The following is a 70,608-nucleotide window of genomic DNA, read 5'->3' as shown; positions in this document are numbered from 1 at the left end:
AACAATTCCCTTAATATGCAACTTGTTTACCATGTTCAAATTCTTGATAATAATCCTGCTCCAATTACTATTAATGAGAAGAATTCTTCTTATGCCGAAATTAATGATACCTTTATGCATATGAACCATGATAAGAATGTTTTAAGTGATGGTTATATTGTGGATTTCATCAATGATGCTACTGAAAGTTATTACGAGAGAGGGAAACATGGTTATAGGCATCTTAATAATATTAAGTTTCCCCTCTTTATGTTGAGAATCTTGAAGCTACTCGTGTTTTATCCTCTTATGCTTGTCACTTTGTTCTTCATGAATTAATTTTTGTACAAGATTCCTTTGCATAGGAAGTGGTTTAGACTTAAATGTGTTTTGAATTTGCTTCTTGATGCTCTCTTTTGCCTCAACTACTATTTCTTGGGAGTGCATCATTAAAATTATTGAGCCCATCTTAATGGCTATAAAGAAAGAACTTCTTGGGAGATAACCCATGTGTTCATTTTGCTACAGTACTTTTATTTTGTATTTGAGTCTTGGAAGTTGTTACTACTGTAGCAACCTCTTCTTATCTTATTTTATTGCATTGTTGTGCCAAGTAAAGTCTTTGATAGAAAGGTTGATACTAGATTTGGATTACTCGCGAGAAACAGATTTCTTGCCGTCACGAATATGGGCCTAATTCTCTCGTAGGTAACTCAGAAAATTATGCCAATTTACGTGAGTGATCCTCGAGATATGTACGCAACTTTCATTCAATTTGGGCATTTTCATCTGAGCAAGTCCGATGCCTCATTAAAATTCGTCTTTACTGGATCTGTTCTGTTTTGACAGATTCTGCCTTTTATTTCGCATTGCCTCTTTTGCTATGTTGGATGGATTTCTTTGTTTCATTAATGTCCAATAGCTTTGTGCAATGTCCAGAAGTGTTAAGAATGATTGTGTCACCTCTGAACATGTGAATTTTTGATTATGCACTAACCCTCTAATGAGTTGTTTCGAGTTTGGTGTGGAGGAAGTTTTCAAGGGTCAAGAGAGGAGGATGATATACTATGATCAAGAAGAGTTAAAGCTCTAAGCTTGGGGATGCCCCGGTGGTTCACCCTCGCATATTTCAAGAAGACTCAAGCGTCTAAGCTTGGGGATGCCCAAGGCATCCCCTTCTTCATCGACAAATTATCGAGTTCCTTCTCTTGAAACTATATTTTTATTCGGTCACATCTTATGTGCTTTGCTTGGAGCGTCTGTTTGTTTTTGTTTTTGTTTGAATAAATGCTTGTGTGGGAGAGAGACACGCTCCGCTGGTTCATGTGAACACATGTGTTCTTAGCTTTTAATGTTCATGGCGAAGGTTGAAACTGCTTCGTTAATTGTTATATGGTTGGAAACGGAAAATGCTACATGTAGTAATTGGTAAAATGTCTTGAATAATTTGATACTTGGCAATTGTTGTGCTCATGTTTAAGCTCTTGCATCATATACTCTGCACCTATTAATGAAGAAATGCATAGAGCTTGCTAAAATTTGGTTCGCATAATTGGTCTCTCTAAAGTCTAGATAATTTCTAGTATTGAGTTTTGAACAACAAGGAAGACGGTGTAGAGTCTTATAATGTTTACAATATATCTTTTATGTGAGTTTTGCTGCACCGGTTCATCCTTGTGTTTGTTTCAAATAACCTTGCTAGCCTAAACCTTGTATCGAGAGGGAATACTTCTCATGCATCCAAAATCCTTGAGCCAACCACTATGTCATTTGTGTCCACCATACCTACCTACTACATGGTATTTCTCTGCCATTCCAAAGTAAATTGCTTGAGTGCTACCTTTAAAATTTCCATTCTTTACCTTTGCAATATATAGCTCATGGGACAAATAGCCTAAAAACTATTGTGGTATTGAATATGTACTTATGCACTTTATCTCTTATTAAGTTGCTTGTTGTGCGATAACCATGTTTCTGGGGATGCCATCAACACTTTGTTGAATATCATGTGAGTTGCTATGCATGTTCATCTTGTCTGAAGTAAGGGCGATTTTCATGATCAAATGGTTTGAGTATGCATTGGGCCGCTAACTAAAGCCATGATTCATGGTGGAAGTTTCAGTGTGGACAACTAATCCTCAATCTCTTATGAGAATTTTAACTGTTGTTGTATGCTTATGCATTAAAGAGGAGTCCATTATCTGTTGTCTATGTTGTCCCTGTATGGATGTCTAAGTTGAGAATAATCAAAAGCGAGAAATCCAATGCGAGCTTTCTCCTTAGACCTTTGTACAGGCGGCATAGAGGTACCCCTTTGTGACACTTGGTTGAAACATATGCTATGTGATACGTCTCCGACGTATCGATAATTTCTTATGTTCTATGCCATATTATTGATGATACCTACATGTTTTATGCACACTTTATGTCATATTCGTGCATTTTCTGGAACTAACCTATTAACAAGATGCCGAAGTGCCGGTTCTCGTTTTCTCGCTGTTTTTGGTTTCGAAATCCTAGTAACGAAATATTCTCGAATTGGACGAAACAAAGACCCGTGGGGCCTATTTCGCCACGAACCTTCCGGAAGACCGAAGAGCATACGAAGTGGGGCCACGAGGTGGCCAAACCACATGGCGGCGCGGCCAAGGGGGCCCGCGCCGCCCGTGGTGTGGGCCCCTCGTTAGCCCCCCGACTCGCCCTTCCGCCTACTTAAAGCCTCCGTCGCGAAACCCCCGAGGCGAAAAACCACGATACGGAAAACCTTACCGAGACGCCGCCGCCGCCGATCCCATCTCGGGGGATTCTCGGGAGATCTCCTCCGGCACCCTGCCGGAGAGGGGATTCATCTCCGGGAGGACTCTACACCGCCATGGTCGCCTCCGGAGTGATGAGTGAGTAGTTCACCCCTGGACTATGGGTCCATAGCAGTAGCTAGATGGTTGTCTTCTCCTCATTGTGTTTCATTGTTGGATCTTGTGAGCTGCCTAACATGATCAAGATCATCTATCCGTAATACTCTATGTTGTGTTTGTCGGGATCCGATGGATAGAGAATACCATGTCATGTTAATTATCAAGTTATTACATATGTGTTGTTTATGATCTTGCATGCTCTCCGTTACTAGTAGAGGCTCGGCCAAGTTTTTGCTTTTAACTCCAAGAGGGAGTATTTATGCTCGATAGTGGGTTCATGCCTCGCATTGACACTCGGGACATGTGACGAAAGTTCTAAGGTTGTGCTGTGTCGTTGCCACTAGGGATAAAACATTGGCGCTATGTCCGAGGATGTAGTTGTTGATTACATTACGCACCATACTTAATGCAATTGTCTCGTTGCTTTGCAACTTAATACTGGAAGGGGTTCGGACGATAACCTGAAGGTGGACTTTTTAGGCATAGATGCAGTTGGATGGCGGTCTATGTACTTTGTCGTAATGCCCAATTAAATCTCACTATACTTATCATGTCATGTATGTGCATTGTTATGCCCTCTCTATTTGTCAATTGCCCGATCGTAATTTGTTCACCCAACATGCTTTTATCTTATGGGAGAGACACCTCTAGTGAACTGTGGACCCCGGTCCATTCTTTTAATACTCGAAATACAAATCTGCTCGCAATACTTGTTTTACTCGTTTTCTCCGCAAACAATCATCTTCCACACAATTCGGTTAATCCTTTGTTACAGCAAGCCGGTGAGATTGACAACCTCACTGTTTCGTTGGGGCAAAGTACTTTGGTTGTGTTGTGCCGGTTCCACGTTGGCGCCGGAATCTCTGGTGTTGCACCGCACTACATCCCGCCGCCATCAACCTTCAACGTGCTTCTTGACTCCTACTGGTTCGATTAAACCTTGGTTTCTTACCGAGGGAAACTTGCCGCCGTGCGCATCACACCTTCCTCTTGGGGTTCCCAACGGACGTGTCAACTACACGCATCAAGCAAATTTCCGGCGCCGTTGTCGGGGAGATCAAGACACGCTGCAAGGGGAGTCTCCACTTCCCAATCTCTTTACTTTGTTTTTGTCTTGCTTTATTTTATTTACTACTTTGTTTGCTGCATTATATCAAAACACAAAAAAATTAGTTGCTAGCTTTACTTTATTTACTGTCTTGCACTCTATATCAAAAACACACAAAAAATTAGTTACTTGCATTTACTTTACTTGATTCATCATGTTTCCTTTTAATTTTACCACAAAAAAACATACCGGTAGGACAAGGGTCTATAATTGGGAGGAACAATATAGAAGAATTTTTCACCCATGTTAGTACCGTTGAAGATTTTGAAGATAGGCACTTGGTAGAACTTGCTCCTACTTATGAAATTGCTGCTGCTGCTTTAGTTTGCTTGTTGGAAACGAAATTTGTTAATCTCAATCCTATAATCCAACACATGTTTCTTACACTTGGTGATATGGAAGAGGGGGAAAAGAAAGATTTTGTTTTAGAAACCCTTCTTAGAGAATTTGGTGGTCTAGCAAGAGAGGCTAGAAAGGTCTTTGCTAAATTTAATATGCTTGGTTCTCATACTAATTTTGTTGGTCTCCTTGAAAAAATGGACATGGATAGAATAAGGTACACTAATAATATTAATGATGGTGGGGAGATCAAAGCACCAATACCATGTAAACTCCTAGCTATGAATGATGCACTAGAAAATAACTATGCTTGGCTTGTTCTCGAAAATTTGTTTGATGAGAGTAGCAAGCCCAAGACTAATGAAAAGGGAGACGCTGAAACTTATGTATCCAATATACTATGCATGGTTGAGAAAACTCCAAACCCCGCTGTAGGTGCACCACCCTTCGATGTTACTTGAGTTACACTTTCTGCGCCTAGCTGAAAGGCGTTAAAGAAAAGCGCTTATGGGAGACAACCCATGTTTTTACTCCAGTATTTTTTGTTTTATATTTGTGTCTTGGAAGTTGTTTACTACTGTAGCAACCTCTCCTTATCTTAGTTTTGAGTTTTGTTGTGCCAAGTAAAGTCTTTGATAGTAAAGTAAGTACTAGATTTGGATTACTGCGCAGTTCCAGCATTTCTTTGCTGTCACGAATCTGGGTCTACCTCCCCGTAGGTAGCTCAGAAAATTAAGCCAATTTACGTGCATGATCCTCAGATATGTACGCAACTTTCATTCAATTTGAGCATTTTCATTTGAGCAAGTCTGGTGGCCTAATAAAATCCATCTTTACGGACTGTTCTGTTTTGATAGATCCTGCCTTTTTATTTCACATTGCCTCTTTTGCTATGTTGGATGAATTTCTTTGATCCATTAATGTCCAGTAGCTTTATGCAATGTCCAGAAGTGTTAAGAATGATTGTGTCACCTCTGAACATGTGAATTTTTATTATGCACTAACCCTCTAATGAGTTGTTTCGAGTTTGGTGTGGAGGAAGTTTTCAAGGATCAAGAGAGGAGTATGATACAATATGATCAAGGAGAGTGAAAGCTCTAAGCTTGGGGATGCCCGGTGGTTCACCCCTGCATATTCTAAGAAGACTCAAGCGTCTAAGCTTGGGGATGCCCAAGGCATCCCCTTCTTCATCGACAACATTATCGGGTTCCTCCCCCGAAACTATATTTTTATTCCGTCACATCTTATGTACTTTGCTTGGAGCGTCGGTTTGTTTTTGTTTTTTGTTTTGTTTGAATAAAATGGATCCTAGCATTCACTTTATGGGAGAGAGACACGCTCCGCTGTAGCATATGGACAAGTATGTCCTTAGGCTCTACTCATAGTATTCATGGCGAAGTTTCTTCTTCGTTAAATTGTTATATGGTTGGAATTGGAAAATGCTACATGTAGTAATTCTAAAATGTCTTGGATAATTTGATACTTGGCAATTGTTGTGCTCATGTTTAAGCTCTTGCATCATATACTTTGCACCCATTAATGAAGAAACACTTAGAGCTTACTAATTTGGTTTGCATATTTGGTTTCTCTAGAGTCTAGATAACATCTAGTATTGAGTTTTGAACAACAAGGAAGACGGTATGGAGTCTTATAATGTTTACAATATGTCTTTTATGTGAGTTTTGCTGTACCGTTCATCCTTGTGTTTGTTTCAAATAACCTTGCTAGCCTAAACCTTGTATCGAGAGGGAATACTTCTCATGCATCCAAAATCCTTGAGCCAATCACTATGCCATTTGTGTCCACCATACCTACCTACTACATGGTATTTATCCGCCATTCCAAAGTATATTGCTTGAGTGCTACCTTTAAAATTCCATCATTCACCTTTGCAATATATAGCTCATGGGACAAATAGCTTAAAAACTATTGTGGTATTGAATATGTACTTATGCACTTTATCTCTTATTAAGTTGCTTGTTGTGCGATAACCATGTTTCGGGGACGCCATCAACTATTCTTTGTTGGATATCATGTGAGTTGCTATGCATGTCCGTCTTGTCTGAAGTAAGAGAGATCTACCACCTTAATGGTTGGAGCATGCATATTGTTAGAGAAGAACATTGGGCCGCTAACTAAAGCCATGAATCATGGTGGAAGTTTCAGTCTTGGACGCATATCCTCAATCTCATATGAGAATAATAATTGTTGCCACATGCTTATGCATTAAAGAGGAGTCCATTATCTGTTGTCCATGTTGTCCCGGTATGGATGTCTAAGTTGAGAATAATCAAAAGCGATAAATCCAAAATGCGAGCTTTCTCCTTAGACCTTTGTACAGGCGGCATGGAGGTACCCCATTGTGACACTTGGTTAAAACATGTGCATTGCAAAGATCCGGTAGTCCAAGCTAATTAGGACAAGGTGCGGGCACTATTAGTATACTATGCATGAGACTTGCAACTTGTAAGATATAACTTTCATAACTCATATGCTTTATTACTACCGTTGACAAAATTGTTTCATGTTTTCTAAATAAAAGCTCTAGCACAAATATAGCAATCGATGCTTTCCTCTTTGAAGGACCATTCTTTTTACTTTTATGTTGAGTCAGTTCACCTATCTCTCTCCACCTCAAGAAGCAAACACTTGTGTGAACTGTGCATTGATTCCTACATACTTGCATATTGTACTTGTTATATTACTCTATGTTGACAATTATCCATGAGATATACATGTTACAAGTTGAAAGCAACCGCTGAAACTTTATCTTCCTTTGTGTTGCTTCAATACCTTTACTTTGATTTATTGCTTTATGAGTTAACTCTTATGCAAGACTTATTAATACTTGTCTTAAAGTACTATTCATGAAAAGTCTTTGCTTTATGATTCACTTGTTTACTCATGTCATTACCATTGTTTTGATCGCTGCATCCACTACATATGTTTACAAATAGTATGATCAAGGTTATGATGGCATATCACTTCGGAAATTATCTTTGTTATCGTTTTACCGCTCGGGACGAGCGGAACTAAGCTTGGGGATGCTTGATACGTCTCCGACGTATCGATAATTTCTTATGTTCTATGCCATATTATTGATGATACCTACATGTTTTATGCACACTTTATGTCATATTCGTGCATTTTCACGGAACTAACCTATTAACAAGATGCCGAAGTGCCGGTTCTCGTTTTCTCGCGTTTTTGGTTTCAGAAATCCTAGTAACGAAATATTCTCGGAATTGGACGAAACAAAGACCCAAGGGCCTATTTCGCCACGAACCTTCCAGAAGACCGAAGAGCATACGAAGTGGGGCCACGAGGTGGCCAAACCACATGGCGGCGCGGCCAAGGGGGGGCCCGCGCCGCCCTGTGGTGTGGGCCCCTCGTCAGCCCCCGACTCGCCCTTCCGCCTACTTAAAGCCTCCGTCGCGAAACCCCCGAGGCGAAAACCACGATACGGAAAACCTTACCGAGACGCCGCCGCCGCCGATCCCATCTCGGGGGATTCCGGAGATCTCCTCCGGCACCCCGCCGGAGAGGGGATTCATCTCCCGGAGGACTCTACACCGCCATGGTCGCCTCCGGAGTGATGAGTGAGTAGTTCACCCCTGGACTATGGGTCCATAGCAGTAGCTAGATGGTTGTCTTCTCCTCATTGTGCTTCATTGTTGGATCTTGTGAGCTGCCTAACATGATCAAGATCATCTATCCGTAATACTCTATGTTGTGTTTGTCGGGATCCGATGGATAGAGAATACCATGTCATGTTAATTATCAAGTTATTACATATGTGTTGTTTATGATCTTGCATGCTCTCCGTTACTAGTAGAGGCTCGGCCAAGTTTTTGCTTTTAACTCCAAGAGGGAGTATTTATGCTCGATAGTGGGTTCATGCCCGCATTGACACTCGGGACGATGTGACGAAAGTTCTAAGGTTGTCGTTGTCTGTTGCCACTAGGGATAAAACATTGGCGCTATGTCCGAGGATGTAGTTGTTGATTACATTACGCACCATACTTAATGCAATTGTCTCGTTGCTTTGCAACTTAATACTGGAGGGGTTCGGACGATAACCTCGAAGGTGGAATTTTTAGGCATAGATGCAGCTTGGATGGCGGTCTATGTACTTTGTCGTAATGCCCAATTAAATCTCACTATACTTATCATGTCATGTATGTGCATTGTTATGCCCTCTCTATTTGTCAATTGCCCGACCGTAATTTGTTCACCCAACATGCTTTTATCTTATGGGAGAGACACCTCTAGTGAACTGTGGACCCCGGTCCATTCTTTTAATACTGAAATACAAATCTGCTACAATACTTGTTTTATCGTTTTCTCTGCAAACAATCATCTTCCACACAATTCGGTTAATCCTTTGTTACAGCAAGCCGGTGAGATTGACAACCTCACCTGTTTCGTTGGGGCAAAGTACTTTGGTTGTGTTGTGCAGGTTCCACGTTGGCGCCGAATCTCCGGTGTTGCGCCGCACTACATCCCGCCGCCATCAACCTTGAACGTGCTTCTTGACTCCTACTGGTTCGATTAAACCTTGGTTTCTTACTGAGGGAAACTTGCCGCTGTGCGCATCACACCTTCCTCTTGGGGTTCCCAACGGACGTGTCAACTACACGCATCAGCAATGATAATCCGTGTTAATCCAAGCTAATTAGGACAAGGTGCGGGCACTATTAGTATATTATGCATGAGGCTTGCAACTTGTAGGATATAATTTACATGATGCATGTGCTTTATTACTACCGTTGACAAAATTGTTTCTTGTTTTCAAAACCAAAGCTCTAGCACAAATATAGCAATCGATGCTTCCCTCGTCGAAGGGCCATTCTTCTACTTTTATGTTGAGTCAGTTCACCTATTTCTCTCCATCTCAAGAAGCAAACACTTGTGTGAACTGTGCATTGATTATTACATACTTGCATATTGCATTTGTTATATTACTCTATGTTGACAATTATCCATGAGATATACATGTTACAAGTTGAAAGCAACCGCTGAAACTTAATCTTCCTTTATGTTGCTTCAATACCTTTACTATGAATTTATTGCTTTATGAGTTAACTCTTATGCAAGACTTATTGATGCTTGTCTTGAAAGTACTATCCATGAAAAGTCTTTGCTTTATGATTCAGTTGTTTACTCATGTCATTACCATTGTTTTGATCGCTGCATTCATTACATATGCTTATAATAGTATGATCAAGGTTATGATGGCATGTCACTTCAGAAATTATCTTTGTTATCGTTTACTCTGCCGGACGAGCAGGAACTAAGCTTGGGGATGCTGATACGTCTCCAACGTATCTATAATTTCTGATGTTCCATGCTTGCTTTATGAAAATACCTACATGTTTTGTTCACACTTTATATCGTTTTTATGAGTTTTCTGGAACTAACCTATTGACGAGATGCCGAAAGGCCAGTTGCTGTTTTCTGCTGTTTTTGGTTTCAGAAATCCTAGTAAGGAAATATTTTCGAATCGGACGAAATCAACACCGAAGATCTTATAATTCCCGAAGCTTCCGGAGCACCGGAGAAAGGCCGGAGGGGAGCCGGGGGGCCCCACCCCACGGGCGGCGCGGCCCGCGGGGGGCGCGCCCCCTAGTGTGTGGGTCCCCTGTGGCCCCTCCGACTCCGCCTCTTCGTCTATTTAGTCGTCCCTGACCTAAAACCTCGACCCCGTTCGACGAAACCAGAGAAAACCTTCCAGAGCCGCCGCCATCGCAAAACTCCAATTCGGGGGACAGAAGTCTCTGTTCCGGCACCCTGCCGGGACGGGGAATTGCCCCCGGAGTCATCTCCACCGCCGTCTCCACCGCCATCTTCCCCGCCATCGCTGTCTCCATGATGAGGAGGGAGTAATTCACCCCCGGGGCCGAGGGCTCCGCTGTAGCTATGTGGTTCATCTCTCTCTTTATGTGATCTAGTTGAATATCATCTATGTGCTACTCTAGTGATGTTATTAAAGTAGTTTATTCCTCCTCCACGGTGTAATGGTGACAGTGTGTGCATTGTGTAGTACTTGGCGTAGGCTATGATTGTGATCTCTTGTAGATTATGAAGTTAACTATTGCTATGATAGTTTTGATGTGATCTATGCCTCCTTCATAGTGTGATGGTGACAGTGTGCATGCTATGTTAGTTCTCGGTGTAATTGTGTTGATCTATCTTGCACTCTAAGGTTATTTAAACATGAATATCGAATACTGTGGAGCTTGTTAACTCCAGTATTGAGGGTTCGTGTAATCCTACACAGTTAGTGGTGTTCATCATCCAACAAGAGGGTGTAGAGTGGTTCTATTATGTGATCATTGTTGAGAGTGTCCACTAGTGAAAGCAGGATCCCTGGGCCTTGCTTCCAAGCATCGAATCTCCGTTTGTTTACTGTTTTGTTGCATGTTTACTCGCTGCCATATTTTATTCAGATTGCTATTACCACTCATACTCATCCATATTACTTGCATCTCACTATCTCTTCGCCGAACTAGTGCACCTATTAGGAGTGTTGGGGACACAAGAGACTTCTTGCATTGTGATCGCAGGGTTGCTTGAGAGGGATATCTTTGACCTCTTCCTCCCTGAGTTCGATAAACCTTGGGTGATCCACTTAAGGGAAACTTGCTGCTGTTCTACAAACCTCTGCTCTTGGAGGCCCAACATTGTCTACAAAAATAGAAGCTCCCGTAGACATCACTCACCGGTTGCTTGCAACGTGCTAGCATCGTGTGTGTTCTATCGTGCTTGCAAAACGTATGTGATATCGATAGCTACCTAGGCGGCGTGCTAGCAGCGTGCATGTGAGCGCATGATAGCTAGCCGGCCGACCTGGCTTCTCCCCGAGCTCCGGTTGTCATTGACATTGTCGGAATCGGCAAGAATAGGTCGAAATCAGCCATGTTAGTCGCCGGAATCAACCATGTTCGTCGCCGGAACCGGCCAGACTATGTCAATTTCTTCGGAGTACTACGGCGCGGTGGAATTTCGCCGGAGTAACCATTGACCATATTTTTGGTACCCTCCAAATCTTTCCGTTTACCTTACATTTTGGCCAAAAGCCCGCATGTATAGAGTATGAGTGGGTTATTCGAGGGTTTGCTGCAAAAATATTTGAAATGAACCGTTATGCGGTATATCTATTCAAGACAGTATTTTTTTTTCAAACCACTAAAAAACATAATGCATGCTAATATGCAGGTTTATCTGCTAGAGATGCTCTTACCCATGTATCATCTTCAATAGGATGCCGTTTGGGATGCATTCATAGACCAACATTGGAACCTCCACTTCTAAGCATCAGCCTAGAAGTTTTACAACGCTCCAGTGATTTAGTTAAGTGTGAAACCATAATCATCTTTTGTCTGGTTCGATAATACTGGATTAATGGATCTACTGGGCGGAAATTTGAATTTCAAAACACGTGCACCGGTGACGTCGCTGCGCTGCATCTACTGGGCTTTCGGTTGTTCGCTCGAGCTGGTCCTAATGGGCCTCCACATTCACTATGCGTACACGCTTCCTCGTCGTTCCCATTGGAAGAAAAAAAAAAGCATGTCTCCTCCTCCACCGTCGTCCACGATGGCCGATCCCCAAATGCCAGGCAACGCCGGCCGGAATCCGCCTCGGCCGCAATCCATTTCTCTCAAGCGAGCGCCCGGAGTCCCAGTGAGCGTCTCCAAGTGCAGGACACACCAGGGGAGGAGGAGGCCATGCATGGCGCCGCCCTCGTCCCTCTCTGTTTCTCTCCAGCAACCTTCAGGGGTGGTGGGCGACGGAGGCTGCCGGAGCGTTTCGTAGAGCGAACAAGGGAGGATTGGGGCGCCGGACGGAGCTAATGGAGGCTCGGGTAAGACAACCGCACATTATTGTTACCGAATGGTTCTACTACTGGGCAGCTAGCTTGGAAGGCAATTACTACAGAATTTTTTAATCCCGTCGTGCGGCATGTTACCTTGTAGCTGATCAAGGCGCTGACCTCGAACTTACCATTGCAGCCGTTGAATGATTCTCAACAGCTTGCAAGACAAAGTACCCCTGTTGGTGATTGTTTATCTCGATCAAGCTTGTTGCCACGTTACACTGAAGCTAATCAAGGTGTGCTGAGCTGTTTGAACGTGAGATAGTTGAATTGCGATTGGTTCAGTAATATAGCGTTATTTTACTAAGTACAACTAGTGCAACTGTGCAAGTACTTTACACCTCCCCTGAAAGTCAATACTAGCTTGCTTCCATTTTCCTCACAAGAACGCAAGAAACCGCACCTTGCTCGGACCATTTTATTTTCCACCTTGCACTACTCGCTGTGCTTCTCTGTGTCCTTCGCGTGTGTTGTCCTTGGCGTTCCAATGGCGGAGCTGGTGGCCACCATGGTGGTCGGACCACTGCTCTCCCTCGTGAAGGAGAAGGCGTCCAGCTACCTCCTTGACCAGTACAAGGTGATGAAGGGCATGGAAGAGCAACATGAAATCTTGTTGCGTAAATTGCCTGCCATCCTGGACATCATCACCGATGCAGAGCAGGCGGCAGCTCACAGAGAAGGGGCAGCGGCCTGGATCAGGGCCATCAAGAAGGTGGCGTACGAGGCCAATGAAGTCTTCGATGAGTTCAAGTATGAGGCACTTCGTCGTAAGGCCAAAAAGGAGGGGCACTACAAGGAGCTTGGCTTTAATGTGGTAAAACTCTTTCCCACCCACAACCGTTTTGTATTCCGTCAAAGGATGGGGAGAAAGCTCAACAAGATTGTGCAGGCAATTGAGGTCCTTGTAAGTTGTAACTGAAATGAACGCCTTTGGATTTAAATATCAGCAACAACCACCGTCATCTACCCAGTTGAGGCAAACGGATCATCTTATATTTGATCCAAAGAATATCGCTAGCAGATCCAGAGCCAGTGATAATAAGACTATTGTTGATATACTGATTGGTCAAGCTGCCATTGAAGATCTCACAGTTGTTCCCATCGTCGGAATGGGGGGTCTGGGCAAGACAACGTTAGCACAACTTGTTTACAACGAACCTGCAATTCAGAAACATTTTGATTTGCTGCTATGGGTATGTGTCTCGGATGGCTTTGATGTGGATTCTCTGGCCAAAAGTATAGGTGTACCAGCTCCCAAGAGAAAACATGATGACAGAAAAGATAATGATACAGGAGAAATGGCTTCCAAGGAGAACAAGACACCACAGGATATCCTTCATAATGTATTGAGCGGGAAAAGATACCTTCTTGTATTGGATGATGTCAAGGTCTCCCTTCAACATGGTGGTGTGGGTAGTGTGGTCTTGACAACAACTCGTGATAAAGGAGTGGCTGAAATAATGGGCACCGTCGAAGCTTATAATCTCACAATTTTGGAAGAGAAATTCATAAAGGAAATTATAGACACAAGAGCATTCAGCTCTTTCCAGAAGGAAGAGGAAAGGCCTGCCGAGTTGGTGAATATGGTTGGTGAAATTGTGGAGAGATGTCATGGCTCTCCTTTGGCTGCGACAGCACTGGGATCTGTCATGCGTACCAAGACCACTGTGGAAGAATGGAAAGCTCTATCAAGTAAAAGCAGTATTTGCACTGAGGATTCTGGAATCTTAACAATACTCAAGCTCAGTTACAATGACTTGCCATCGCATATGAAGCAATGCTTTGCATTTTGTGTTATATTTCCTAAGGACTACGAGATTGATGTGGACAAGCTGATCCAACTATGGATTGCACATGGTTTTATTATCCTAGAAAACCATGTCCGTCTTGAAACCAGTGGCAAACAAATTTTCGATGAGCTGGCATCAAGGTCATTCTTTCAAGATGTTAAACATGTCCAAGCTACGATCTGCGGAGTTGGACTCGTTGGGGCATTCTATTCCAGAACTACATGTAAAATCCATGATCTTATGCATGATGTTGCACTGTCTGTACTGGAAAACGAATGTGCCCTCGCAACTGAGGAACCAGGCAAGATTGAAGGTGTTGTCACAGCTGAGGATTGTGTTGTTGCAGAGGAACAAAGTCAGAGTGAGTGGCTTCCGAACACTACCAGACATGTATATGTGTCATGCAAGGAACCAGGAAGAATATTGAATAGTTCCCTGGAGAACAGCTCTCCAGCCATCCAGACACTTCTGTGTGATAGCGATCTGAAGATTCCGTTGCAGCATCTATCTAAATACAGCTCTTTGCAAGCATTGCATCTCTGTTCACGAACAAGATCATTTCCGCTGAAACCAAGGTATCTACATCACTTGAGGTACCTAGATATCTCAGGAAGTAATATAAGAGCATTCCCTGAAGATATGAGCATTCTGTATAACCTGCAAACGTTGAACCTCTCTTTCTGCATGTTTCTTTGTGGGCTTCCAAGGCAAATGAAATATATGACTGCCCTCCGTCAACTTTACACTCATGGTTGTTCAAGCCTGGAGAGCATGCCTAGAGAAATAGGAAAACTGACATCCCTACAAACACTTACCTGTTTTGTAGCAGGTAGTGGTTCTAACTGTAGTAATGTTGGAGAGATCAGGAATTTAAACCTTGGTGGTCAGATAGAGCTACGCCAGCTAGAGAATGTGAAAGCAGAAGATGCAGAAGCGGCAAACCTTAGGAAGAAGAAAGAACTAAGAGAACTGATATTGAAATGGACCTTTGGATCAGATGCAGAAACTAGTGGTGAGGACGATGTAAGAGTGTTGGAGAAACTCAAACCTCATGATGGGCTCAGTGCTATAAGGATAGAGCACTACAGAGCCACCACATTTCCAACATGGATGACTATGTTGCAAAATGTTGTTCAGATCCATCTTCTCTATTGTAAGAGACTCCAATGGTTGTTCAGCTGTGACTTTGATACATTCTTTGGATTTCCGAACCTGAAGGAGCTTACGCTACACGGTCTTGTCTGTGTAGAGAGATGGTGGGAAATAGATGATGATGGGATGCAAAGAGCAGATATAATGTTTCCTCAGCTTGAGAAGTTGTGTATAACTCAGTGTGATAAGTTGAGAGCATTGCCAGGGCAACTTACCTTTCCTAAGCTCCAGGATGTTTTTATTGAGGGATGTCAACAGTTGACAACTACAGCTAAATCACCAAAGCTGAGCGTATTAAGGATCGAAGGATGTGAGGCAGAGTTGTTCGCGTGGGTAGCTAGACATATAAACACATTGACCAATGTGACACTCAACAGCCTTAAAGACAGTACAGAAACAACCTCAGCGGCGGTTGAGCATGGTCTGAGGGAAGTGGTCGAGGGCAAGGAAAAATGGAAAGATCATGGTTTTCCTCTGGAAGTTTTGGTGTTACGTAACTTTAAGTCAGATGTAGTAGAGCTGTATTCATGTTTTGGACAACTTCAAAAGTTGTCGATTTACAGTTGCAATGCACTTGTCCACTGGCCAGAAAAAGAGTTCCAAGGATTGGTATCGTTGAGGAAGCTTAAAATTAACGGTTGCAAGAATCTGACTGGATATGCACAAGCTCATGCCGAGCCATCAACATCATCAGAAACGTGTCAGCTCCTGCCATGTCTGGAGTCTCTATTTATAGGTTATTGTGCAAGCTTGGTTGAGGTCTTTAACGTCCCTGCGACTTTGAGGAGGATGAAAATTGGTCTTTGCTGTAAGCTTGAGTTTCCCTTTGGCAGGAGGTTGCAGCCGGGACAGTCAACATCGTTGATTCATCAAGCATCATACAGTATACCGGAGCTGCCATCATCACCACCTGGAGCTGCAGCGAAGCATTTAGAAGCAATATCATTATCGGATTGTCATGGGTTAACAGGGGTCCTCCATCTACCCCCATCCCTCAAGTCAATAGAAATTAGGCGCTGCGGTGGGTTGACATCTCTGAAATCTAGCTCGGGAGAGCTCCCATGGTTGAAGCACCTCACAATTAGGGTTTGCAATACCCTGTCATCCCTACCGGATGGGGCGCAATCATACTCATCTCTAGAAGATCTTACTATCAGACACTGTCCAGGTATGAAGACGCTCCCTACAAGCCTGCAGCAACGGCTAGGCAGTATCCAGAGTGAAGACATAGATGCCCCTTATTATGGAAGTAAGCACGCAGCAATTAGCTTATCTATTACTCCTAACTAGACATTATTAAATGTACTAGTTAGATAATTATAACTATATTCGCTTTTTTTCCTTACTGATATTTCCTGAAGTATAAATCTTTGAATTATTAATCTGTGCAGAGCCGGTGCTGCTGTATCTGAAGACGTGGAAATATGTTTGCAAAGGTTGATTGACTATTTCCAAAGACTTGGAAGATATGCTGTCTGTGGAGACTACTCTGCTTCAAGCACGGAAGTATACTCTTGCAGTGGATGGTGAAACGGAGTAGACAACAAAAGCACTTAAAGCTAAGCTGAAGAAAAGAAGAGAGGTTGCAGGTAGTCGAACATCAATAGAAGAACTTCAAGAGGTGCTTCCACTATCTTTACATAGGTTTGCTCCATACGCTAGCTGCTCAAAGGTTTAAAACAACACGCTTCCTAAAGATTGCAAATCTCATTACCCCTACTAGCTTAGATTGCACGACCATATTAAGTGTATTCGCAGTGGATTTCCTCTTTAGCCATGTATACTATATATAAAAGTTGAACCTATTTGCTCAAATCTTCGAGTTTTGGAGTTGTAGAGCTTTTCATCCAATTAAAGCTTGACGCGTATGTATTTTTACTGTAGCTGTGCGTACGATGGTGATGCACGGCTTTCCTCCTTTTTTACATCGCTGTGTTTTTTCTTCGTGTCCTCTCATCGTTTCTGGAACCCTCTGGTGACTCCTCTCTCGAATCCCTCTCACATCTCATCCGATTCACTCTCTCTCCGGCCACAGCCTACCTCCCCGCCGGCCAAGTTCTTGCGGGCTCTACTCTCCTCCCACGTTCCTCCTCATCCTCACCCCTGCCCTCCTTCCACCTCCATGGCCTCGCCGCGATCGGGGGAAGTGAGGGCCTTGGCCCTGCTCTTGATTCCGGTCTGCTGCGCTGCAGAGAGGTGGGGGTTCGTCCTTGGGCACGTGGCCGCCGAAGATGAGCCTGATGTGCTCAAGCTAAACTTCTACGGCCCGCCACGCCTGCTCTGCCCGCAGCATCGGTAGCATTCAAGCACAAAATTTCACCTACAAGGGCCCCGCCGACACCCCGACCAGGTGAATCCGCTCTCTGGTGGGAGGTCGTGGCCGGGACCTCGCCGGCGACATTGGATGATCGAGGCCACTGGAGATTTCCCCGTCCTCTCTTGATTCTCGACGGCCGGTGGTGTACTCCGCGAGCCTCCCCTGGGCCATCCTCCTCCGATGTGGGCGGGCTTCCGCGCTGCAGCTCCTCACCTAGACGACAGCCTTCGATCTCGCCGGTTGGTCAAACATGTATCATGTGGGTGTTCGCCATCAACCTCGCCTATGGGTCTCCTGTGCGGATGCTTGATGGCCACTCGGTCAGCACTGCCGCCGCCTTCAGCAGCTTGCTGCCATGTAGATGTAGTGAGGGATCCTGGTGGCAGTGTCCCACAGAAGGAGGTGCTCAATGAACGGCTCCTCCGTTGTTCCACAACGTGTGGATACCTGGGACCAGATGTTTGTGGTAACAGGGAGATGCGGCGCCGTCTGCTTGGTCACTGGCGCTCGATGACGCCTACAGAGACATCGATGGTGCGGTGCCATGCCATGGCAAGACCAGTCGAGGAGCGGCACACAAGCACAAGGAGGGTGTGATCGGCTGCAAAGGATGCTATAGATAGTATTCTGTATCTCACAAAGGCTTACAAGTTCAGATTTCAGATCATTGGAGTATTTGCTTGATGTGATTGAAAACGGATCAAGCTGGATCAATGAACTAATCATGAATCTTCTGCGCTGCTCCAAAACAGTTTAGGATACATTATGGAGAACTACGATGTTAAATAGCAACTAAACATTGATATATTTACATGTGCTTATTTCACCTGAACCGGATGATTATAGACATACCTAGCTTCATCATAGATGAGTGTTCTTCGTCTCGCTTCAGTTTTGAATATTGAAATGTGAAGGTTAAAATCTGATGATTAGAACTGACCGCGGAATAATTTCATCAGATACAATGACAATCACTGTGTTTCACCATTTCCCTTTACTGAAACTTCAAATATTTATCATTATTTATCAACACTGCTACTTTCATGCAGATTATCCATGTTAATCGTACTAAATAAAGTCCAAAGCTTATCGATGCGGGTAAAGCATTGGGTATGGCGTATTTTGTCGAGTGGGAACCAACCAATGTATACTTACAATGATGTTGACCATGGCGCTGCAACTGCCACTAACATGTAAGCTGGAAAAGCACCTGCCATATTTTCTTACAATGATGAACAAACAGAGCAAACGACTGTGGAAACAGTATATCAGCCCTGAGAATTCTCTGATCCAACATGATGGAAGTTTGTACAATTTCTGTCCCTGGACTTGTGTTGACATGTTTCATAATAAATGTATGCTGCTCATGCTAAGACGTGTATTTCAAACTTATTTTGGTTGCGTAGGAGATCACGCAAAGGTGTTGATTATTTGGTTGAAGCATCTGCTGCAGAGGATGGGGCGATTAGTGTTACTCGCAAAAAAAGAAAGATGTTCCAGTAGCCAGGCAAGTTACTGTGAAATGGGGCATTCAACTGGCAGAGAGCAGTCCCCAGATGCCACACCAAGTGCGAAGCGGAATTCAAGCCTCATAAAACCTTATATTAAATGTAATACTGGAAGTGCTTTAGGTGTCATGCTTAGGAAGCTGTCAATCGATTAGTTTGAAAACAAAGGAAATTCGTTAAAGGAAATTCTCTTTCCTATTCTGCCTTTAAGGATTTCTTTCTGATCCAGTTAAAGAGGTAACTGCATCTATCTTGAAACATCGTGGTTCGAAACCCCCTGCGCGAAGACAAATCGTCTTGGACTGTATTGAGATTGCAGATCTATATGAAAGTGTGTAAATAATATTTTCAAGTGAATCAAGTAGCATAAAATTTAAAGCTCTAATTGAGATGTTTGGTCATTTGCAATTTCAATTTTGTGACCTAATGAGCTTATTTCACCAGTATGGTTCTCCCTCAACAGCAGGAGACATTGCATGTGTATCTTTTTTTTTTATCTCTGCAGTTCCCGTGATTCAGTTTTTCCGCTCTTTCTTATTCTAATGATTTGATAATGCCTGTCAGATACTTGTACTGAAAGAATGCTTCATCGTTAAAGGACTGGTAATTATTCTCTTGATGTGTTGATCACATCAGTTGTACATTAAGACACTATGACCTTTATCATCAGAGCAACATTTCCGCGTGATTTAGACTGCTATTGATTGTTCTTTTCTTTTATGAATCTTTCAATATGCTTTGAATTTATACTCGGGCCAGCATCAGGGGTGACAAGGTGCATCCTGAAATCGAAATTATATTTTCTCTTCTAGCGTAACCTTTTTTTTAGCCAACTAATTTTTTGGTACATAAAAATAATCAAATTTCGTTTCATCCTAACGGCTTTGTACACGCTTGAAGCTTCTTTGAATATATATAATAGTTCTCTTAACCCATATGTATCTTCCTAACATTTCAGTTACATTGATCGTTTCTTGGGAGACTAAATCGATCGTGGTGAGCATAGTTTGAAGACTATTACTCTTCTCCTTCAACTGAAGGTAGGAAACATCAAGATTTGACCGTTCTTTATTTTAAAATGCAATGCCAAGCTCCATGTACAATTCAGGTTATTTTCTTTTCCCATGTTACAATATGTTATTTGTCAAATATTTTGATGATGTGGCAATATTTCTATAACCATAAAATTAGATTAATTGTTTCATTTCTTCTATTACAATACTCTGGAATCATGTAAAATACTAGAGTTGCTCTGAACTTTCTTCCATTTAATTAGTTCTTACAGTTCGCTTGCTTTTGAACCATGACTACAAACCTAAATTCCTAACTGTCTTTCCTCCTACCATCAATGGCACTATAAGCTATATATTTTGGTGGAAGAAGCGATCCTACCCATCAATGGGTGTCCATTGGTTTTCTATATAGGCGGTACACTGATCAATCTGAAGAGTATAACTATCGATTTGTGAGTGTTCATCAAAGTTTCTGAAAATGACACAGCAGAAGGTTCATCTTCACAAAATTGCACTGGCATCTTTTGCTTTTCAATGAATACACTGTTTTTGTTGATAATGCTTAGTATCTTCATGGGAGAAGTAGAAGATATAGGTATGATGACACCCCACTTGGTCACTCAAATGCTCATGTTGGGATAAATGGCCTACCTTGCAGTCAAAACTCAATGCCTGTGATTAAGTACACCACATATAAGCACACTACATGGTCATCAGCATCAAGGTCATAACAGCTTCCATATGCATTAAAGTGTTGCATCAGCATCAAGGTCAAAACTCAATGCCTGTCTTTATATGTGTTCAGTTACTTCTGTACCAGTTGTTGGGACCAAAATGTAGTTTAAATTGTCACTTTATTGTTCTTCACTCTGTGTTGCTCCATAGCTATAATCAGTTTGGTTTGTAGCATGTTGTTTTCACCAATTTAGAATAAGATTGGACAGGCGACCCTGTCCTTTTAATTTACTTTTGTTTCCAATGACTGATTCTTCTCTGTATAGAGCCAAAGTGCTCCAAGTTCACAAAGACACCATCTACTAGACGGCATGAAGTGATTAGGACATCACTACAACAATGTACTGTTTCTGCTGCGATATAATCATATGATTTATTTGAATAGCTTAACATCGACTTTCTTCATAATTCTATAGCAATATGGCAGCTTCTGCCTGTCTGTGCTAATCTGTTGCACTTCATTGATGAATCAATATTTGTGCTTGCCAAGGGATCTTTCTTCCAGAGGGGCCTCTGCCCAATAATCGCACCACACATTTTTTTCATCCATTGAGCCACGGGTGCGGCGACAGGCCGCACCACACCTTCCTAGTACCTATAAAGGAATATAGAGGGTTCTGACATGTAATTTATTTTGTAAAATGTCAGGTGGTTCAAAACAAGATTAAAAAAATGCAACCTAAATTCCATCATGCTTCCCACACTCAGGTCAGTGGCGCAACGGGTCATTTAGTTAGACAAAGATATAGGACATACCTGGAAGAGGGACACAACTTTATTTTGGAGAGGCTAGTGAGGATCCTTGGGCATCAATCTTGTAAGTGTGGAATTAGAGAGGGCTAATGTGGATCCTTTGGGACCGAAACTTTCACTCTTTTAGGGCATCTCCATCGGGGCGATGCATTTTGGACGCTCAAATTCGCGGGTGTCCGTTTGCGTCGCCTGACGAACGCGAAAATGACCGCGAGGCGCGAACTGAATGTTTACGTTGGGGGCCACCAGCGGTCCGACGCATTTTGGACACCCCACTGTTTTGTTCCCTGCTTCTTCTTTTCCTTTTTGTTGAAAAACTCCCTAATTTGTACATCGTTTGAGCTTAACGAATCTTTGAATGAGCAAGTTCAAACGCGAAAACAAGTAGTACTGATTACTCGAATCGAACAAGTTCAAACATATTTAACATACAAACTAGAGAACAAATTTAAAAACAAAGAAACTATAAACTAATTCTTGGCCTTCTTGCTAGAAGGCTGTGCCTCGTCGTCCTCACGGACGCGCCTCTTGCTTGTCACCTCCTCCTCGGAAGAGGAACTGCCGGACGACGCGTCCGTGGAGGAGTTCCAGGCGACGAAGTGGCGTCTTCGTCGGTGAATGGACGACGACGCGCCGACTCGGCCCGCGCCTGCGCCTTTGCCCGGGCCCTTGCCTCCTTCCTTGCCGTCGCCTTCTCGTCCGCCGCCTCCAGCACATCCAGCCGTGCGAACTTGGCGTCCTCCTCCTCGCCCCGTCGTTGCCAACAGTGCCTCCGTCCTCCTCGACCTCCCTCGGCGTGGAGCCAGGGTCGCTGGGCGTCACGGGTGTTTTCCACTAATGCAGGCATCCCGGCGGCTTACCCTCGCTCTCCGAGTACGACGGCAAGGACGTGTTGCTCATGGCGCCTGGCTAGCCGGTGTTGGAGAAGAATAAGAAGAAGATTGGCAGGCGGTTCGACGTGAATTACAGCATGTGCAGGGGTTATATTCCGCGGGGATTAATGGCGGCGCGTATAACGAAGAGGCCTGCGGTTTCTCTTCCGCGGTGGTTCGACGCTCCATTCCGGCGGTTGGCGGGTTGATCGGTGCGGTTACCACTCCGGCGGTTGACATCGGCGCGCTTGTTGTGCTTTAATTCGAGGCTGATCGAGCCAGAGTCGCTGCCAAGCAGGCCCGTGGAGGAAGCGAGCGGAAGCTAGGCGCGACTGCGCAGCGTCCGCGGAGACGCAAACGTGCCGCATATTTGCGCCGCGTTTGCGTCGCTGTGGACACGATGCGTCGCCCCGCTAGAGCAGGGTGCAGACGCATTTCCGGTCCGCACCCCGTTGGAGATGCCCTTAGCCTAACATTACAATAATAAAAGTGTGAAATTTAGCGAAATATCACTACACTTCAACTATGTGGATTGCGTATGGACTGTGAATCATAAGGTGGTGATTGATGTTGATTATATAGCTTAGAATTTTTTATGAACCATCTTTTGGCGACGTGGTGAAGTTGTGGGACACGACTCTATCCACGAGGGTTTAAATTTTGTGCTCATAGTATACCCCACATATGCATCGAATAGGGATTCAGCGAAGTTTGCAAATACAACCCCAACTTGCTAAAAATGTCTTATTTTAGTGAACATAGGTTGCATATCACTTGTCCTCAGCAAACGCTGCATATGATTGGGAGGAATGTTCATGATGTGCATGTCTGGTATTTGTGCACGCGAGGTCTTTGAAATCACAAGGAAGCATTTAGAAAAGTGAATAGATGTAAATCTAAATAATCTAAAACAACATTTGAGGTTTGGCTAATTTTGTAAACTAATAGACGCGGGCACATGTGGATGATTTAACGTCTTCATACCACTTGTGTCCAATTTTAGTTGTAAATAAATAACACATTGCCGAAGTTAGTCAATTCTCTTCATTTACCAGCTTAACCCCATTATCCTCCAAATCTTAGTTTATTTTTCTTAATCTCCAATATTATTCCTTTACCTAGTGAATTGTGGATGAGGTTTTGTCGGGATAAGATAAAAGTGGAAATTTTATCCAATAATTTATATCTTCACTGAGTCTCGTAAAAACTTTAGTGCCAAACAAGACCATTCATTCTAGGGTTTCAACTCTCACTAGCTTCCTATATACTATACAGGGTACCAATATTTGGGGAGGGCGCACAACACTTGGAAACTCGTAGGCGCACAATCCTGGGTCGCGCACCTCTCTTCTCAAGATCAACAGGACAACAAAACATGGTAAAAACTTCAATCTTTTTATATTACTACTCCTCGTTTTGTGCACTTAATCCCGAATTTGTCTCTCTCACAACAAAGCCCTTCGATTTGGCGCAGCACGGAGGCAGCACCTCCGGCCGGAGCGCCGCCGACGGGGACGGCGAACAGCGGGGGCGCGGCTTTCTGCTTGGCCAGCACGGGGCCGGCTCCTCCGGCCTGCGCGCTGGCGACGGGGACGGCGAACAGCGGGCGCGCGGCTTTCTGCTTGGCCAGCACGGGGCCGGCTCCTCCGGCGTGCGCGCCGGCGACGGGGACGGCGAATGGCGGGCCCGCGGCATCCAGCTTGGCCAGCACGGGCGCGGCCCCTCCGGCCTGCGCGCTGGTGACGGGGACGGCGAACGGCGGGCGCGTCGCTTTCAGCTTGGCCAGCCCAGGGGCAGCACGAGCGCATCTACCACCAGCGGATGGAACGGCGCCACAAAACCCCCGCCGCCGCCGCCGCGGGACGTCTCGGAGAGGCCGGTGAGTGCAGCATCCTGGTTTTGTTTCCAAAGGCGGGGTTTTTCAAGAGGGGCCGCCGCCGGCTGTTGCGGCGGCGTGGCCTTTCTCTCCATCTAGTCGTGGCTTGGGGAGGGCCTCCGCCGCCATGGCGGATTTTGCTCCAATCTGACGTCTTTGGCAGCTTGCAATCAGGGTAAAGTTAGGATTTTTTTGGTGTCCTGCCGAAGTGTGGCAGGGTGGCCTCCATTAGGTGCTTTTTATTGCATCGATTCACCATCAATTCATCTGGAAGTGCGTTTAGATGGATCCAGTGGTAGTTGCACATGCATTTCTTGTAGAGTTAGAGGTGAAGGAGGGATTCATCCTAGTCATGCCAAAGCTGGCCCTCTGCGGTGGTAAATTTTGTCCAATATCATCAGTTAATTAGTGTGGTGTGGGAAACAGGATTGAAAATTCTGCATTATTACTGTTACTCATGTGGAGGCACAATCATGTGTCCTGCTGAAGTGTGGAAGGGTGGCCTCATTAGTTGCTGTTTGTTACATAGATTCACCATCAATTCATCTGGATCCAGGATGGGGGTATTGCGAATTTAGATGGGCCGACCCAGTGGTGGTTGGCCATGCGTTTCTTGTAGAGTTAGAGGTGAAGGAGGGATTCATCTAGTCATCCCAAAGCTGACCCTTTCGGTGGTAAATTATGTCCAATATCATCAGTTCATTATTGTGGTGTGGGAAACAGGATCGACAATTATGTATTGTTACTCTTACTCATGTGGAGACTCATGTGGAGGCACAAGCATATACCTAGTTATCCTGCCTATTATCTAGAAAGTGCAGCAAAACTCTTGTGTACCTATCCTCATTCCTTGAACTCGATTTTGACCAATTTTCTTTTCCTGTACATGTGTAGGGTTCCTCGCGGCAGGACGCAGCGTGTTTGGCAAGGCTGATGGTCGCCCACTTCATCGAGATGGGGTTCCCTGCAGAGAAGGTCGCCATGGCTCTCGAACATGCTGGAAGAGGAGGAGGAGGAGACACGGAGGCAGACGTCCTGCAGTGGCTGCTTGATCAACAGAAGGTGAGCTGTTCAGCCCCACTTGTTAGCACTGTGTAGCCGTAGGGGGTTCACCCATGTATGCGTGTTTGCGTACCCTCATTCCTCGAACCCAATTTGACTGTAAGTTTCTTATTCGTCTTCTGTCCACATATAGGGTTCCTCACGGCAGGGCGCTGCGCATTTGACAAGCCCGATGTCCACCCACTTCACCAGGATGGGGTTTTCCGCGGAGGAGGTTGCCATGGCCACCCACTTCACTGGGATGGGGTTTTCCGCGGAGGAGGTTGCCATGGCTCTCGAGAACGCTAGAGGAGGAAGAGCCGAGGAGGCAGTTGTCCTGCAGTGGCTGTTTGATCATCGGGAGGTGAGCTGTTCAATTCCACTAATTAGCAGTGTAGGAGGCAGTACCGGTAGGGATTTTAACCATTTAGCTGTGTTGTTCTGCAGACTGATGAGGGATTCAGCTCATCAATTGATTTAGAAGGGTTCAGCAGCTCATCAGGGGACTTAGAGGTGATCAGCTCACCAACAGATCTAGAGGTATTTGATTGTTCTTGTGACAGTTTGTTGCATTCGGTAACTGAATATGGAATGATCTTGGTTCAATGTTTTCCATAGACATTTGATGAAGAACTCACAGAGAGTGAGAAGTTTTTCAAACTTGTTGAAATGGGCTTTACAAGCAATGAGGCCTCTGCAGCCATTACCAGATGTGGTAACCCTCAAACTTTTACCCGAATATTATTTCTCATACATTATAAAGTGCACCTAGTCAGTAGCCCCACTCTATGAAAGCAGGTCAGCCACTACGCTCACTTAGTCCCATATATGGAATATTCTCCAAGCAGTTTTGTTGACCATTATTGCACACCAGGCATCGTGTGCCACACGAGTCTCTAGACCAGACCCGAACCATCTAGTAGCACATAACCACCTGTGGACAAACAATTTTCTCCACTCACTCCAAAAGGCACCAAATTCTCCACCCTTCCATGGCTAAGGCATTATTGTAGCCACACGAGCTTGATATAGCAATATATGTTCAGATACATTGTATGACATTCACCAAATCAAACCACAAAGATCAAATTAAGGAACACTTGCATGGTAATGTACTGAAATTAAGATAAAGCATCCACAAAACCTTGGGGTCTATAACATTCACAAAATACATCATGATCAGATTGTTTGCAGCTGACCAGCAAGCAAAAGAAGCACTACAAGATCACAAAGTTTACTTTCCATGTCCAAAGAGCATATATTCCATTTGTTCTTCTTTCTTTTGCTGTAGTATGTTTTAGGTGGTGCAGTACATGAAATGGTCCATCGTTGCAGATGTTGAAGCTCAGCAAATGGTAATGGTTGTGTAGGTGGGATGCATGTTCTATCTTGAACATCTACATTTGTTGCTTCAGAAGCACCTGTACACACAACTAATGCTGCTGTCTTCTTTTTTTTGCCTGTTGGGCTGCTTTTCTGGTGGTGTTCTTTGCATGTGAAGCTCTGCTTGCAACTACTGCTTTTCCTTTTTCTTCGCAAGCTGCTTTTCTTGTGTTCTTGTGCTGCTGCAGCTGTTTTGTGCTTGAGCAAGTTGTTGGCTTGGTGCAGCTTGACGTGTACAAGTCTCCTGTGTGGCCTCAGTTTGTGTGCCTGTTCCTGCATCCTAACTTCCTGCCAATTCAGTTTGAAATAAGAAACTCAATGATGTTGCTACAAGCATTCAGACTGAAATTAGGCAATAGTTTTTTTCTCGCTCAATGTTCTGCAAGTACCCGTGCCTTCTTTATCTTACTAGCTGCTCCCCTTATGTAGCCATTCTTCTTGTTTTTAGCTTCTGATTTTTGTGTGCAAGTTCTTGCAATTTGTGTTGTACTACCACAAACATGTATTTTAATTTTGATGCAATCTTGATCATCGTAGGTTCTCTAGGTGTCTGACCATGCCTGACCAATTCCACCCCTCTGAACCTTAGATCTCCAAGGCAGTCTAGCATATGGGCAGGTGGAAATGGCCTAGGATTTTGAGAGTAGCAGTCAGCAATATAATTAATTATCAAACTTCAATTAAGTATTATAAGTAGCACTAATAACCCAGTCTGCAATTTTGTTACTGATCTCAATGTGCAACAATCGTAAGAACCAATACGGACTAGCATAGTCTTCTTCTCAACAGCAGCCATGCCACATGCTACATTTTATTGTTGGCATCCCCACCAAAACTTTTTCTTCTATAATAATGTTGTCCAAATATGTAACAGGTGGGAACGAACCGCTTTATGTACTAGCTGATGCAATATATGCTACACAGATAGGCAATATAGGCAGTAGTGGTGATAATCAAGTAGAATGTCAACGAAAAAGAAGGAGAACCAATATCGAACTGTTGCGACATGTGGAGAGGGCCTCTGGTAGACGCATGGTTGGCTTTGGTGTTCCAAATGGAGAGATGGACATGACAATATCTAGAAAACTACCTGGTATAGCTGAAGGCCCGCCGTATTTTTATTTCGAGAATGTCGCGTGTGCTCTACGAGGAGTTTGGGACGAAATGTCTAGATCTCTCTACAACATAGAGCCAGAATACGTTGACTCGAAGTACTTCTGTGCAGCATCAAGAAAGCGAGGATACATCCACAATCTTCCTATAGCTGGAAGATTTCCTCTCCTTCCGATTCAGTCGAGATCAATAAAGGATGCCTTTCCCAGGACAAAAGAATGGTGGCCACAGTGGGACAAAAGAGAACGGTTAAATTGCATACAGACAGTTATGGCCCCTGCCACGGCATCCAAATTTGTTCGAAAGGTGCTCACAGATTGTGATGGCATCCCGAGTAAATCTGATCAGAAGAAAATCCTTGACAAATGTAGACAATGGAATCTTATCTGGGTTGGACCCAAAACAGTTGCTACATTAGATCCAGATGAAGTGGAGTCAGTGATGGGCTTCCCAAAATATCACACTAGAAGTTTTACCAACACGGAGAGATACAAGTCCCTTGGGAATTCATTTCAGGTTGACACCGTGGCATTTCATTTTTCTGTATTGAAAGCGGTGTTTCCTAATGGCATCAGGGTCTTATCACTTTTTACCGGTATCGGTGGAGCAGAGGTAGCATTGCACCGATTAGGAATTCGACTGAATATCGTTGTTTCTGCTGAAATTTCAGAAGTCAACCAAGGTGTCCTCAGGACGTGGTGGGAGAAAACGAAGCAGAGTGGAGAGCTGATTGAAATTGGAAATGTGGAGAACGTCAATGACAGTGAGATTGAGGCCTTGGTGAACAGATTTGGTGGATTTGACATTATTGTAGGCGGAAGCCCCTGTAATAACATTTCTGGTGGGAATCGGTACAGCCGCGTAGGGCTGGAGGGGGAGCAATCGAAGTTGTTCTATCACTATGTTCGCATAGTGAAACAAGTCAGAAAAATCATGAGAAGGTTCTCTCCATGAAAGGTATAACTGGGATTAAATACTGCAATTTGTAAATGCTAAATTTGTATTTGAATATTTGATGTCGTTGAACTGGCAAGTTCAAATGTTAACTTTCGTTCAACTATGCACATAATTCTTCTTGAAAGTACTGATTGCTGAATATCTAAATTCCTCTTCTTATACCTGTAGGTGCTGATTCCATGCATCAAGAAGACAAGGATGATGCTTCTTTGTGTATAACATATGTCAAACAATCGCAAGATTCACTCTCGAACGAACAACCCTTCCTTCTGAACCCTTGACTGATCTGTTAAGAAGAATATGGGCTTACAGCTAGCTCAGGGAAAGCAGCTACAAACAAGTGCCTTGAGTCCTTCAGCTCTGCTATGTTCTTGCGGGTTTATGGCAACGACACCTCTTCTCAATGAATGTCTAACTTTGTTGTCCAATGTCTGCTAATCACTTTGTCCTGTGGCTTGGTCCACTGCAAAATGAAATGCTTTGGAAGTCTTGGTGTCAAGGATCTCTGGCTGCAGGGACTAGCACCAACACTGCTGACTCCTCCTGGCCTTGGTCTCCATCAGGGTGCTATACTGCAAGTTCTACCTACATGATGCTCTTGCAAGGAGCAGCGAGAACAGCGGCCAACCCTTGCATTTGGAGAACCTGGGTGCCAGCTTGCTGCAAACTATTCATCTGGTCAGCATTAAAATACAGAATCTGGTTTTGGGGTAAGAGGACAGGACATGGGCTGCAATATCATCTATGTCTGCAGTCTGAAGAAATGACTGACCACCTATCGTTGCATCGTGTTTTTGCCCCGCAGGTGTGGTTCAGATGTACACACACAGATGCTGAAGTTCAGTGTTGCCAGAAGAGGAATCAGAGATACACGCTATGATACCCTGGTGATTTGCTGTGTGCTGGAACTTATGGAGCACTGTTAAGGTTATTCATGCTGGGTGCAGCATGTTCTATCCTCTTGTGATCTATGTCTGCCTTGTATAAAAATTTGACAGAAGTGTACAGGATTGGAAATTTTTGGCTTAATCTCCCCTCATTCATAAGATCATGCCATCAAGAGATGGAACTACCTGATTGCAGCAACTGACAGAAAGCCGTATTCTGCTCTGAACCGTTTGCAGCAGCGGCAAGATGAATTTCCAAAATGGTGTGTCAGTCGCCCCTGGAGAGATCTGAATGCGTTGAGAAAGGTACCGTCACGCACAAGCCAGTTGAAGCATGGAGCGGCCTTCCTGGAGATCAGCTTGGCAGGGAGGTTGGCCATAACGGCTTTCTTGTGATTGTGTTGGTTCTGGCCCATGCTGCCCTGACTTTTAGGCATCTCCCAGGCGACCAGACAGTGGCTGGACTGGCTGCCATGCACATCAGCGCTGTTTTTACAGAAGAAAGCTCGCTGGAGTCATCAATCTCGTCAGGTGATAGGCTTGCAGCGATCGACGCTGTCCTTTTGGCGTGCATGCAAGGGGGTAATCAGAGCACTCTGGGGACCCAAGCGTTCAATTCGGTGTGTTTGGTTGCAGAGGATTCTAAGGGGATCCCCGTCCTTTCCCCGGACAAGAAACTAATGGGTGAAACGCACGAAAAATCCCAAGACCCATTTGGTTGCCTACGTGGGAGACGGATCATGGCCCTTCCTTGCCTTTCCCTGGGAGAACTATCTATACTCCGGACGTCGGCGACTAAATCCTCAGTCGCTCTCATCTCGCGACAGAGAGGCGATGGTGCTGGTGCGATGCCTCCAACCCGCTGTTCTATTTCCTCTAGCGAGCACAACCTCCAAGTGCTCTACCTCCACGATCCTCCTTCTCCTTCCGCCGAGCTCTACTCTGCCTCCATCAAAGCTCCTCTCCCCTCCGGCAATGGCAACGGTAGTCTTCCTCCTGGAACGGCGACGGTCCTCATCTCCTCCAGCGATGGAACGGCAGTACTCAAATCACCGGTAAGCACAACCTCCTCCTCCGGTCCTCCCCCATCTCTTCCTTCCACATCCTGAAACCTATTGATGCGATACAGCAGATCTTGTAAGCAATTTTTTTAGTTTACTGTGGACTGTTCTTGATGCCTCTAGATGCAGTTCTAGCAATTGAGATGTCTAGCAGACAAGAAATAACTTGAGGCCATATAAATTGTTAGAAGTACTAGTTATATCTCACATGTATTGCAGACAAGAAATTGGTTTGGTGTTACTATTGCTTTTGCTCTGCAAACCAAACTAGCTGATGATGATAATGTAGTTTTATCTGCATACATAGCACTGAAGAATTTCTGAAAAGAATCTCATAGTAAAAAAACAAAAAACTAATTCTGCACTAGAATTTACTGATTCTCAAAGACCATGTCTCTACTCGTTTCAGATGAAAACTAAACTCATTGATTTATGAAAGAAAATCACTTTATTGATACACCAGTTGCTCTATTAACTGTATGCAAACTCATGGTGTATGAAGAGCTCATAAACAATTGTTTTTCTTCAAGGTAAGCTGCAGCATGGATACATTCTTTTGCCACCACATATAAGAGAACAAGTTAATAGTTTGAGAAGATAGATCATCGAGTTCTTATTATAAAAGAGAACGCAAAGGTTATTGGAGGTGACTTCTCGCAATGGAGGTCCACAACTTATGGATAAGGTAGATGCTAAAATGTCCTATCAAACCTTGAATCATGAGTAGTTGCATTTTTTCACTACCTAAAATTCTGATGCAAGCTATACCAAGATGTTAATTCAGAACTATGTATACTAATTTCTTCTAGCGTGATTCTTCTGTATGCATGTGACAACTGTTTGCTGTTGGATAGATGTGCAACATGACTTTCATCAATTTTGGCCAGTCCTAATTGACATGTTCTGATGAGTGGATGAGGTTGAGATTCGTTTTTCAGGTTTGCTTTCTTCTCTCAGCATACCAGGATGTTATTTTTCTTCTACATAAATTAGATTCATCGTTAGGATCTAATACCTTATCTGAAGATAATTTATTGGTATACATGCCCATATGAATTGTGAAATCCCTCTTTAACTGTGTCGTTTCATTGTGGCACGGGAGTTGCTGATCGATTGTTAGTAATGCTGAATTGTTGCTGACACACATAAGGGTCTGTTCTATATATACTGTTCTATATATAATAACCTTACATGCTTTGTATTTTTTATTTCTGATATCGATCGATGATAGTGCACTATATATCTACACGCTGCATGACATTGTTGGGACAATCCAGACACAGAAAGATTCATGTCAATAATTTGGCTGTGTTTCCTACTCAAGCAAAACCGATCACTTCTCACTTTCTTGCTTGTAAACCAAGCTTGTACGAATGATAAACACACATGTCCTAGATTTGTTTCAGGCCAGATATGGAGTTACCTGCTACAGAGCCATTCCTTAGGCATGTAAAAGAAATCCATTTTCTTTTACTGTAAAATGCTACTATATATATTCCTCAGTTTACCCACGTGCAGCATATATTCTGTAGAAATATCCATACAAGTATACCAGAGCATTTTATGCTATTGTTTGATGTCTGTATCCTCAAAACTGTTATCGGTGTAACATTTAATATTGGGGTAGTTGAGTTAATATTCTGTGACACATAACCACTCGAAGCCCCCGATAGCATATCTAGCGTTTTGACCATTCTAGCATTTTCAGAAAGGATGTCTCCAGACATCTCTGCCCTACTTTCTTATGGGCACTATACTTGATTATAACACAAAATATACCCTGCCTGATGTACTACATTCTCCTGCTCCATGTCTTGTGCGCAACCACTATGCAACTCTCAACAGATCATCCTCCTGCAGATACGTGCTGTCCAACCTGCCGTCAGGCATCGTTGTCCATGTCAAGGAGGCAAGGTTCTACCTGCACAAGGTAATTAGGTCCTCTGCACTTAACCCTTCCCAAGCCTGTTTATCATTGATGTATCTGAATAAATCTGAAGGTGTGGTGCTGAACTTAAGCTAATTAGTAAGACAATGCATCCTCGCATGTACAGCTAGCATGCCGCAAGATGCTGCTGTGTTTAACATCATTTTGTTTTGTAGGAAACACCATTTGTAATTTGGATCCATGCTGTCTCAAAGAATCTTTCAACACATTCCTTTAGATCGTCTTTCCATTTCCGCAAGTTTTCTCTAGCCATATGGTTGTTGGCTACATTTGCATGTACAAATGCCTCACAATTAAATATGTCAATTTGCTGCATCTGGTCTACACACAGAATGCTACAACAGATCAACAAATTCCCACTGTTCAATCATGCCCACTTTTACTTCACCTAAAAAACCTCTGTACTTTTGACCACTTGACAATTTCCTGTAAAACCATTGGTTAAAAAACTGTCAGTAATATTTAGCACCGCACAATCTATTTTCAGTTCCCTCTGCATTCCAAGAGCAACATGCCGCAGCAGCTGATAATTGAGGCGAGCCAGAATGGCGCCGACGAGATCTACCAGACGAGGCTGAAGCTGTCCGTGAGGTGTGTCGACTCCATCGCCGCCAAGACGATGGCGAGCCCGGGGACTGTGGTGTGGTCGTACACCGACAATTGCAAGTCGGACGAGATCGTTGAGGCTCACCGTTGCTCGTCATCGTCACAGGCGGTCCTGAGGAACTGGTAGATGGAGGACCTGCGCGAGCTGGACGTGGAGCTTACAGAGCGTGTCATGGTGGCTGTGAAGTCCAGGGCGAGGGTGCGCCCCTCGGTGTCCTCAGGGAAGCTCTCAGGCGTCACAAGCAGTCCTGGGGGACTGGTAGATGGAGGACCTGCGCGAGCTGGACGTGGAGCTTACAGGCGTGTCATGGTGGCTGTGAAGTCCAGGGCGAGGGTGCGCCCCTCGTGTCCTCAGGGAAACTCTCAGGCTTACCCTGCCAGGTGGCTCCTAGTGAGTTACTTAAGTGTCTGAGAAATATAGAAAATTCGAAATTGTTTGTTGCCTTATTTCTGTTTAGTTGCTTTTCTACCAAATTTCCCCAATGTTCCGATTCTGGGAGCCTTGGACTTGCTCCCCTCCCAGGAGAGGATCCCTATGCACTGAAAATTGCCCTGTGGGCTTAAAACCTTAAATACGTCCCCAATGCAACCAAATTAGCTCTAAAAGGTAACATACATCAAGTGCACATGGGTGCCAGAGCATACTCTGAGGGAAGTGGGACGGAAAGGAAAAATGGAATTATCTTGATTTTCCTCTAGCGGTATTGGTGTTAAAATACTTTAAGTCGGATGTGATAGAGCTGTGTGCATGTTTTGTACACCTTCAAGATTTGACAATTTATGGGTGCTATGCGCTCGTATACTGGCCAGAATAAGAGTTTGAAGGATTGGTATCCTTGAGGAGGCTTCGGATTGATCGCTGCAATGAACTGACTGGATATAGACAAGCTCCTGCTGAGTCATCAACATCGTCACAAACGAAACAGCTCCTGCCAGGTCTAGAGTCTCTGACGATATGGTTCTGTGACAGCTTGGTTGAGGTCTTCAGCATCCCTCCATCTCTCAGGAGAATGAAAATTTCGGGGTGCAGTAAGGTTAAGTCTAATTTCGGCAGGAGGGTGCAGCAGGCACACTCAGCATTGTCGATTTATCATGGGTCATCTAGTATACTGGAAGTCTCATCCTTATCATCGCCTGAAGCCTGGGAGGAGCACTTAGAAGAATTAAAATTAGATATGTGTGATGGCTTAACAGGGGTTCTCCATCTTTCCCCGTCCCTCAAGGAAATAGACATAAGGCGCTGTGATGGGTTGACATCTCTGGAATCTTGCTCGGGAGAGCTCCCATTGTTGGAGCTCCTTAAACTTTGTGACTGCAATACCCTGTCATCCCTACCAGATGGGCCGCAAACATACTCATCTCTCCAACGCCTTACCATTACAGAATTTCCTGGTATGAAGACGCTCCCTACAAGCCTGCAGCAACGGCTGGGCAGCATGCAGGAGGAAGACATAGATGCTCATCATTATGGAAGTATTTTTACACAACGGATTCATATGCTCTTATGAGCCAAAGTGGATTTTCCTTTGGAAGTATGTCATCTCTACATTGTTGTAGCGCTTTCTTCTTTTATTGCAAGAATAAGTTAGTGGGATTATAAACTCGTTTTATTGCAAGAATAAGTTAGTGGGATTATAAACTCGCATGCGTCGTTGCGGAATTCTTCCAGCACATACAACCAGGGAAGGGATCACTTGGAGTATAGCTATTCATTTGCAAGACAGCTAGATCCTGAAGTGTACGCCCCCAACCCCAAGACATACTGAAGTTGTGAGATCCGTAATCAGGGAGTGCTTCTAGCACTACTGGTTATCATTCCCAGAAGGAAAAAGTCCCAAAATATCATGTTCGTTAGGAATTTCACTATATCAAGTTACCAACTGATCGTCGAATGAATCGGTAATTCGGGTAATTCGGAGTCCATGCAAGATAGTACAATATTGTGATATGTAATATTACCAGAGAACGAAGCGCAAGCCGGTCCAGTGCTTTTTCATTTTTCAGTAGTACGTACTATATTACATTGATCGGGAGAGAGATCAAAAAGCAAAAGCAAAAAAACAAAAACTCTATAAATTTAGGGTTCGTTCTATAGATATGTCAGCCTCCTAGCAACAGCAACACAGGCATAGCGCGCACACACAGCATGCAAAGCAGCAACCATAGCCTCCTTTCTAATAACAGAGCACAGTTCTTCATCGATCGTCGTCCAGGATGGTGATCATGATGATCTAGAGCTTCCTCCTGCACAATGGGCACGACCCGTGTTTGATCAGCCAGCCGTCGATGCACGGCACGTGGAACACGTGCCAGCAATCGGGCAAGCTCCGCACCTTCTCCCCAATCTGGAAATCCTGAAAACCACCAGCAACATCACCAAAAAGGTCAGAGAACACATCATGTAAACAGAAGTTCAAAAACAAATCATGTAAAAGAAGTTCATCACTCTAAACAATCAATGATCTTCACAAGAAAACAAAATGAGGAAAAAAATCTGAGTGTTTACATGACAGAAGGCAATGAGGTTTAGGGGAGTAAAAAAACTGCAGAGAGGTTTATGCTTTGGGTGTTAGCGGGCTTAAGGGATATTGTGATTGTGTGATTTTCAGACCTGGAGGCAGACAGAGCATCCTGAAAGATCACCGACGGCGTTCCGGTTGTACTCCTCGGTGATCCTGTTCTCAGGCAGCTTATCAATGGACGCCCTCGGCATGCCGTTGGTGCCCTCGATCTCGAAAAGGTCAGGGGCCTCCCTGAACTGCGATGAGTCCACAGCATTCATCTGTATGTCCAAATAAACATGCAGGATACTCTTAGATAAAATAGAAAGTGCAGTAAATAATTTTAGAGAGTAGCTTTGCATCAACCATGCATGTATGATACATAATTGCAGGTGATGAACTGACCTGGCTCCGAACGACCCGCTGCACCGCCGGATCGACCTTCTCGCGAACAAGCCTGCCCGTGATGAGGCTGTAGATCACATTAAGCTGCATTTCCAGTAATTAAAATGTTTGCGTTAGGATCAAGCAGACCAGAAAGTTTCAGCCAACCCAAAGTTTGTTGCATCAAAAGACATTTTCATTCTGATATGCAACCTCAGAAGAATTGTGGTCAAAACATATTCGGATGAAAAGGATAGGTAAGTAAGAATGCACACCACAAACCACTCAGGAAATTATAATCCAAGCTTTGCATCGTAAAGCTAAGGAAAAAAAAAGTTGTTTTTTTTTACTTTGGGTTAAGCCTTTTAAAAAGGTGAGAGCACGTTTAGGGTTCTACAGCAGCAATGCAACATAAACACATCATTAGGAAGCGAAAGCCACGAGCACAATTAGTCAACGTAATTTAAGCAAGAAACACTGATACATCAACAGACAAGGAAGCCTAGATGAGCAAGCAAGCGCGTGCGTCAGTTGCGAGTTTGCTGTCCTACTCCTATCTACTTGCTGCCAACCATCCATTGATCCATGGATCAGGCATGCGGTTAAGGGCGCTTACCACGTAGAGGATGCTCCAGATCCCGGACCGGCGGGAGCGCCAGAGGCGGATGGAGGAGTCGACGACCTCGATGGACACCAGCGCGCCGGTGATGGCGCCGATGCCCGTGCCGCGGAACAGGCCGCTCTCGGTCGCGAGGCCGATCAGACCGCCGGTGACGGCTCCCAGGAACAGCCCCGCTGCACAAGAGATATGTCAATGTTCAGAAGATCAGTGTTAAGTACGTACAGATGAACAAGATTGCAGGGCATGTGGAGCAGATCAACCGAAATTGCACAAAGATCACACAGTTAATTTTGTGAACACTGAAAACTGAACTGGACCCGAATGAAACACCGCAGTGGACCTGAATGAATTGTTAAGAGCGAAATTTTGGGCTCGGTGAATGGAAATAAAACTCAGTTTTACAGGTGAAGAATCCGTTCTTCCGCAGTGGGGGAGAAAAAAGAGAAATTTTGTGAGCAAGATAGAAAGAGCAACGCCCGGATCCTGCCCCCGCACACAGGTCTGCATAAACATAGATGAGCATGGATGCTATCATCTACACATGCTCCCTTCTTTTCTGAACAAAGATCATCAGTATGAACTGAAGCTGGAAGCTAAGGTGTACACCAAAGAAACATCCCTGTTCTGCTCAGGCCATGGGTAGGAACCAAGCTGAAAGAGCGAAACAGGTACGCATCTCAAGAAATTAAGACTGGAGATGATACATCCGAGGTTCATATCGGAGACACGGATCAGCTGAAAACCCGAGATCGACCGGCAAAAAAGCAAATTAACGAAGAAACTGAGAGGATTTGAGCAGCCAGCAGACGGGAGGGAAGAAGCCGTAGTCCGTACGTACCGATGGCGAAGATGAAGGTGATGACGCCGCGGAGCACCCGCTGCATCATCCGCCTGCTCCCCACGGCGCCGCCCCTCCCGCGCCCGCTCCCGCCGCTCCCGCTCCTCACCAGCGACGCCAGCGACACATTGCTCGAGCTCCGCGAGAAGGCCCCCGACGGATCCATCCTTCCCCGCCTCAGAACCTCACTTCACTTCCTCCAATCACACACACAGACACAGACAGACCGATCGAAGAAGCTGGATGGTGTTTCGAGAGATCCGAGCAGGAGGAGAGCTAGGGGATCGATGTCTTGATGACGACGAAGCACTGGCAGTCGAAGAGAGAGGAGAAGAAGGGAGTGGAGAAAGGTGGAGCCTTTATGGCGCCAACCAACTCGTGACCGGCGCATTGAATCGGCGTGCGGAAGCGGTAGGTTTGGCTTGCCCCCGACGCCCGCCCGCATTGCCCTTCTTTTCTTCCTCACGAAGGCGGAGCTGACGGCATCCATGGCCGCGCGCCTACCACCTGCCCTGCCTGTGCGTGCGTGTCATCAATGGCGGCCGAGCTTTTACCTACGTGTCTCCCAGATATTTTCTTGCCCCGGAGCAAGCACATGCCGCCATCAATCAGTCGGAGCCAGGGGTGGATAGAGTAGATCGATCGGATGGATTGATTTCTTCGGGGGTTTTGTTTGCTTCTTGTGACTATGAAAGAAAGTAGAGATCATGCCGACTGACTTCTTATTTTGATTTGTTGATTGTGGGCAAATATTGTTAATTTGAATGCTCACTCTTTTGTCTTAGGGGCTAGCACCGGGTGCATCTCTTTGGAACTTCGGTACATAACGTAGATGTACCGTTACTTCTCTCTTGTGTTCTCTTGGACTACTTTTTTTTTTAATAGAACGATTTTGTAAATCATTCTAACCAAGAATTTATTAGAACTCAGTCGACCTCGAAATCGATGAAATTTTACTATGCTCCGTGCATCTCAGAATAACACATGAGGTTGCAATTTCTTTTGCGTGGGACATGGGGCTACAATTGCAACCACAAATTTATCATGTGCACGTAAATTACATATAAAATTACATGACTTATATTTTATGTTGTTGATTGTGGAAAATATTATTAATTTGAATGTTCACTCCGTGTCTTAAGGGGTGAAGAATTTGCTTTCTGTCGGGACAGGTCGGTGCAGTAGAGTGATGCGCCTGACAAAATGGAGGAAGAGGGTGGCCAGCCATCATCGGTCAACGGCGATGATCGGCATTATCCGTGGTAAAAGATTAAGCACCGATAGTGCGGGGTTAGCACCTGGTGCATCTCGTTGGAAGTTCGGTACATAATGTAGATGCAGCGTTACCCCTTCGGTTGTGTTCTTTACAACTACTGTTTTCAATAAAATAGTTTTGTAAGCCATTCTCGCTAAGAATTAAGTTAGAACTAAGCCGACTTCAAAATCGTTGAAATTTTTATGCTCCGTGCACCTTAGAATAACACATGGGGTTGCAATTGCAACCACGAATTTATCACGTGGACTTAAATTACATATAAAATTATCTCGCCGAGTAGTTGCTCTAGAAAAGGAGGAGCTGGTTAGGAAACCAAAATCTCCAGATTTGGACAAGGCTTTAACGCCCATCCACCAAGGGTAGATGCATACTCAGTCTTAGGCATGACACTCGCATTCGCTGCAAGCTGTCATGCATGAAGACTAACCTGGTTCAGAAACGTTTTGGTTGACACTGGCAGCCGGCCTGTCCCGAAAATGACTTGACGATGTGTACCATAAGACTAAACAGTACAGTGACGCTAATGTTGGATTACGTACAATGCAATGCACTGTAATCAATCTTAGAGTTAGGCTTCTTTTTCTCCTTTGACAAGTAATCATTCTTGGACATTTTTTTCCAATGGTTGCAGAATAATAATCGTGCGGAGTGTTTTTCAATACGAATCTAATGGTGTCTGTCAATTTGGTCTAACATAAACTGAGCCAGCCGAGAGCGAACTTTTTAATTGGATTAGTAGTTAGTGAAATCATGAATTTTGACAATCAAATTGTGTCTTACATGTTGGAACGGAGATAACAAAGGGGAAATACTTTGTAATTCCACGCACAGTGTGGGTGTTTGGGTACCATCCGTTTTACTTTTACTTTGAGATTCAGATAAAATGAAGAGAGAGAAAGAAATTTTTCCATCAAAGGCTAGTGGGAATCTCGAGAAATAAATCAACGGTCCAGAATACACCCGCAACCACACGACCTCACCAAGAGGTTGCCATGTTAAAAAAAATCGGAGTTGCTAGTTCTTAGCTAATTGAGAACTAAGTTAATTCTTAGTCAAGTCGTACACCATCCGATTGTATCATGAGTTGTGCACATATTAATTAGTTGCAAGTTGTATTGCAGTTGAGCTTTTTTTTTCTTCAGTTTTTCAATTGTAAATAGGGATGCAACTAAAAAAATCCAAACCGTTAGATTTGCTTTGAGATTTGTGCTAGTCACGACTTGCAACACGGGTTGCAACAAAATTTAGTTATGTCGTAACTAAATTAGTTCTCAGTCGATTGAAAATTTGTAGGTCGTATTTTTTTCCAAAAAAAATCCACCGAACTAGGACTGTCAGATGCAGAACCCCACACCTCGTTAAGGTCATATTGACTAAAAAAATGTGCAGACCCCATTAATTAAAGACGGAAGTGATAATCATTCATAATAGTACAAACAAACTTAAAATGTACGTAATAAGAATTATAAATAGTACCCTATTAAAGACGGAGTACAACATTGTGTATGGGCAAGGAAAAGGACGACAGTCAAATTTGAGGTCCTGACGGGAAGGATATTTGTATGAATCCAATAGAAGTTAAGTGCTGCGTATGCGAAACATTTCATATGGAAATTTTGCATAATACGCAATAAAATTTGAACTTGTGCGATGCGAGAATTAAGAGGCAGGACGAGAGTGTCTGTACACGGATTAAGAAGACACGAACCACCCGGATCATGTCACTTCACCAACCGATCAAATGATCCAGGACTAGTAGCACGAGCACTCACAGACACGCTAATTAATTCATAGTATTAGGAGACTGTCGACGGAAGCTAGGAGCGTCGTGGCGTCGTACTCGTCAGGGCCGCAGGTGATCACGGTCGAGGTCGACACAGCCTGCCCTCATCACAGCTGCTAGGTGAGCTGATCTGAGCCGAGTCGAGTGCATTAACGACTGACGGATGACGACCATTGAAGGAGATATGTTAGCAACGAAGCATGCTCCAAATAATGAATACCAATACGTATATCAAGATAAATGAATCAAACTAGCTAGCTCTGTTTCTTCTCCCCTTTTCACCTTTACCACGGTTTTGTTTTTCAATAGAGGCCATCGTGTTTGAAATTTCACGACATGATAGGTTAACGATGTTGTGTCCATGTTATAGTTATCTTTTCAACCTTTCATTTTCCATGATCATTTGCACTACCATTTTGATGTTTGTATTAATACGAAATGAAAGACTTCTCTGTAGGATTAGCATAGAAATATAAATGAGAGAAATTGAAAAGATACCTCTAGAGTTGATCGGTTACAAGTTATAATTAGAAATAATTCTCCATTGTACCATATGCTATCGATTAATCACAGTTTTATAATCAATTTTTTTATCGCAGACACATGTTTATTGTGATACTAAGCAACATGTGTAGGCTTACATAATTTTACCGTGATATACCTTGAAGTTAAAGAATATGTCATCAAATTATTTGAGCATGTGTCCTTCATATAGTAGATCAGTAGATGATAGTTATAGAGTAGAAGCTTGTCGCCTTAACTCTAGCCAATATATAGATGGGCCCATAAAAGATCACCATCACCATCGTAAGTTATGGGTATCCCATTTAAACCATATCACCTTCGCCAATAACTGCACGTCTTTTCTGGCATGCCATTTTTTCGAGATTGAATTTCCAATATGTTATCAATAGGATAGTATGCATCTCTAGATGGTTTCTTATTTCACAGAAAATTTCTCCCACGCTAAAATACTATAACTAACCATATGACCCTATCATGTCCACTATATATAGTAGCATGACTTTCACATATTATTCTTCGTCGATAAATGCTTCTTCGCCTGAGTTTGTAGACCTACGGCCTACGCGGCCATCCACCCGTGAAATGAAATAAAGATGAGTGGTGGTGGTGGATCAGACACGCATTATGTGAAATTTTAAAACAGTATTTGAATTTTTATGACTTACTATCGGTTAACAATATTGTGTCCATGCAGTGGCTACATTTTGTGACTTCTCATTGTTCATGACCATTTACACTACAATTTCAATCTTGGTGATACCATATATCGTGTAAATAGTGGTATTGTTAGGTATATTCCCTTCGTCAAGCCAGTAATGGGTAGGAGCCAACAAAGGAGACTAGACGAACGGTGGCTTTGTAAAGTGGGAAATAACAAGAGAAATTGAAAATTTATTTCGCAGGATAAGTGGAGAAATATATTAGGTCTTCTTAATCATCTAGACATCATGAACAATTAAGAGACGGCTGCATTCTCTACACGTGTACCTACTTTATCATGTACATTGCAGTATTGTACCTTCGAAACAAAAAAAAAAGCGACACCGAATAATTTGAGCATCGGTCTCTCATCTATCGTCGGCGGATAAATTATAGTAGTACAAGATTTTCTTCTTAGTAACTGTAGCTATCAATAGATGGGTCCCATATAAAAGATCACAATCGTTGTGTATATGGTGTTCTATATGAGATCCAATTTTTGCCCATAACTTGGCATGTTTTCCGACATGTTATTTTCCCAGGATTGAATTCTCGATCTGTTATTAATAGGAGGGCCTTCATCGCATGGGTGCGGATGCATGAACCCCTTAGATATTTTTTCCTCCCAAGCTGAAATATCTACAACACCTCCCCATCACACAAACATTGTAATATCAGTACGATTTTCACAACGAAAATAATTAGAACACTTCATGCTTCTTAGATCGAGTTGGTGACCTACCTGGCCATCTACCCGTGAAATGAAATTAAGAGGAGTGGTGCATGAATCAGACACGTACGTGTGAAGATCACATGCAATGCAATCTTCCTTTAGATCGATGGTGAAGAAGAAGCAGGGAAGCTCGCTCACATGCAGCAGTCAAGTAATCGTATGCATGGTCAACTTAATTAATTGGGTACATTGTAAGGAAGCGCCTACTGTCGCGGCGAAGATTTGGTGCACATGAGCATCAGTGCTCCCGTTTTGGAAATATTTTATAACTATATTTTTATGTATAAAAAATCATAAAAATTATTCCATGAATATATACATATGTCATGAATACTCGTGTGAAATGTTGGTAAAAATATGTTGTATCTTTAGCTATAGAAAAAAAATTATGGATGTGTATAGGGACAATTTTGTCAGAAATTTATCTTTTTATATAGTTCATAATACAACATATTTTCTTCCGAAATTTTTACAGCACATTCAGAAGATTTCTATGTATGTGCAGATTTAAGCTCATTTTTTGTGAAATCTTGAAATATGTTTTTTTAAACCGGGAGCACTCGTGCTCATGTGCCAAAGTCACTTTTCGGTACTGTCGAGCGAGGTCTTCTTAACTTTTCGACCGAGTGTTCTTTCTTAGTGGAGGTTAAGTCTTCAGATTTCTGCATCATCGCATAGTTTTTGAGGTCCCACGGATAAAAAATTTAGGAACACATTATTCTGGAAATTATGCTCGGTTATTTACAAACTCATCGCCACGGTAGTGTTTTCTATGTGTAAAATCAAAATGCACCCACAATGTTACCTAATTCATTCAAATAGGAACCCACTTTTAGTTTATTTGACAATTTTTAGTTTTTGTTTCTCAAAATTCAAAGTAGAAACCTTTGGATGGGAAACCCAAAACTGATCCCAGGTGCATATGCACCCGGTATATACATAAAATATTTTAAAAAGTTAAAAAAATTAGGAAAAAAAAATTCGCATGTAGAGGGACATATTCTATGTGCCCACTTAAAGTTTCACATAAAACCGATATTCTGTGTGCCCTCTGTAGAAAAACAAAAAAAATGTCTCAACAAATATATTATTTAGCACCAAAATTTATCTTTTTACACAGCACACAAAATTACATGTCGGTTTTTTCTGAAATAACTTTGTGAGAATGTAACCTGTCAAGATATAGACGAGACATTTTTTCTTATTTTTTTAATATTTTTAAATAAGTTCAAAATACATTTTAAATAAAGGATGCATATGCACCAGGGTGTAGAAACACCCTGTCCCCTTCGGATGAATTAGAAATGGGTTACCAATGGATGAATCTCACTTGACATCCTAGTTATATTTTGATCCTCTTTCATCTTCTGCTGCATGCTCTGATAAGAAAAAAAAACACAAATCACACAAGAGAAAAATCATATACAAGTTAAGCCCAACTTATGGTCAATTTAAATTGAGCCTAACCAAGAATTGAAGGTCCATTGATATGCCTAATTTAACCAAAAGCTATCCGCATTAATTACCCTCATCACTCGTTGGCACAAACCCCCAACCCAACCAATCGAGCATCGCAGCCGCAGTGATGCTGCCATCACTGGCTCACTTTCTAGCCAGCGCCACCAAGGGCCACCTTCGTAGAAAAATACTACGAAGGTGAACTATATATGCACTCCGTCATAGTATTTCTGGTGTTTTAAGATCATGATATGTGTTCACGAGGTAGAAATCTGTTTGTGATCATTGCTTTGCCGCAGTCATCACGAGTAAAAAGTGGACACTTGGTCCTGTAAGTTTCAGCAATGCACACGAAGGGATCTTTTCTCATTTTATAACGTCTACGAAAGAGATGAGTAGTGCAGGCGCAAAGCTCAGCGAAATAGTCATTAATGACCGTTACATGGGCGAGAGTGGTTTCAAGTCATGCACAGACGAACCACCGTGTATCCCTTCTGCTATTTCTTCTTCGTCTCTTCAATATTCTTCACGACAAGCATCCAGATGATATCCTCTTTCTCATCATCGTCAATCAAATCTTCTATGTTAGAATCATCCAACAACGACAAGTCCTCAGAAAAGAACTCCATCAATAAATTCATGGAAAAACTCATTTAAAATGTTTGTGATTCATATTTTTACAAAAAAATTGATTGCAATTCTAACTATAAAAAATAGACATGATAAGTTAACAATGTTGTTTCAATGTTGTGACTATCGTTTCCATCTTTTACTTATATGACCATTTAGACAACAATTTTGATGTTTGTATTACCATATTGTGCCCATGTCGTGGTATTAGAAGGTACGTTCTTGTACGTCATGGTAGTGATGAAGAGGAGGCAACGGAGAAGAAGATGTGTCGAAGAAGAATGTATGCAAACATGAGAGGCGCGATGACTTTGTTGAATTGGAAATAAAAAGAGAAAATGAAAGGCTCCTTTGTAGGATTAGTACTGAAATATAAATGAGAAAATTGGAAAATATATTTTTGTACTTTCCTTTAGAGTTGATCCGTTACAAGAATTAGAATTTTTTCTCCAATGTAGACATATGCTAAAACACAATATTTAGAGTGGATCGCACACGTATATGTGAAATTTCAAAACAATATTTGGATGTGTATGACATAACGTTAACAATATTGCGTGCATGTGGTAGAAAAGAAACCATAGAACTCCCCATGTTATATTTGTGAATTTTCATTGTCCATAACCATTTACACTACCATTTCGATGTTGGCACATATTGTGTAAAGAGTTGTATTATTAGGTATGTTCTTACGCCAATGCAGTGATGATGACGCAACAAAGGAGAGACTTGAGGCATGGCGACTGCTAAGTGGGAAATGACAAGAGCAAGTTTAAATTTTCCTATCTAGATAACATGGGGAATTAGGGAAGACTGTATTCTGTACACGTGTATGAAAATGAAACATTGAATAATTTAAGCATGTGCCTCATCTATCGTTATTAGATTGAGGTTAGTAATACTCCTCCGGCCCAAATTAATACTCCATGCGTCAATTAATTTAGGCTGGAGGGAGTATGTGATTTTCTCATTAGTAATGTTAGCCATTGTTAAATGGTTCCAATGCATATGCAACACCCCTATCGTAGTATATAGTGTTTTATTTGTAACGAATTGTGGTAAGTTATTCAGAACATTGCTACCTGCTAACTAACACCATACGTGTGCTCATTCTGAAGAAATTACAGTTGCATATAAACTGTCACATAGACAGGATACTCTACCTACAGTCATCCACTGGTGGAAAAATGGCCTTCGGTCGCGGTGCGCAACTGCCATTAGTCGCGGTTGCGCAACCGCGACCTATTATTCGCGACTAAAGGTCCCCCCCTTTAGTCGCGGTTCCTTACGAACCGCGACTAAAGGCCCGTCCACGTGGGCGGCAGGCGAGCGCCAGGGCGGAGGACCTTTAGTCGCGGTTCTGCTCGCCCACCGCGACTAAAGGCCGCCGCAGGTTTAGGGTTTTAGCCCCCCCCCTAACCTGGTTCCCCTAACCTGGTTACTTTTTAAGTTGTATTGTTTTATTTCTTTTGTGTTTTATTTTAATTTTGAAGGAGTTTCACATATTCTATGGTATACATGCATGTGAATGTACAATTTCAAACAAATTTGACATTAGAACCAAAAAGAATTCAAGAGGAATATACAATAATATATATTCAATATCGGACGACCACATATACAATTTTGAACAAGTTTCCATACATAATTTATAAGTGCATATAAAGTTCTACGTCCTCTACATAGTGTTCTCCTCTAGGATCGATGACTTGGTTCGCCAACCATCCAGCTAGTTCCTCTTGAATTGGTCGGAAGCGAGCTTCGGAGTAAGCATCGCCCGGAGGTTAATCCTCTTGAGGTTGTTCTCGGACGGCTCCCGCTCGGTGGTGTATCTCCGGATCCTCTCACAAACATAGTATCCACATAGATTGGTCCCCGGTGGCTGAATATCCCCAGTGCGCAGTCTTTGCCCTTTTAAATTGCAGCTCTTTTTTAAATTCACCGACCTTTTGATCTACGAACCGTCTCCAAACCCTACGAGGCAAAGAAAATTAAATGAACAAGAGAGTTATTAATAATTACTTTTGATATTAGGAAATGATGAACTAAATAGGCCGATCGATATAGAGCGCAAATGAATGAAAATAGTTACTTTTGCATCATTTTTCTCATGTCGCCCCAAAGCGCCGAATCCATATTCAGAGAGTCGTGGACGAGAACTGTGGAGTTATGAATTTGAATTACTAGCGTGAATCCAAGTGGAACCTCGTGGACACGATACACGCACAGATCATGCATAACTCATCGATTAGCCACATACCATGCATGGAGTAAACAAAAGAGAATGTGCTCAAGACAGAAACACTCACCCAAAATGGTAAGGAAATAGAATATCACTTTTGAGTTCCTCGCTTTGTAAGAAACCGCCACAGGTCCGCCTCCACGTCCCTGGGGTGGTGTTCTAACGTATATGAATTAACGATGTGTGGGTCAATGAACCCAACATCATGGATGAGCCTTATTCGCATTTCCCGCTTCTTCAATCTGCATAATAGCGTACACACAAGATAGTTAGGACAATATATATATATATATATATAGTGCAGGCAATGAACGAGATGGGGTAGAAATTAATAAATCACTTACAGAACATAGCAACTGATGATAGATTTGTCGAGCTCGCGCAGATTGAATGAGCTGGAACAATTCATTCCGTTGAATTGTTATAGAGTAATGTTTGAAGTGATGCTCAGGTCTAACATCCGCATAAATATAGTCTCCGGCGTTTTTAAGTTTTATGTAACCCTTGTACCAATTTAGCAGTACCTTTCATTTGTCGAGGTAGATCCTCTTCCTGCGCAGGCTCGACGAGAGGACCATCCTTCACATATCCAAATACTACGTCCTTCATTGCCACGTCATCAAGGCCTAATGCTACACGAAGAGTCAGACCTAAGTCTGCCGCTTGTTCTTTGGCTTTCGCTACAGTCAATCCCTGTGCTGCCGCAGCTGCTATGACATCATCCCCTTCGTCCTCCGGACCTGCGGCTTTCACTATGAGCGGGGGGATCGACTGTTTACTTTGTTTCCCGAGCTGGGCAACTTGTTTCCCCCTTTCTAATTTTTTCTCGGCCTCCTCCAAGGCTTTCTTCTCCCTGCATCTCCGCCTCCTCCTCGCTTCCTCCCGAACGTGAGTGCACGTGCTTGCCTACGAAGTTCACGTTCATAGTCGTCGTGGAGATTCTTCGCGGCTTGGGACGGTGTGTTCAAAAATGTCTTAGCCCACTTCTTTTGCTCATCAGAAAATACTGGCTTGGGCTCGCCCTCTATTTTCTTCTTGCAGCTCGCCTTCCATTTCTCTAAATCAGCAGCCGCGCCCGCCTCGACTTCCTCGGTACTACATTCCCAAGACCTCTTGGTGAGAGGCTTAAGTGATGGCTCTGGTATCTTTGTGGTTGCGGTGTACGTAAGGGTCCGGGTTAATAACCCAGGACTGCTTCGCTTCGCTTCTTCGCCGGAGGTGGATTGGGGGCGGCGTCCGATCACCCGCCGGACGAGGACCGGGGGCGGCGTCCGCTACCCGCCGGAGGTGAATTGGGGGACGGCGTCGGCTTACCCGCCGGAGATGTAGGTGAGCCACCACCACCACCACCGCCGCCGCCACCACCACCGGAGGGGGGTGGACTTGTTTGCCTTGGCTCCTCCCCTGGAAACTTGATAAACTTCTTCTGCCACAGAATGAACTGGCGCTTGACATCTCCAAGTCTTGTCGCCCTTCAGGTGTAGCAATGTCAATGTCCAGGTCCTCAAACCCTTGGACTATCTCCTCCACCGTGACACGAGCATAGCCATCCGGAATGGGGTTGTTGTGGTGGAGTGCTCCGTGTGGTAAAGCACTCGCCGGTGGCTACCTTCATGGACATGTTCCCGATAGAATAATACGGATGACATGCTTTCATCTCCTTTATATCGTCCACGGGGTAGCGAGGAGGCTCCGGTGCAGTAACTCGACCACCGGATGCTCCGGTGCAGTAATTTCGATCGTCGGTGCACCGGCCGGTGAGGCCTCCGTGGAAGCCACGCCGCTTCTTCTCCGCTGGCTTCCGAGATCCATTGGATGATCTTCATGCTGCGCCCGAGCTGCATCTCTTTCGGCTACTAGTACACTCACGGTTTTCTTCATCACATCCATTTCCGTTACCAGCTTCGCCACAACATCTGCATCCCGATCCATCTTTCTCTTACGGCTTCTGTAACCGTACGGGTCATCGTTCTGGGGGAACCCTACTTTCCACGGAATGTCCCCGGGCATGCCTCGTACACGTCCTCCGTGTTCAGGATTCCCGAGGGCTTTTGTCGTGGCGTCGTTCTCTCTCGTTGAACTTGATCCTCCCCTCTTGAGCATCCCTCATTGCCTCAATAAGCTTTTGGGTGGGTTTAATTATTTTGCCCCGATAAACACACTCCCCGTCTCCGGGTTCAGCCGATCCCCCATGCCCGTACCACCAGCTTTTGGCCCTTGGGTCCCATCCCTCCGTACCTGGACGGATTCCTCGCGCCCTCAGCTCGTTCTCCATCTTCTCCCACCTAGGCTGCCAAAAGCGATACCCTCCTGGCCCCATAATATGATTGTACTCCTTCTTGGCCGCATTCTTCTTATTTTTTTCGACATTTCAAGGAACTCGCTCCGATTTCTTTTGCTTCACAAATTCTGGCCAATCATGTTGCGGTTTCTCATATTGTCCTTTGAAATCCGGAGTCTTGCCCTGCTTGACAAAGTCATGGGCTAGATTTTGCTTGTATTTCCGGAATGCGTCGGCCATCTTAGAAAGAGCGAACTGTTTGACTAGCTTGCACCTCTCCTTGTTTTCCTCAATCTTGTTACCCGCCTCATCGTATCTCGCGGTATTCCGGAGGTAGAACGAAATGTTCTATAAGCTTCTTGAAGCAATCTTTTTTTGTTCTCTTATCGACGAAAGTGAAACCAAGACGTGCCTTCTTTGGCTCATTCCACTCCCGGACGGTGATCGAGACGTTCTCTCTAACAACGGCTCCGCATTGGCCGATAAACTTGGTGGCGTTCTTGCTGGGCTCCGGTGGCTCTGCCGGTTGCTTCGTCGACAACCTCGATGGTGCATGTTTCGTTTGGTTTCATCGTCTTGGTTGCGCCACGCTTTGACGACGACGTACTCGATTTTTTCGACGATCCGGCCGAGGGCTAAAATAAGAAAGAGAGTCGCGCGCGTTAGTACACACATATTTATTCAAATCGGTTAGTTTGTATATCACCGGAGGCTCAATGTATATATATACCTCGGCGCCGGAGGTGGTTGCTACTTCCAATTGAAGATCGTCGTTTACCGACGTTTCTTCGGCATCATCTTGCTGACGGCGCCCTTCATCTTCACCGTCAAGGTTCAGATAAGAAGAGATATCATCTTCTTCTTGTCCGGTCGGCTCATATGGAATATCGCCTTTTATGATGCCGAATATATGGTCTTCAACGTCCAGATCATAGTTGTCCAGAATCGGGTCAGCTCTATCGTCCGCCATATGTCAGTCCTGAAAACATGTAGTCAAAACTAATTATTTAAGTGCGGTGTCGAAAGGGCGGTGGCAAAAGGAGAGAGGGCGGTGGCGGTGGCAAAAGGGCGGTGGCGGTGCCGAGGACAACACATAGAGGCCTCCCTCGCCGTATACGGAGGGGGGCGGCGAGGCAGGGGCGAAAGGGCGGTAGCGGTGTGCCGATCCTCTCTCTCGTAAAAAAAGAAAAAAACCCGCGCGTATACGGAGGGGGAGGCGAGGGCCTCGCCGCCCCCTCCGTATACATGCGGGGTCGGTGGCGGTGGGTTGCTAGTGAATTTTTTTGTTAAGTCAAAATTCAGAAATTTTTTGTCCACTTAAAATTTTATTAAGTCAAAATTATCAAGTTTTATGTTTTTTTGTTAACTATATATATAGTTACTAATTAATTCATTAATTATAAGTGGACAAAACAAAAAATTATTAAGTCAAAATATGTTTTTTTTGTTAACTATATGTTTTTTATTAAGTCAAAATTATAACTGAAATTTATAACTGAAATTTATAACTCAAATTTTGTTAAGTCAAATTTACCGTTTTTATTAAACTAATTAACTACTTAAAATTAAAAAGAACAAAAAAACTAAAAAAAAACTAAAAAAAAAGAAAAAAAACCCTGGCCGGCCGTGTACACTGTGGCGCCCCGGCGCCCTCTCGATCTCTCCCGGCCGATGGTGGACGTACGGCGGCGCCGGCGGCCGGCGGCGCGCGGCGGTGACGTGTGTGGCGGCGCGCGGCGGTGGCCCCGGAAGTACTGTGTGTGGCGGCGCGCGGCGGTGGCCCCGGCAGTGTGTGGCGGCGCGCGCGCGCGCGCGCGCGCGCGGCTCGATCCGTCGACGGCGGCGGCGGTTACGGCGGCGGCGGTTACGGCGGGGGCGCGGACGCTTACGGCGGCGGCGGTTACGGCGGGGGCGCGGACGCTTACGGCGGCGGCGGTTCCGGCGGCGAAGACGAGCGGCGGCGCAGGCGACGAAGACGGCGCAGACGACGAAGACGAGCGGCGGCGCAGGCGACGAAGACGGATCGATCGAGAAGATGAGACTCTGGCGCGGCGGTTCGCGCCGCGGGAATATATAGGGACCACCCTTTGGTCGCGGTTGGCTCGGCCAACCGCGACTAAAGGTCCCCTTAGTCGCGGCTGGCCGTGCCAACCGCGACCAAAGGCCTTTTTCGCCCCTTTTTTGTTCCTCGCGGAAATGACCTTTAGTCGCGGTTGGCCAGTGCCAACCGCGACTAAAGGCCTTTTCCAAAATTCTTTTCTTTTTCAAAATGTTAAAAATACATATAATTCATTTCTAATTGTGAAAAATACATATAATATATCAAAAAATTCAGAAAAATAAAACTAATTCAATTCAAAATCTTAAAAATACAAATTATATATCAAAAAAATTAGAAAAATAAAACAAATTCATTTCAATATGTAAAAAATACAAATTATATATCAAAAAATTCAGAAAAATAAAACTAATTCATTTCAATATGTTAAAAATATAAATTATATATCAAAAAATTCAGAAAAATAAAACCAATTCAATTCAAAATGTTAAAAATACAAATAATATATCAAAAAATTCATAAAAATAAAACTAATTCATTTCAAACACATCACGGGCATTTCTCTTCTTCCCGCCATTTCTTCCCTGTCTTCCCGCCTCTTTCTTCCCGCCAATTTCTTCCCGCCAATTTCTTCCCGCCAATTTCTTCCCGCCTCTTTCTTCCCGCCTCTTTCTTCCCGCCAATTTCTTCCCGCCTCTTTCTTCCCCCCCTCTTTCTTCCCGCCAATTTCTTCCCGCCGCCTCTTTCTTCCCGCCTCTTTCTTCCCGCCATTTCTCACTACATATATGTTGCCCGGCTTGGCCAGCATTATCACATCTCTCCAATCTCTCATCACTCTCTCATGGCTTCCACCGCACCCACTCTAACCTACCAGCGAGTGGAGGAGCTTTGCGCCTCGAACTACCCTTGCCCACCGGGCTACCGCGTCCCCGCCGGCTGGAGCCTGAGCGCCGGCGGCGTGCCGGTCCCTCCCCTCCCTCGGGTACCGCGCGCCGGGCAGCCATCACGAACCACTACTACCTCGACCTCACGCCGGAGCAGCGGATGAATCCCCGCCGGCATCCCGATAACCATCATACTTGGGACGCCTTCTTCATCAATCGGCGTGAGAGGGCGCTCGCCGTGTATGAGGAGGACGGTCCGCCTCCCGGGAACTTCCACGAGGCCGGCCGTCGGCTATGGTGGTACGGCCGGACTCCGCGAGCGTCATGGACTACATCACGGCCGGCGATATCCCCCGCCCGCGCTACCCTCGCCTCGAGCCACGAGCGCCGCCCGACGACAGCGGCCGACGAGCAGCGACGACGACGGTGGTAACTTAGAAGGCGACGACTACCAGTACAACGGCGGCGACTATGAAGACTACGAGTATGCATATTATACGCCTAGGCAGGAGTATGACTAAATCACTCCAAATTTCATGTATCATCAGTGCTATCTCTCGAATCAATCGAATCATTCGAAAATGGACACCAAACACACATCACGGGTAATATAAGTCACATGATTCATTCAACAAAGTTTGGTACAATAATAAATTATTACACATCATTTCTTCCCTTGTGTCCCTGCTTGCTTACGATTGTGCCGTATCCATGGAGCATCCTCATCATTTAACTTAATGCTTGGGTCGGTGTTCACTTTGAAGGGCGGAATTTCAGCAAACATATTATAATCTTCTCGACATGTCTGTCTTGTCCTCCACTCCCACGATGTTTCTTTTCCCCGAAAGAACAATGTGGCGCTTTGGATCATCGCATGATGTACCGATCGTTTTCTTATCTTTCCGTTTCCTCGGTTTGCTACTCATGTCCTTCACATAGAAAACCTGAGCGACATCTTTCGCTAGGACGAATGGTTCGTCAAGGTAACCAAGATTGTTGAAATCCACCATTGTCATTCCGTATTGCTGGTCCACCGTTACCCCACCTCTCGTTAGCTTGAACCATTTGCACCGGAACAAAGGGACCCTAAAGGAGGGTCCATAGTCAAGTTCCCATATCTCCTCTATGTAACCATAATATGTGACCTTTTGCCCATTCTCGGTTGCTGCATCAAAGCGGACACCACTGTTTTGGTTGGTGCTCTTTTTATCTTGGGCGATCGTGTAAAATGTATTCCCATTTATCTCGTACCCTTGGAAAGTCGTTATAGTCGAAGATGGTGTCTTGGCCAACATGTACAATTGATCTACAACCTTATTGTCACTCATTAAATGTTTTCTCAACCAACCGCCGAAAGTCTCCATGTGGGCCTTCCTAATCCAGGATTCGAGGCTTCCCGGGGTTGTCCGAGCGTAAAATATTCTTGTGTTTCTCAAAGTACGGAGCCACCAAGCTGGAATTGGTCGAACCGTGTGGTGTGCTTCGATCGAGAATGGCCGTCCATACATATCGTTGATTTCCTTCCGATCGTGCCTTTTCCACTTAGTCTCCCCTCGTGCCGCGATTGAGGAAGACCAATCGGCTTAAGGTCGGGAACAAAGTCAACACAAAACTCAATTACCTCCTCATTTCCATAGCCCTTGGCGATGCTTCCTTCGGCCTAGCACGGTTACGAACATATTTCTTTAATACTCCCATGAACCTCTCGAAGGGGAACATATTGTGTAGAAATACGAGACCGAGAATGGAAATCTCATCGACTAGGTGAACCAGGAGGTGCGTCATAATATTGAAGAAGGATGGCGGGAACACCAACTCGAAACCGACAAGACATTGGACCACATCGTTCCGTAACCGTGGTAGAACTTCCGGATTGATTACCTTCTGAGAGATTGCATTGAGGAATGCACATAGCTTCACAATGGCTACTCGAACATTTTCCGGCAGGAGCCCCTCAAAGCAATCGGAAGCAATTGCGTCATAATCACGTGGCGGTCGTGAGACTTCGGGTTTTGGAACTTTTTCTCCGCCATGTTTATTATTCCCTTTATATTGGACGAGAATCTCGACGGGACCTTCATACTCGCTCGGGCATTCAAAAAAGATGACCTTCTCTTCTTTGGTCGTAGCGTAGCCGGCACGACCTTGAAACCGTTCCGGATACGAGTCATCGTGGGTCTTTCAAACTTTGCTCGGTCCTGTCGTGCTTCCTTTGTATCATTTGACTTCCCATACACGCCCAAGAAGCTTAGGATGTTCACGCAAATATTCTTCGTAACGTGCATCACGTCGATTGCGGAGCGGACTTCTAGGACTTTCCAATATTCTAGCTCCCGAATATAGATTTCTTCTTCCACATGGCTACGTGCCCGTCAGCTCCCTTCGGAACCGATTGTCCGCCAGGACCCTTTCCAAAGATGACTTTCAAATCCTTTACCATATCAAATACCTCGAGCACCGGTGCGTTCCGCAGGCTTCGGCCGGTGATCTGCCTTGCCGTTGTAATGCTTGCCGCGCTTTCTTACGTTATGATTTTTGGGAAGAAATCGACGATGCCCAAGGTACACGTTCTTCTTACAATTTGGCAAATGTACACTTTGAGTCTCATGTAAGCAGTGCGTGCATGCATTGTATCCCTTATTTGACAGTCCCGAAAGGTTACTAAGAGCAGGCCAATCGTTGATGGTTACGAAAAGCAACGCTCGTAGGTCAAATTCCTCTTCTTTGTGCTCATCCCACACACGGACACCAGGTCTGCCCCACAGCTGTAAAAGCTCATCAACTAATGGCCTTAGGTACACATCGATGTCGTTGCCGGGTTGCTTCGGACCTTGGATGAGCACCGGCATCATAATGAACTTCCGCTTCATGCACAACCAAGGAGGAAGGTTGTAGATGCATAGAGTCACGGGCCGAGTGCTATGGCTGGAGCTCGCTCGCCAAAAGGATTCATGCCATCCGTACTTAGACCAAATCTTATGTTCCTTGCGTCAGCTGCAAAATCTTTGAACTCTCTCGTCGATCTTTCTCCATTGCGTTCCATCTGCGGGGTGTCTCAACTCCCCGTCCGACTTACGGTCCTCTTTGTGCCATCGCAACAACTTGGCATGCTCTTTGTTCCCGAACGGACGTTTCAACCGTGGTATTATAGGAGCATACCACATCACCTTGGCGGGAACCTTCTTCCTGGGTTTCGGCCCTCGACATCGTCACCGGGGTCATCGCCTCGATCTTATAACGCAATGCGAGTGCATACCGGGCATTCATTCAAATTCTCGTATTCACCGCGGTAGAGGATGCAGTCGTTGATGCATGCATGTATCTTCGAACCTCTAAACCTAGAGGGCGGACAACCTTCTTTGCTTCGTACGTACTGGCGGGCAACTCGTTATTCTTTGGAAACATATTCTTCAACATTTTCAGCAAGTCTTCAAATGCCGAGTCAGCTACACCTGCTCGTGCCTTCCATTTCAGCAAATCCAGTAGTGCAGCCCAGCTTTTTCAGACCATCATCGCATCCGGGTACAGCGCCTTCCTGTGATCCTCTAACATGCGATCCAAATTCTCCCTCTCTTTTTCAGTTTCGCAGCGACTCCGTGCATCAGCAATGGTCCGACCAAGATCATCAACGGGATCATCACGTGCCTCTTCTTCACCTTCCCCTTCACCTTCCCCTTCACCTTCAAGCATCCTCCATGAAAGTATCACCGAAATGAGCAAGATAGCTTTCATCGATGAAATCATCCCCTTCTTCATCTTCTTCCATTATAACCCCTCTTTCTCCATGCTTGGTCCAACAATTATAGCTTGGCATGAAACCGTGCCGAAGCAGGTGCAGCTGAACATCTCTTGAGGAAGAGTAACCCTTCCGATTCTTACATTTAACACATGGACAGATAACAAAACCCCCTGCTTGTTCGCATTAGCCACTACGAGGAAATCATTCAAACCCGTACTGAACTCGCCGGAGAGTCGGTTACCGTACATCCATTGTCGATTCATCTGCATTATTATAATATAAAATATATAATTAACCATCATGCATTTGTTAAACTAACTAGCTACAAACAATATAAATTAAACAATGAACTACACACACATGCACATTTTATCAACGACACATCAAAGGTTCAAGTTGCTAACCGCGATCGAGGAGGAAAAAATAAATGAGAAAGCTCAAGTGTGGCTCCAACACTTCATATCATGTTTGTTTCATGCTCTTGGGGCATTTCATCAAACACCTTATGTGCATAAGAGGAACCAAAAGCAAACCTAACACCCACTTGTGAAGCTTGTGAAGAAAATGGCACCAAATGGCTAAGTGTTGGCTGCTGGGTGGGTATATATAGGGGGGCGGCTTTAGCCGCGGTTGGCCAGGCCAACCGCGGCTAAAGCCCCCCACGTGCAACGGCTGGCCACCGAGCGCCCTGGGCCCAGGCCTTTGGTCGCGGTTCGCCTCCCGAACCGCGACTAAAGGTACCATTAGTCGCGGTTCCTTTACCTTCGCGACTTATGGGGCTCACCGGAAGCCTGTTTTTCTAGTAGTGATCATATACCTAGAAAAAATTTACAACGTTGATTTATAAGGCTGCCTTGGGGATGAGCATGCTTCTTCTGGCACTCGCGCCGGTGGCCAGCGGCATCAACTACGTAAACTGCTGAGGACTTTTCATCGGAGGAGTGAGTTGTACGTAAGCCGCAACCTCGTCCACAAGGTGAGCTTACAACATGGGGGAGCCACGAATCGGGCATTGGTAGGACAGGGTTGCTAGCATTTGGTTTCCTCCAATTTCTCACCTCAACATTTAGAGTACTAGTACAACCGAATAATAACATGGATGAATATAACCTAGCTAGCTATCTTGACATACAGTCAAGTAGAAAATGAAATCAGTTGGGGATATATATATATAGAAAATGATAATGCATGGTAAATTGTTAATGCACGCATATAAGCATGAGCACGAAGGAAAATGAGGGGCATAGAGCATGATAAAGTCTAAACTAGATGAATACATCACACAACCTTTCTCTAGAAAGACAATGATGATTAGTTTCGAGAAATCAGTCATCGTAACTTTGCAACATGTATATCACCCTCTTGTACTTGTTCTTTGCTTTCATCTAGTTCATGTGTCAAGAGGAAGTGAGACATGAGATAAGTATTCCTAGATATATGCACACTACTTTTTTTTTGAAATAGGGTTCACCCCGGCCTCTGCATCGGTTAATGCACACAACCTTTTATTAATAACCTGAATATTCAAAGTTTACAATTCATGGATCAACAAGGGTCGATACAAATATCAACCACCGAAAAATAAGAAGTCTGCTAAGCAATCTAAGCATCTTCTAATCTCTTAATAGGCTGCCAAGTAGCTTGGTAGAAAATATCCTGGGCAACCATTCGAAAGCGGTTGTATCCAGAAACCATGCACTCCCGCTGGTCACCTTTGCCGATTGTGCATCTTGTCATGTTCATGATTCTTGACATTGTTGTGCATGCATGTATGAGATGCTTCCAAGTGTCGGTGAAAACTGAAATGAGTGATATGCTTTTCTATCAAGATTACTTATAACACTTCAACAACTTTTCGAGTGTTCGAGGTTCAGTATTCTTTTTTTTTTGTTGAGATTGGAGGTTCAGTATTCAGATCTTTGCATCATCACATAGTTTCGAAGTTTCACATGTGAAAGTCCGTGGTGCTCCCTTATTTCCAAGTTCATAGCCACCCAAGAACTTTGCATTAAGTTTTTTTTATGTATAAAATCGAATTGCACCCACAATGTTATGTAATGCGTGCAAATGGGATGCCACTTTTTGTTTATTTGACGATTTATTGTTTTCTTTCTCAAATTTCAAATTAGAAACCTTCACATGAACCAGAAATGGGATGGAACCTAAAATGGGATTTTGCTGGATCCCACTTGACACCATAATTTGTTCTGATCTGTTTTCATCCTCTTGCATGCTTTGATAAGAATAAAACACACACATCACATAAGGCAAAAAAATCATGTACATAATACGCCCAACCTATGGTCAACTATGGTTGAGCCCAAACGGAGAATTGGATGTCAAGATGCTATCCTCCATCTCGTCATTGTCAATCAAATTTTCTTTGTCCGAATTCATCGCGGTGGCTGAGATATTCGCGCCACCCAACTTCGAATTTTTGGGACTGATGGGGGGAATATGAACGGCGTGTAAGCCATTGACGGCGTGACCGTGCAACATCCGCGTAGACGCAAACGCAGCCCAAATATGTATCGTGTTTGCGTCTCAATGGACAGCCGGTCACTATATGTCGGCCGCTAAACCTGGATATATAGACGCATATTTTGACCGTACGGTCGAAAATGGACGTGCGTCCATTTACGTCGGGCCGTTAGAGATGCCCTTACACTAAAAATTATTAAGTTCGTTCGATGCCAGAATCAAAGGCACACCTCCAACAGCGGGGAAAAACTCCTATATATGTTCTCTCCTCCAACGGCGGGGCAATCCTTCGTGAATATACTCGTGAGGAGATAAATCATTTCACATTAGCAATTAATGCGGTAAATTATTTAAGAGATAAATTATTTCAATTTTTTAAATTTAGGAGATAAATAATTAAGATGGTGTCACTGATAAGGTGGCAAATCTCTACGTACATTCATGTCAGTCTCCACCCCGATATACCAGGCGATAATAACTCCAAAAATTTGGAAGATGAAGATGCCGTTGAAAACAAAGGTCTTTGTGTGATATCTTTGTCGCGGGGTGATTCTCACCAAGGATAACCATGCAAAACTCAATTAGAAGGAAAGTAAGAAGTACGTCTTCTGTCATCATGACAAGACTATTAAACATTTTTCTGATGCAACTTTGCGAGATCTATATGGTCAGCCATCCAGATAGGGGCTACCTTGTACCACGTAGTGTTGCGAACATCTTCAGCACTAGCCAAATGTGGTGGTGTTACCACCCGATTTTGGCCAAATCAGGAGGTGGGCCGTAAGTGAAGATGGGCTTGAAGGACGTACACGTGGAGCATCTTCGAAGCGGCCTTGCGCTCAGAGTTTGGGCTAAGTTGCCCATGTATCTGTAACATATTGGATCGTATTGTAATTTAGAATTAAGAGATAGAGTCCGGCCCGTGTACGGTTAGGTGCACGCCTCAATTAGAAAGTCCCTTGGACTATAAATATGTATCTAGGGTTATCGGAAAAGGAGGACAATCATCGTTCAACCAACACAAATCAGGCGCATCGCCACCCCTTTCTTCGAGGGTTTCTCCCGGGTAAGCACCATGCTGCCTAGATCGCATCTAGCGATCTAGGCAGTATACGTTTATTCGTTAACCTTGTACTGCTCGTGCTGAAGCCTTGTTGATGGCGAGCAGTACTATTTATCCTTAGGTGTTTAGGGGCTTGCATTGATGCTTTCACGTGCATATCTGCGTGGCAATGCCGTCCCTAGACACCTAGCTGCCCTTACGTCTACCCAGACGTAAGGGCAGCATCTTGCTTGTTCGTTACTTAGTAGATCCGATCCGTTATAGTTGCTCCTTGCTCCGCAAGGATTAGTTTAATATCTGCATAGTTAGGCCTTATGCTGGGGTCGGATGATCCGGTGGTGCGTTAGGCGTTGTTTACCGTCCCTGCGAGGGATGTTCCGGGGATCAACGTTATGTTGGTTTTTAGGCCTCTCGTAGGGGTAGTTTGCATCGTCTCTCGTAGCTGCTAGGCCCGATCGCACGTAGGACGTTCCGATTATGCGGTGAAAACCCTAAACTGTCGTGGATCGTTTTAGCTTTGTCCTGATCAAGCAGGATCTCCATGCCATTGCAAATCCAACATGAAACATGGGGCGATCGGCTCCTTAAGCCGATCCACAGGGAAACCTGAGAGCCGATAGGGCTCGTATTTAATGTTTACGTGTCTACCATGCAGGAACAATCGAAGCACTAACACCTTCCTGATCGGGTCTAGGTCAGGTGGCACGCCCTAGCAACCGCCGGGACGTTGGCCAGAAGATTTGCGGGACGACGCGAGGTGCCAGGGATCCACTAAGCGGCCCTGGGAGCTTCCCGGCTCTTCGTGTTGCTTAACCAACGCCCGTCGGGGGGTTTTGGAGGGTAACACATTCTGGCACGCCCGGTGGGACATCCACGTCGACATCCACGTCAACCTCCACGTCGACATCCACGTCAACATCGGCATCCGAGATGGCGGAGGAACAGATCACATACGAGGATCTTCCTCCTGATCATAAGAAGAAATACGATGAGCTGAAGGCCATCTGTGAAGCCGGGGTCATCGGCTCCTTTGAGGCAACCCGCTCTCACAACATTAAGCTCAAAGGAAACACGTGTCCGTCGCATGGCGTCAACACGGTAGATCTCAGCCACTCCATAAGGGAGCCAGGGTTCTCCTTTAATGCCAACATGGCCAGGCTGGTGAACCGCCATAGCGCGGACAAGGCAGAGAGCAGCCACTCTCGTGGCAAAGATAAAGAGGAGGCCGTTCCACGTGACCGGCCACAAGATGACGATAGACGGTACCTGACCGAGGAGGAGGTGAGAAGCATACGGTATCAACGCCCATTATCCGTGCATCTCCTCAACAAATATGAGCAGCAGTACGACCGACGTCGCCGCTACGACGACGACGATGGAGGATATCGTCGGTCTGATGCAAACAGGGGGTATCGTCAGAACGACAGCAACAACGACGGGTACGAACGTCACGCTGGAGGGAGGTCAAGGGAGCAAGACAACGTGGATAAGCACTGGAACCGTCCCTTCTTCAAACATTGCTGGGACTCAGGAATGAGCCGATTGCCAACAATCGAAAACTGCCCAGAGTGCAAACAACGAAGGAGAAGGACAAACGAAGTTTCAGTGTTCGAGCGCCTAGGACCTCTCCCACATCATAACAAACGAGCTGAGTCCTCTCAAGAAGAAGACTTCGAGGAGTCAGATGGAGAAGAAGATAGGTATCACCGACCAAGGTGGTGCCCCGATGGACTCAGACCATTCTCAGAAGCGTAGAGTGCAGCGGCTGCGAAACTTGGAAGAAGCCGAGGCACAGTACCTGTACACATTGAGAAGAGCACGGCCCGATCTGGCCGTGAAAATCCAGCAAACATTGGAGACGAAGGCGCGCCCGCCAAAGAAAGTATGGCGCCCAAAACAGGCGAAAGCCGATGCACAGGCATCGGCTGATGCCGATGCAGAGACCTCGGCTGATACGAACATGGTATTCATACTCCCGTCGGAGTTTCGCGCTCCAAGCGACGAGGAAGTTTCAGTGGCTCAATTCGACTGCGGTCCACGACCGGTTATCTTTGAAAAGCCACGAGATAGAAGCTACAGGCATCTGAAAGCCCTATACTTGAGGGGTTACATCAACGGACAGCCTGTCAGCAAGATGTTGGTTGATACCGGAGCAGCAGTCAACATAATGTCGTATTCCATGCTACGTCGTTTGGGACATTCCAGCGACGATCTGATCAAGACCAACATCACATTAAGCGACTTCAACGGCCAGGCGTCAGAAGCGAAAGGTGTTCTGAATGTAGAACTTACTGTAGGCCGAAAGACCATACCTACTGTGTTCTTCATCGTTGACAGCAAAAGCAATTACGCCGTCCTATTGGGAAGGGACTGGATTCATGCTAACTGTTGCATCCCGTCTACAATGCACCAATGCATCATACAGTGGGATGGAGATGAGGTCGAAGTCGTTCAGGCGAATGACTCAATCGAGATATCATTAGCTGCCATGAGCGTGTGGGAAGCAGATGACCAAGAGCCGCTCTCTGGAATCAGTTTAGAGGGCTGTGAGCGTATCGAAGCCTCGAAAAATGGGGTAAGGCTGGTTTTATCCACCGGCCTAATGGAGTAGCAGGTCCAAGACATTGGACATACGTGGCAAGGCCGATCCCCGAGATCGGCCCTCAAAAAATGGAAAGTAGAGGATCTCATCTCCAACATGCCACGTGGCTATAGTGGAAATCCGAGAAGTTGCAAATCATCGCCAAAGCCTTGCACAGGAAAAGGAGGCCGATTCCCGCAATCGGCCAAAATTATCATCAGCATCCTTTTGTCTGTGTTCAGCATTGAGCTAACAGATGCCTGAAGAGCCGATGCCATCAATTACTTGACAGAATCGGCTCGGGGGGCACATAGATGGACGAGATACGAGGATACGGAGCTGGGAGCGGATGTCAAATATCCAGCAGAGCAGCTCAATTATGGGGGCCGATACATAAGCAAGTCGGCCGCAAAAAATGGAAAATCCAAAAATTTTGAGTGCAGCCGATGCGTAGACATCGACCTAAGGATTCAACGCCGAGGCACGGCCATCCCTTCAAGGACTTCCAACTCCTTCTGCAAGACTTCAAGCTCGGCAGACACACAGCACGAACATGCGGCTCGTGGTAAGGGTGAGCCCGACGAAGGAGCATGTCTCTTCTGAGAACAGGAGGACAGTCGATGATGAAGCGATCGGCTACGGCATGTTACGACCAAAATGGGGGAGAGCATCAGGAAAACATCCTCACCGGGAGCTGCATCAGCCTGCCAAAGATGATGAGCCAATATGATCGGCAAGGCGCAGGACTTGAACGGAAGAAGCTCGGGAGGCAGTTTGCCCTGAAGGATCCTTCGCTATAGGAAGCCGATTTTTTCGGAATCGGCTGGCCCTGCATCACAGCTTGTCTGAGGAATGGTGCTGATGTCGCCAAAAATATCAGTTTCCGCATACAAGTCAATTGAGTGACAAGCCCAGGGCTCTATTGTAGGCACCTGCCCAAAACCAGATTGCCAGCCCGCTGGGTTGGCTGGTAAGAGTCATGATCCTGTTTGAGGTGTCTCATGGGGCAAAGCCGACGCATGGCCATCGACTCAAGGGATACAGTGGTTACAAGCGGAAGCCTTATGGAGCAGTCATCACCGGATCAGCAATGCTCGCGCAAGCCTACGGATCAGAGTTAGGATCATGAGAACAGTCGATGATCATCCGATGATCTCCTCGGAGCCGGACCATTCTCACCAGAAGCTGCATCAGTTTGCCCAAGATGATGAACCAGTCAAAGCAGCAAGGCGCAGGAATGGAGCTGGGAGGGGTTGAAAGGCCACTACATTGAGGTTTCTTGATTCAAGGGAGCTGCGGATCCTTCCAAAACCTTTCCGGTGCTGGCTCCTTGAGCGTAAGCGTTCTGGCCCTGTTTTAATAAAAAGCTGGAGTAGCTCGGGGGGCAGCTCGCTCTGAAACATCAATGATCTGGAGAGCCGATTTTGTGGGATTCAGCTAACACAACACTACAGTTGGGAAGCCAATGATGGCCCACTCGGCTGGTCCACTTTCATTCTCGCCTTGACTGAGGCTCGGGGGGCAGCTCGCCCTTAAGGTTCCTTTTTCTATGGAGCCGATTTGGTTGAAACCGGCTTGCTCCGCATCACAACTCGATTAGAGATGGTGAATTATTGCAGAAGGGAACTGCTGGAGTTGATGGGAGGAATTTGGAGAGGAAGCAACGATCGTTGATGGGCTCTGGACCAGTTGTGACTGAAAAGAAAGGAAGCATCACAAGGACAGTTATGGGCGAATAGTGCCTGTTCCGCAAAAAGTGTTAGCTTCAGTAGCGGAATTGTGCTAACAACGGCCCTAAGATCTCCTGAAGGCAAAGAGGATCTGGAAGACGAGGATGCTACTAGAGTCCAACATTCCGGTCAGTTGAGTCCACATTTCCAGGATCTGGGGTTCGCACGATTGTGGCTCGACAGGGAGTTGGAGGTCCGGATGGATCTACCTCGAATTTGTCATGAGAGTCCGATGCACTGCCATCGGCTCATTGAGCACTGACCAGATTGACAGTCGGCAAGCTCAGTACGAAGGGCAATCGGCTAAATTATCATGAAGAAGGTCGGCAAAATCAAGATTGGGGAAATTCTTCATTGATAAACTAGATTTCTTACATAAAGAGTTGATTGCTCTCAAAAGGAGGTCCACATTGCCCCGTCTACTACTGCTGGCCCTAGGCTAAGATCCTATCTAGGGGCCGTTGCTGCCCTCGTCGTCGTCGTCATCATCGCCGTCGTCGGCATTGCTCCCAGCCGGCTCGTCGTCGCTGCTGTAGCGACCACCGGCAGGACCCTCGTTGTCCTCGTCTTCCTCGGCAGCATCGTCGTCATCGCTGTCGAAGTCGCTGAGGTTCCCGGGCCAGGGGCAGTGGCGCTTGGCCGGCGGCTCGTCGGAGGAGCTGTCATCTTCTTCCTCCTCCTCCTTCTCCTCTGCCTCCTCGGAGGAGGGGGCCCCGTCCCAGGGAAGGTGGTCGTCGTCGCTTTCCTCCACCGCTTCCTCATTGGCGAGGAAGCGGAGGTCGCTCTCCCGTCGGTCGGGGACCGGTCGTCCTCCCGACCAGATGGAGAAGTTGTGGCTCGGATCGTCCCCGGCCTCGATGGCGCGGCGGGTGTTGGCCGCATGGGCCTCCACCGGGTCCCACTCCGGCGTCGGCTCGCGGAAGGGGGAGGACTGCGTAGAAAGACCCGATGAGGGAGAAGACGAAGAGGAAGACATGGCGGTGGAGGAGGGTTTTTCGGTTTGCCGATGGCTACTGTGGAGCAGGGGGATGAAGAAAGAAACCACAGGAAGTGGCCGAATAAAAGGGGGAATATATGGTTTAATGCCTAAGCAGTTCCCGAGGACGTGGTGCCAGAACCGTCAAATCGTGCAGAGAAGACGAAGGGGCAAGACGTCATCATGAAGAAAACGGCGACGGTTCTGCCACGACATGACCCTTCAAAGGAGACAGATGGTTTTGCAATTATCATTATCAAAACCAGGGGGGCATGTGTTACCACCCGATTTTGGCCAAATCAGGAGGTGGGCCGTAAGTGAAGATGGGCTTGAAGGACGTACACGTGGAGCATCTTCGAAGCGGCCTTGCGCTGAGAGTTTGGGCTAAGTTGCCCATGTATCTGTAACATATTGGATCGTATTGTAATTTAGAATTAAGAGATAGAGTCCGGCCCGTGCACGGTTAGGTGCACGCCTCAATTAGAAAGTCCCTTGGACTATAAATATGTATCTAGGGTTATCGGAAAAGGAGGACAATCATCGTTCAACCAACACAAATCAGGCGCATCGCCACCCCTTTCTTCGAGGGTTTCTCCCGGGTAAGCACCATGCTGCCTAGATCGCATCTAGCGACCTAAGCAGTATACGTTTATTCGTTAACCTTATACTGCTCGTGCTGAAGCCTTGTTGATGGCGAGCAGTACTATTTATCCTTAGGTGTTTAGGGGCTTGCATTGATGCTTTCACGTGCATATCTGCGTGGCAATGCCGTCCCTAGACACCTAGCTGCCCTTACGTCTACCCAGTACGTAAGGGCAGCATCTTGCTTGTTCGTTACTTAGTAGATCCGATCCGTTATAGTTGCTCCTTGCTCCGCAAGGATTAGTTTAATATCTGCATAGTTAGGCCTTATGCTGGGGTCGGATGATCCGGTGGTGCGTTAGGCGTTGTTTATCGTCCCTGCGAGGGATGTTCCGGGGATCAACGTTATGTTGGTTTTTAGGCCTCTCGTAGGGGTAGTTTGCATCGTCTCTCGTAGCTGCTAGGCCCGATCGCACGTAGGACGTTCCGATTATGCGGTGAAAATCCTAAACTGTCGTGGATCGTTTTAACTTTGTCCTGATCAAGCAGGATCCCCATGCCATTGCAAATCCAACGTGAAACATGGGGCGATCGGCTCCTTGAGCCGATCCACGAGGAAACCTCGAGAGCCGATAGGGCTCGTATTTAATGTTTACGTGTCTACCATGCAGAACAATCGAAGCACTAACACCTTCCTGATCGGGTCTAGGTCAGGTGGCACGCCCTAGCAACCGCCAGGACGTTGGCCAGAAGATTTGCGGGACGACGCGAGGTGCCAGGGATCCACTAAGCGGCCCTGGGAGCTTCCCGGCTCTTCGTGTTGCTTAACCAACGCCCGTCGGGGGGTTTTGGAGGGTAACAGGTGGATAATAGGTTTAAACTATTTATTAGGGTGGGAGTCATTGTCGTTATTTGGTTGATATCGCTATGTACAAATGACAAGGTTCTTTTAACAATAAGTCTTCTTCTCTTTTGCAAGTCATCTACCATTGTATAGCTGCACTCTGTTTATGGTTGCCTCTACAACATGCGGAGAATCGTGACCTCTTTATGAAGGTGTGTTCACAGTAGGAGGATACGGCGAGAGATATTTATTTTTCCAAAATGGGTGGAAGCGTGATATGTGGATAGGCCCCTCTTCTTCATAGTCGTGTTTTATTTTGTCTTAATTTTGGTTGTGAACTTTAGACTTTTCGCATATTTTTATCACTTTGTACGGCTGTGTGCGAGTGTAGTACTTGCTGAGTAATAAAGCGCCATTTATAAAAAAAATTAAGGAAAAGCGCACGCAAACTTGCAGCCGCATGCGAAGGAGACACATGGCGTGCTTCTAGTTATCTTTTCCTCAAAAAATAAATTGACATCAAATAATTCCATCATGGGTCGATATATGGTCCACCCATGGATGATAGTAATGCAAGACTTAACTCCATATAAGATCCCATTTTGAATCATATCACCCTCTCCCATAATTTAGCATGTTTCAGGTATGTTTTTTAGATTGAATTTGTGATCTGTTATAAATTGGATGGCCTGCATGCACTACAAGAGATCTGATATACAGTGACGAAAACCCTCATGACGATGGCCCGAAACGTCACGAAATATCACAATGTGTAACGTTTTTCTTATGGCGTCATGCATTTCCAAAGATCTGTGACGGTAGCACAATCATCATCACACATTAGCACATTTTGTGATGACTCGATAGCATTTGTGACGAGCCTGGATGGGTCACAGAAGAAATTACAATCGATAACAATGGTATTGCGTCATATAATTGCGAGCTGAGGACCGTTGAGGTGAGACCTAGGTATGGGGAAGAAATAAATGAATAACTTTATTTAATACATATATCTTGACCAGCTAAAAAAACAATATTTGATTCTGAACAATTTAATTAATTAACCTGCCAGTTTGCCCGGAAATGTGCACCTACATGGTAAAAACGTAAGCAGGTGGATCGATTCCATCCTTGCTAGTAGCTTCATCTTAGCTTAATCAATCAAGGGAAAAAGAGCGGAATTCATGTACTAGTTAGGTGCGATCCATTGTGGTGTAGGTGCAGTTGAGAAAAGGGTTGACGATCGGTTGAAGAATTTTCCACCAGAAATTCTATTTTCCCTTCATTACTCATTTTTTTCGCCGACTACACATTATGTTCCACTTGTCGGTCACTTGAAGAATTTCCAACCTCTAATTCTCCTGAATGGAGCCATTCTCGCCACTTTCCCTATTTCTCCTGCTCTCTCCCCCATTCTCGCCATAAACCACATCAATCTGAGCCCCCCTACGATCCACCCGCCCCAGCTAGGTCGAACGGCGCCGCCCTCCTCATCTGCAGGTTCGGAGCTGCCGCCTCACCCGTGATCTTCTCACCGGCGGGATCAGGGCCGCCGGCCTCACCCACGACGTCTTCTGCGCCCCCTTCCCTAGTTTCCTCCGACGGGTGTTGCACCGTCCACATCCATGAGAACACCTTCGCCCGCAACCGTGAGAATGCCGCCGCCCGCACCTACGTGAACGCCCCCTCCCTCCTCAAGGTAATAACCTCCAGTTCCAACATTCGTACACTATGATGCCCAGCAACAAACTCCATGTCAAAGTTCTGTTTATATACGTACACAGGGAAAATGTTAGTGACAGATGTAGAGATAGTTTTTCCTATCAATCTGATCGAAGGATACAAATTCAATTGAGGAATTGATTTGCATCAACAAATAATATTTTCCCATAAACTTACTAGGACGGGCTATTGATCTTTTTTTACAATAGCAACATCAAAATGCAGCTCTGTCTTAGTTTCCTCAACTTTCACAAACACTTCTTCTGTGCTCGCCCTAGACAGGTTTTGTCGCACAACATAAAGTGAGGGCTAATAGTTTCTCCTTTTAACTAGAACTGATTTTAGTGCATGAAGTCCACAAATATCTAATAGTGTAGAAAACACAGCGTTATTGTGTATAGTACTTCAGCCTGTAGGAACAGGGTAAAACAAAATTAAGAGTTTTCAGCAATTTCAGCCAAGGGGTTGAGGTGTGTTAGAGCATCCCCACTCGTTGGCGCTCCCCACGCCCAAATCCGACGAAATTTTCGTCCGGATTGGATGAAGATTTGGCGTGGGGAGCGCCGAAGTTCCAGCCGTCCCCCCGGCTGGAAACCCCCAACCTCGACCATTTGACATATTTCAAACAAATTCAACATAAAATTTAACAAGTTCGGCAAACAAGAGTACGAAAATTGCTGAAACAAATTCGGCGATAATCAGTACAATGTTTAACAAGTGCTGAAACAAATGAAGCACACAATTTCACAATTTTTCAAACAAATTAAGACAGACTAGTTGGCGTCGGCGTTGGCGTTGCCTCGGAGCCTCCATATGTGCTCCACCAGATCATCTTGCAGCAGCTGATGCATTGTAGAGTCTCGAATCTCCTGGCGCATAGCAAAGAAGGCGGCCCATGATGGAGGCACCTGGTGATTAGGCTGTGCAAGAGGACCCTCTCTCTCATATGGTGCTTCTTGCTCAGCCAGAGGAACCGGATGCTTTCGCTCATCTTCAATAATCATATTGTGTAGGCACACACAGCAGTTCATCACCTCCCACATCTGATCTTTGGACCAAGTCATAGCGGGGAACCGGACGACAACGAAATCTCTCGCAGGAGGACACCAAATGCTCGCTCGACGTCTTTTCGGCAAGCTTCTTGTTTCTTGACAAACTCGCAAAGTTTGGGGGTGCCAGTGGTTGGAGATAGTCTTCACAAATGTTGCCCACTTTGGATAGATACCGTCCGCAAGGTAGTATCCTTTGTTGTAGTGCCGACCATTGATCACATAGTCCACCGGAGGAGCATGACCCTCAACAAGCTTGGAAAAGACCGGGGAGCAGTTTAGGACGTTGATGTCATTGTTGGATCCAGGCATACCAAAGAAAGAGTGCCAAATCCAAAGATCATGGGTAGCCACCGCTTCAAGTATCACGAAGGCAGCCTTTTTTGTGACCCTTGTACATTCCCTCGCCACGCAAACGGACAGTTCTTCCATTGCCAATGCATGCAGTCAATGCTTCCAAGCATCCCCGGAAAACCCCTAGCTTCATTTGTTGCAAGGATCCTCCGAGTGTCTTCGACAAGTGGGTGATCTCAAGAAATAGTCCCCGAACACTGCTATGACGGCCCCGCGTAACCGGTAGAAACAATCAAGGGCGGTGGACTCCGCCATCCGAAGATAGTCATATGCAGTATCACCGGGAGCTCCATACGCCAAGCATCCTCATAGCCACTCGTGCACTTCTGCAGTGACGAAAATCCAACCAAACCAAGTGCAATCCGCCTTGCATCTGAAGTAGGGATCAAAGTGGCGGATGGCATACACAATTTGCGTAAATAGCTTTCTGCTCATCCCGAAACGACGCCGGAAAACACTCTCACCGTGCAATGGATTGTCGGCGAAGTAGTCGGCGTACAACATGCAGTAGCCCTCCATTCGCTGTCTCGGCTTGCACTTCCGGCGACCTCGTGCCGACCCACCACGTCGACGAGTTGCCGGTCCGGCGTACATGCTTGCCAAGCAACCAAGGATCATCATGTGCTCGTCGTCTTGGGCGGCTGCTGCCATCTCTTCTTGCATAAGCTCGACGAACATCTGCTCCTCCTCTTCGTCCGAGTCCATGGCCGGCGAGGCAAATGGACGAACACCTGACGGGCGTGGCCGAGGCAACCCGAGCCGCGAGCGACGACGAGCAAGCAGGCCGGAAAACAGGCCGGCGGAAGAGCAGCTAGATAGGCCGTCGTCCAAAGACGGCGGAATATAGGCAGGTGGGGAAGGAGGGGCGGCGGAATCTGGGCAACAAGCCGGCGGGGTGGTGCCGGCGGCGAGAGAGATACGAGGGGTGGGGGAGATTTTGAGCGACGTGGCGGTGGGGTTCGTGCGTCGAGTCACCGACAGATCGGGCCCTTCCCCGCTTTTCACTCGTCCGGAGTCCCCGAGCGCTCCCGGGGGCCGGGGTGGCGTGGGCTCGCCGGATGGATGAAGGGCCAAATCCGGACGAAAACGAGGAACCGGGGGCGCGACTGAGCCGAATTACGCCGTCCGGATGGAAAAAACGCTCGCCGGGGGCCTCGACGGGGGCACGAGTGGAGATGCTCTTACAACTACATCCACTGGTATCTGTGAATTAATGGAGGGCTCTGTGAATTAATGGAGGGCTGCATAGCTCCTAGATATCTAATTAGATCTGCCACTGAAACTTTGTAGGATACAGCTACATCTTTCATATCGTAGTAGCTAAATAGATTTAAGTTTCA

At 45.2% G+C, this 70,608-nt stretch overlaps 2 protein-coding genes, 1 long non-coding RNA gene and 1 pseudogene across 3 annotated transcripts; 3 read left to right on the top strand and 1 right to left on the bottom strand.

The window, feature by feature from the left end:
• The first annotated feature begins 12,606 nt into the window (after positions 1-12,606).
• Positions 12,607-16,901, top strand: LOC124701780 (annotated as a pseudogene).
• A 6,834-nt stretch (positions 16,902-23,735) lies between these two features.
• Positions 23,736-28,629, top strand: LOC124665066 (probable inactive DNA (cytosine-5)-methyltransferase DRM1B). Its single transcript, XM_047202473.1, has 7 exons — positions 23,736-24,239; positions 25,131-25,298; positions 25,432-25,641; positions 25,725-25,817; positions 25,896-25,992; positions 27,535-28,289; positions 28,444-28,629. The coding sequence occupies exons 1-7, from the start codon at positions 23,736-23,738 to the stop codon at positions 28,501-28,503; spliced, it is 1,887 nt and encodes a 628-aa protein (XP_047058429.1). The 3' UTR covers positions 28,504-28,629.
• Positions 28,630-30,698: 2,069 nt separating this feature from the next.
• Positions 30,699-33,916, top strand: LOC124701790. The gene is made up of 4 exons (XR_007002235.1): positions 30,699-31,363; positions 31,533-31,616; positions 32,539-32,608; positions 33,114-33,916. It is a non-coding gene; the product is annotated as an uncharacterized LOC124701790 (long non-coding RNA).
• Positions 33,917-35,200: 1,284 nt separating this feature from the next.
• LOC124701769 (NEP1-interacting protein 1-like) lies at positions 35,201-38,045 on the bottom strand. Its single transcript, XM_047233874.1, has 5 exons — positions 37,578-38,045; positions 36,734-36,912; positions 36,139-36,222; positions 35,844-36,014; positions 35,201-35,586 (listed from the first exon to the last, which is right to left on the bottom strand). The coding sequence occupies exons 1-5, from the start codon at positions 37,741-37,743 to the stop codon at positions 35,464-35,466; spliced, it is 723 nt and encodes a 240-aa protein (XP_047089830.1). The 5' UTR covers positions 37,744-38,045; the 3' UTR covers positions 35,201-35,463.
• Positions 38,046-70,608: the final 32,563 nt, after the last annotated feature.

This window comes from Lolium rigidum, chromosome 1 (assembly GCF_022539505.1).
Source record: "Lolium rigidum isolate FL_2022 chromosome 1, APGP_CSIRO_Lrig_0.1, whole genome shotgun sequence".
In the NCBI taxonomy this organism is placed as follows: domain Eukaryota; kingdom Viridiplantae; phylum Streptophyta; class Magnoliopsida; order Poales; family Poaceae; genus Lolium; species Lolium rigidum.
Note: the sequence above shows the minus strand (reverse complement) of the source record. Positions and strands in the feature narration are given on the sequence as shown.

Excerpts from the sequence above, each read along its gene's own strand:
- LOC124665066 (XM_047202473.1), top strand. The coding sequence starts at position 23,736 with ATGGTAAAAACTTCAATCTTTTTATATTACTACTCCTCGTTTTGTGCA. Across the intron at positions 25,299-25,431 it reads GGCTGCTTGATCAACAGAAG|GGTTCCTCACGGCAGGGCGC; the intron begins GTGAGCTGTTCA and ends GTCCACATATAG. Across the intron at positions 28,290-28,443 it reads CCCTTGGGAATTCATTTCAG|AAGTCAACCAAGGTGTCCTC; the intron begins GTTGACACCGTG and ends CTGAAATTTCAG.
- LOC124701769 (XM_047233874.1), bottom strand. The coding sequence starts at position 37,743 with ATGGATCCGTCGGGGGCCTTCTCGCGGAGCTCGAGCAATGTGTCGCTG. Across the intron at positions 36,913-37,577 it reads CACCTTCATCTTCGCCATCG|CGGGGCTGTTCCTGGGAGCC; the intron begins GTACGTACGGAC and ends TCTCTTGTGCAG. Across the intron at positions 36,015-36,138 it reads AGCGGGTCGTTCGGAGCCAG|ATGAATGCTGTGGACTCATC; the intron begins GTCAGTTCATCA and ends TTGGACATACAG.